Source organism: Balaenoptera borealis (genome assembly GCF_965194805.1).
Source record: "Balaenoptera borealis genome assembly, chromosome: 1".
NCBI lineage: Eukaryota > Metazoa > Chordata > Mammalia > Artiodactyla > Balaenopteridae > Balaenoptera > Balaenoptera borealis.
Genome location: NC_138860.1, coordinates 133,243,611 through 133,315,699, shown reverse-complemented (window position 1 = coordinate 133,315,699; position 72,089 = coordinate 133,243,611). Strand labels below are relative to the sequence as shown.

Here is a 72,089-nt window from a genome sequence, read left to right as displayed (position 1 = left end):
CTCTATATTTGGGTCATTTACTGTCAGAGTTAAATTGTGTGATGCTGTCACAAGTTCAAAATAATGTTTGAGGTGATTGTATGAATGGGCATTACCCCTGTCCATACCTAAAGCTTGTCTAGTCTACACTTTTGTGCCATTAAGTTGGGACATCTGCTGAGAATTGCATTCCTGGCTCAGGTACATGTTTTCTTCTGACCATTCTTATCAAGTGTTGCTCATGTCAAAGGTAGTGTATACTGGAAGTTCTCAGCTCGTGCGACAGGCCCAGGCATTTCGTGTGTGGTTAGTGAAAGCAGGTCAGGCAGTCAAGTTGGATAGTATCCCACACTCTGAAGGGCAACTGCCACTCAGTTTCTGTCAACTGTTGTTTGTCATCCAGAAAATCAAGCTTATAACCCCAGATCTTCCAGTTTTTCAATAGAAGCCAACAATCCAAATTGTATGTGAAATTTCCTACTTTTTAATTGCTTAGACTGTGAATTCAGTTTGTTAAGTACAGTGCATGTTAGCATTGAGCAAGCAAAGAACAAAACAAAACAAAACAAAAAACATACACGCATGTGGGTTGGAGGCAGCTCATGGGTCTCCAGTTTGCTGTCTCCGTATAACAATATAATAGCTCTGCTTCCTCAAAATTCATGTTCCAGAAGCAGCCAGAGTGTTCTACCTAAACACAGCTCTCCCTGCAGTTCTATTTTTTTTTTAACATCTTTATTGGAGTATAATTGCTTTACATGGTGTGTTAGTTTCTGCTGTATGACAAAGTGAATCAGCTATACATATACACATATCCCCATATCTCCTCCCTCTTGCATCTCCCTCCCACTCTCCCTCCCTATCCCACCCCTCTAGGTGGTCACAGAGCACCGAGCTGATCTCCCTGTTCTATGCGGCTGCTTCCCACTAACTATCTGTTTTACATTTGGTAGTGTATATATGTCAATGCTACTCTCTCGCTTTGTCCCAGCTTACCCTTCCCCCTCCCCGTGTCCTCAAGACCATTCTCTACGTCTGCGTCTTATTTCTGTCCTGCCCCTAGTTTCTTCAGAAGCTTTTTTTTTTTCTTTGATTCCATATATAAGTGTTAGCATATGGTATTTGTTTTTCTCTTTCTGACTTACTTTGCTCTGTATGACAGACTCTAGGTCCATCCACCTCACTACAAATAACCCAATTTCATTTCTTTTAATGGCTGAGTAATATTCCATTGTATATATCTCCCTGCAGTTCTTCACTGGCTTCCCCTTGGTTAATTCCAAGTTTCCTAGTGTGGTGTATGAGGTCCTCTAGGATCTGGATCTGGCCTTTGCTTCCTTGTCCAGCTTTGTATCTTATCACACCCTTAATTGTCAGCTGCTTTTGTAGCCACTTTGCCTAGAACAATTCAGGCTTATGAAGGCTGTCAGAGAGCCCTTCCTGGTTTAGTATTTGTTCAGGATTTTTCATTTTATTAATTAAAATGTTATTAATAGTTGCATTCAAATAAGCTGGGATAGGTTTACTCTACTTTGTACTTCCAGCTTTTCTAGTAATGATAAGTGGCCTGTATATTATTAAAGACAGTTCTCTTTATAATACATAGCTAAATCTGAAAGATGATCAATAATAACCATCTTCCTTCATGCAGATCTTTCTAGGCATAATATTACTATCACCTACCTTTTAACTATCACTTCCTTTTCAAAGACAATGCAGAGTATTTGTTTATTAGAAAAAAAAAAAAGATGGCTAGGGATTGTTCAACTTTTGGGTCTCAGGGGGTAAAGGGAGATGTATTTAATGTTGCCAACTGGTTAAACTCAAACATTTGTATCAAGAATAATTATTATGCTTTTGTTATATTTGTAACATTCAGATAATCAATGGTGGGTTTTTTTTTTTTTTTGCTTTAATGTACATAGATTATCTTATTCTAATTTTTGAAAGAATTTTATTTTCAAAAATAGTTATTTCAGACTTGTGTTGTAGGTCCACCGATATTTAAAAAAATAATAATAATTTATGTCAATATATAAATATTTTAAATTATATACTTTTAATTATTTTGACATCCTCTTTCACTTTCAAAAGTGTCCCATTTTGGATAATAAATTATATGATCCTCTTACTTAATTTCTTCTACATTCCAGTCACTCAAAACAGCTGGTAATCTGCTCAGTACACTGAACTATTTCTCTGAGCCTTTGCTCATGCAAGTTCCTCTGTTTGACATGACACCATTCCCGCTTCCACACCATCCTTACCTCCTTCCCTCAAAGTTTAATTTACACTCATCATTTGGTAATTAATATGGATACATATGTATGTCTGTATGTAGCAAAGAACAAATTTTACAAGTGTGACATGGTATTATCTAGCTAATTAAATTTCTGTTTAGTATTAAAGTAAAGCAAAATTTAATCCAGGGATCATGATCTCCAGAGTTTTATATTATACTAATCTGTATGGATGACTATTTCCCAACTTGATTTCAGCTTATTGCTGGCTACACACTTTGCCTCACTTACATTTGTGTTGCCAAAGGCTAACACAGTGCTGATATACATCAGCCTAATAACCATCTATGATACAAAATAAGGAATAAGTAAATGAATATGGGTAAAAAGAAGAATGTGATCTAATGTCCTTAGTTCCTCATTACCCTCTTGACTATCTTTCCCCAAAATAGAAACAAAGGGCAATGGATTTTATGCTGGTTTCACATGAGGATGATTTGTCACCACCTACACATTCCTATTTCTAGTCTAATATGTAGTCTCTGATAGGAATGGGTGCCGGTGACATCTGCATCCCATAATAGTGCTGCTCTGAACAATACAGTGCCATGTCTATCCTTCCTGTCCCCTCAGGACATGGTTCAATTTTTTGCTGTTACTCCACCAAAGCTGTGTTTTCCTTTCATTTGGTTCTAGGAAGTAGAATGGAATTTTTAGTTTGCATTTTACGTAACTGGCTCAGCAATATGGAATCAAAAAGACTTCTGTCTGACATTTCTCTTCAAGATAAGAAAATCTAAAGTTTGCACTTCAGATACGAAGTGGAGGGGAGAAGACTCTAACATTGTATTGTCCTTTGTCTGCAACATATGGCAGGAATTGGCTGTGGTTTAATTCTGAAGAAAAGAACATCAATCAGGGACAATGCAATTGCAGCAGCCTGTGATGCCTCAGAGACGTCACCATAATACGAGTTGCCAGGATTTTGTAGTCACTTGCTTATGAAGCTCAGAAAATGTGAGCACCAGCTCTTTATATGAGAAATTTGTGATGGTCATAAGGGAAGATTCCAATATATATCTCTCTGTCAGCTGTATAAATAGTACTACCCTTATTTGCAGATTTGGTGCAAAAGCTTGATGGAGAAGAAGAAATCATGTTGAATGCATATGTCAATGAAATGGAAACTAAAACCTTCTCAAATCAAAGGAAAGAGGCAAGTGCCTGACAAGAGAACATTAAAATCATCAGGCAGATTGTATGTCATTCTCTGTAGGTCAATAATTTCAACTCTGTCAAGATCTACTGTGTGCACAGACCCTGTCCTTGCTGAAAAAGGTGGGTGAGATCAGTATTTATACTCATAGCAGGATCTCTATGAAAATGCAAAGTGTCATCCTATTTCTTGAAATTATGAATTAGAAAACAAAGTTAAGACATATCCAGATCCAATACAGAAAATTTTAAATCATAATATTAGGATGTTAGAAATAGAGAAACAATATGAGTGTACTTAATAGCTATGAATGTACTTAATGAATTGTACACACACACACAAAAAAGAGAGAGAAGATGTTAGAAGAAAAATGGAGACATTAGTATGTAGTACCAGCCCTTTATTTTACAGATGAAGAAAATGAGTCCTTTGGAGGTTAAATGCAACTGGGAAGACTGAAAGACTGCAGAAGATGTGGATGGAGCCTTCCAGAGCTTTCATCCAGTGGCAGGGGAAATACTTCCCCAATGAAAAGTGTTTTGATTATATCCCATGTCATGTTTGTTCAAATACATCTCTCTCTTTTTCCTTTTTTATTCATTCATTCATTAAAAAAATATTATAAATCTGTTATGATCCAGGTACTGTTAGACTCCAGCAATATGGCTTTGAACAAACAGACATAATTTTACCTCAAGGGTCATATATTCTTATTCCAAATAAACACGTTTAATCACACTAGAGGGTGATATGTGAAATTTTAGGGCAGTAAAGGGAACAATGGGAGCACCTAGGAGCAGTGGGAGGTGGAACTTTCTGGAAGAAGTAATATCTTGGCCGAGTCCTGAGACCTAAAAAGGAGTAATCCAAGTGAAGTGAGAAGCTGGGGTATGAGCATGTGGAGGAAGAGGAGGGACAAAGGTCCAAGGCCAAGAAAGAGCATGTCTCTCAAGGGACTGAAAGTGTCCACTGTGACTGGTTATGGAGGTGGAGTGGGAGGAATGTGATGGATGGTTGCACCTGACATCACATAATTGAGCTACTGAGAGCATTTTAAGGAGTATGAACCTTATCTTGGGAACAAGGAAGAAGTATTGAAGGCCTTTAAACTTGGCCTGACAGGAGTAGATTTGCATGTTAGAAAGATTTTGTTCTCTCCTCTCTTTTTCTTTCTTAACATATATATGGTACGTATTATGGAATATGTCAAGGTAGATTGAAATTTTTCAGGTGTTTGTACTGTAGAAAAGTCTGGAAACAATCTGGTAAACTCTAGTGGAAAATGTAGATCATAAATTGGGTACATGGCACCCAAGGAACAATGAACATGACAGTGGTCTTCTGATAACTTTGTTTCGAAAATACGGCTGACTTATGATATCATGGACATCTCTCACTTATCTGCAAGGTCTGTTGTCAAGTGGAGCAAGGAAAGAAGTCACTGTACCTCACCCTGGTAAATTATGTCTCTTAGTTGCAAGTAACAGAAATCAAACTCAGCCTAACTTTGGCAGGAATGGGAATGTATCAGTTCATCTGTTGGAGGGGCTGGAGTGGTTGGAAGCAGAGATTTGATCCATCCACCCACTTGTTTACTTTATATCTCAAGCACTGTAATCCACGAGGAACAAGAGAGAGCTGCTGGCTTTTCAGGTGTCTTAGATTAGATTCTCCAGAAGCAGATTCTGAAAGTGACTTATTAAGATGTGTTCCTGGAAAAATCTGATCAGGGGATGGAGACTGGAGACAGGGAAGGGAAGGGAGTTAAGCAAAGGTGCAAAGTTGTGAAACCAAGCAGAGCCCCACAGAAGGTGACTTTGGCTCCATCCCTCAGTGGGACTCTGAAGATGGAGTTGATCTCCTTCAGCATTGTCCCAGTTAACAGGTGCCGCTTGGGATATGTAAATTCTCAGGCTCTTTCAGCTATATGTGTGCACATGCAAATTTGGCCTCCTGAGGAGAGTCCTTCAACAAAGAGATGCAGCTGTGTGAAAATGGTGACGAGATCAGTAAGCATGTGAGTGAGGCATTAACAGCATCTGCTTCATCTTCACTCCTTTCCTACCACTTTTTCTTATCCTCCTCTCACCTCTCTCAACAGTCTTGGTATTAAAAAAAAAAATCACAGATTCAAGTCTGATTGACAAGGCTTGGATCACACATCCACCCTTTCTTTCCATCACTGTGACATGCAGTGATGGTGAAATATTATGTTTGATGCAGTTTAGGCCATATGTCTATCTCCAAACCATAATGAGACTGTACATCAGTAGAGGCAGAGGAAAGGGGATTCTGGTCAAATACCATGGGTGTTTATTGAGCTCCCTATCAATATAGTCTCTTTTCAGTCTCATATTTTATGTTAAAGCACTATATAGAACTAGCTCCCTGAGGGCAACGGCCAGGGAGATAAAGCCAAACCAGGGTTGTACGAGTCTGGGTTCTTATGCAACAATCAGATCTGGTTAACTTAGGCAGAAAAACAATTCATAGCTCACAGAAGCAGAGAAAGCCTGGAGAACTGGGGTCGGCAGGAATTAAAGGAGACCACCAGAGCCAATTTCCAGGCTCTGGCAAGTGCGGTTACCACCACATACCTACTGCACCAAGGCCAGGACCTGTGTTGCAGGGCACTTGCTGTGGGGACCCCTGGACACTCATCTTCATGCCAGTGGGTCAGCTCTAACTACTCTGTATTCACAGCAAATACATCTTAAATATATTTTATTTAAGTTTCCCTGTGAGTTGGATAGAGGGGCATGTGGCCTGGAAGACAGCACCAAATCCATCTACCAGCTCACATTTGGGAGTTGTCAAATTGAGGAAAAATGTTTTAGAACTCTTGAGAACTGCATTTTATTTACAGTAGCTTTCATTTTTCCTGGCTTGTGAAGTTATGACTCTAGGGTCAGTGCAGTTTATGAAGAGGCAGCATATTACTGTATTTAGTTTTTGATGTACCTAAGTACCATGGAACATCCAAGGAATCATCAAGGGAGGAATGCATGATGTATTTTCTTGCCTGGACATTTGTTTTACTGACTAGTGGGCACTTCTGAAGCTCTAAGCCAAAAACAAAACAAAACAAAAATAAAGTTAATTATACTTTGCCTGCCTAGAGTACACATTGCAGAACTTTCTTGAAAAACAAAAACATCCTGTGTCTCCCTGGAGGGAATGAGAAAAGCACAGCTTGCTCAACTGGTCTGCTATGGGCACAGTTGTGATGGAAGTGAAATTGGAATCAGGAACCACAGTCCTCCCTTTTGTGTATTTCTCCGCTCCTTCAGAAACACAATTCCTTGCTCATTCTTTTCTTTTGTTTACACTTACTTTTCTTCCTTTGACTGCTCTGGGCTCCCTTCCGTTCTACTCTCCCTGAGTCATCACATCCTCTGACAAAGCTTCAACTCCTGTTTTCAGGCAGTGCACTCCCAAACCTCTACGTCCATACCTAGGCTGCTATATCCCCATCTCGGGTAACATCACTGCTTACTTCCCAGGCCAGAGACCTGAATGTCATCTTTGACTGCATCATCCCTCTTACCAGGTTCTTAAACAGTCCAAACTTGAGAGGCCATAAACTTAAAATGGGTTTAGTGTTTTTCAGACTCTCTGCCTTCAGTGGCACTAAATTAAACTTCCCTTTCCCACCTCTGAAGACCATATAAGGACGATTCTATACCTTTTGGTTGTGTGCAAAACATAGTCTCATTCAGTATAAAACTGCAGTCTGAGACCCATGTGGATCTCATATTTTCCTTTCCGTGTAGCTCTGACAGATTTTTAGCTTGAGGGGCTGACTGCAGGGGGCAGAAGGGTGTGGTCTGTGCTTTTACTCCTCTTCCTTTATCAGATTATACAAGAGCTTCTCTGGGTCTCTCTGAAGTCCCTTTGCCTCGCTGGATATATGAACAATCTTCTGTTGATTGTCACTCTTCCTCTGACCCTGTTTTTATAAGTACATGTGAATTCTTCAGATTCGGTTCCCTGACGTGGGCACTCTGGGTTAGCTCAATCTTTTTATTGACCGCCCCCTAATCCCCACCCTTCACTCCCTGCCCGTCATTTCCTATGCCCGCATAGCCTCTTGCTGCTGTGTACAGGGGGACACTGGTGGCAAGAAGACCTGTTGGAAAGTTATTATAATAGTCTAGGAAGAGAGAGAATGTGAACTAAGAAACAGTAGTGGGAATATTAGCAGAATTAACATTGAGTTATTACTTATTGGCTGCCTACTGTATGCCACGTGCCACACTGCATCCTCACCTTCCCATAGCAGCCTCGCAAGGTAGGGGTCATTGTTCACATTATAAATGTGCAACTCAAGAAGGCTATGTATTTTGCCTTGTGAAATTGAAAAGACTGTCTCTTTCTCCTTTTGTTTTCCCTTCCATCCCTGTCCATATCCTTCCCAGGCTTACACTACCACCTGGATATCCATTACCCTTCTGCCATGAGAACTTGCTGCTGTAATGCTCCACTTCCAAGATTACTGCATGCATATGCATTGCACCAAAAAGCCCATCAGTCCGCATATATTTTTGATGTGTTTATAGTATGTTAGGGGCTGGGAAAGAACGGTAAGTAAGACAATCATGGCCCTGCCATGATGATGCCTTAGTCCATTTGGGAAGATGACATTAAAATATAATTGGACAAATAATTAATTAGCATTTGATATATGCAAAAATGGAAAATTTCAGTATTCCACGAGAGAATCCTAATCTTAGGAGCCGGAGAAGGCTTGCGCAGAAAAGTAGCATTTATGACAAGACCCAAATGTTCAATAGGCAGTAGCCAGGTAGAGAGGTGGGGGCGGAGTTGGGACAGAAGAGTAGAAGGTTTCAAGGGAGTAGCAAGTGCAGAGACCTACAGGAAAGATAAGGGCTGTTTGAGAAGCTATGGGCTTGTGTCTCTCTTTTCGATCCCATCAAAGTATTCCTGGCCAGTGTGTCCCACTCCCTCTGCATTGATCCCAGCATTCTAAATTGACAGGTAGTTATTTGGTGAAATCTTAATTGCCTAGGCCTTCCACAAGCCTCAGAATTCTCTTTTCACAATTCCCCTGAAGCAAAAAACAAACAAACAAACAAAACACCAATAAACTAATCTACACTGGTGTTAAAGATCTCTAAGCCTTGATATGCTTTGTTTTCAGGGCTATTGTATTTGAACAAGAAGCTTCTGGGTATACCAATGCTTACTTCATAAAGAGTGACTTCTGCATAAAAGGGGATTTCAGTCCTTTGAATAGGAATTTCTTTCTCTCTAGGGAGTTGGGGGATGAGGCAAGATTACTCATGCCCAATAAAAATCGTGTTATTTGAAGGTAAAGATGTGATTATCTCACACGTGCTGGCACTAATAATGAGATGGAGAACTTTATGATTTAGCATTAGCTAGAATATAATCATTCCTTATTCGTTAACACAATTAAACATTTATAACATTTCCTTTTTACGAAAATCAAAACTTTGAAATCCTACTTGGAAAGTGAGAATGAATAGAGATTTTAATCCTTAGGACCTGACTACACTGAGTACAAAAGCAGATTTTTCATTCTTTTCCTCACTGTTGAGCTGTGCTATAACCTATAGTCGTATCTTCCAGCCAAAGCAGTTGCTTTCTCAGCTGTGGTGCCCTGTCCTCTTTGCTCCAAGCTCCCATGTGGCTGGTGAGTGCAGGGAGTTCTGATGCTTGCGGTGAGTTCCATTTGCTCCTGAGGGAGAATGACAAGTTTGAAAAATTGCAATGTCATGTTTAACCATAAACAGATGGTGCAAAAGCCACTTTGCTGAGGATCAAAAAGTTAAAAGGAGCCTTGAGTACTCTAAGTAATCAATGAGGGTTCTTCAAGGTGAGCTCGTTAAATTAACATGGACTGCAGAAGCATTTGTCAATATTATACATGTTGTCTTAGACCGGATTAATAAAATATTCATAAGTGTTCCAGTTCAATTGGCTTTGCAAATTTGAGTCTTCTTTAAATGATTGTCTTCTTTGTATGCATAGTTTACAGCTAAATTTTTATATTCTAGATCCATTCCGGCTGTCAGCTAGCACTTCTTATTCATGCCAGTATATCCAACTGTTTTTGCTCTACCACAATTATCTGCCTTGTATGTTTATTTATACCTTGGCTTATTCCAAAATTATTTTGACACAGTTCAATAGATTGGATAGGCTGAATGCTGGCTTTATTTTTGGTTTCTCAGAGGCTATTTTAAATCTTTCAATATTTTTATTCAAAAAAGGTAAACATTCCCTCTAGATATTTAAATTTTTTAAAATCCTTACAAAAGGTATGGCCTATTTAATAAGCTTGTTACATCTGATGCTGAGATGCAAGTCTGATTCAAAATGTAAAAGTCTATAGCTGTTACCAAGGAAACCAACTGTTTCTTTTGTTAACTATCTGGTGGAGTACAGCTTAGCTTCCAGAGAAACCTCTAATTGGAAACTCCTTGTCCTAGAGCAGCAGTCCCCAACCTTTTTGGCACCAGGGACCAGCTTCGTGAAAGATAATTTTTCCACGGACCAGGGGAGGGGGGGATGGTTTCAGGATTATTCAAGCGCATTACATTTATTGTGCACTTTATTTCTATTATTATTACATTGTAATATATAATGAAATAATTATACAACTCACCATAATGCAGAATCAGTGGGAGCCCTGAGTTTGTTTTCACTTGCCACTCACTGATAGGGTTTTGACATGAGTCTGCAAGCAATTGATTTATTATGGTCTCTGTGCAGTCAAACCGCTCTGCTAATGATAATCTGTATTTGCAGCCACTCCCCAGAGCTAGCATCACGGCCTCAGCTCCACCTCAGATCATCAGGCACTAGATTCTAATAAGGAGCATGCAACCTAGATCCCTCGCATGCACGGTTCACAGTAGGGTTCACGCTCCTATGAGAATCTAATGCTTCCACTGATCTGACTGGAGGCGGAGCTCAGGAGGTAATGCGAGCGATGGGGAGCAGCTGTAAATACAGATGAAGCTTCGCTAGCTTGCCCGCCGCTCACCTCCTGCTGTGGGGCCTGGTTCCTAACAGGCCATGGATCAGTAACGGTCCTTGGCCCGGGGGTCGGGGACCCCTGTCCTAGAAGGTCTGTTGAGGTTGTTAATGTGTATCCAATGGTCATACCTCTCTTGTGACAGCTGAGGCCAGGTGCATGCAGCAAAGCAATTTTTTCAAGTGCAGATAACAAGGGTTGAGACTTTCAGACCCTCCTGGGATTAGCAGATATTCTGTAGGTGCTTGATTTAAATTGATTTGATTTAAAAAGCAAATAGAGTTGGCAGTAGGAAAAACTGCAGGGGGCATTTTAACTGCTAATGACTGAGAACAGAGTACAAACCACAGCTTTTGAATATCCAATGATGATAGTCAAATTTTGTATTAAAGCAGAATAAGAATATGCAAAATCAAGACATTATTGAATCATATCTAGGTGTTTGTATTTAAAATTACTATAGTGTATTTATTTGTAATAAGTCCTAGAATGATAATGATGCTTTAATTGTTTGCCAGATTTCTGTCTCCCTATTGTCCACATCAAGGGAAAGTTCAGTTGATGTCATTTATTCATTTTTTTTCAAGGAAAATTTGTTGATCTTTTAATATGGCCAGAAACCATTTGGCATCATGGATACAGAACACAGTCTCTTCCCACAAAGAGTTTACCACTGTCTGGTGGTATAAATAGTGGAAAACTCAACCCTCACAATGCAGTGTACCCCAAATATGCCATAACAAAGATGTGCATGGGACATTATGAGAATAAGGAGAAGCAGCATAGAGGAAGACACCTAACGCATCCCAGAAGGAGGAAAATAAGGACTTAGGAAAGTCTCCTTATAGGAGGCAATATCTCTGTTGAAAGTTGAATAAGGATTTAAGAACTGCAGGAGCAAAGAGAGAAAAGCTGTACTCCAAAGACTATTTTTCATCTAGTGTTAGCTCTTTACATTGCATATTAATTTAAAGTTAATAACCAAATATTAAAATATAGTAAAAAGCAGGAAAATATCAAGATAATGTAATGTTGGATCAAGAGTAGGAATATGACCAGAGTTCAGAAGACATAAGTGAGAAAATGTTTTTATTATATATAAGAATTATATTTAGAGATTTAATGTATTATAAATGGAGTATCACAAACCAACAAGGGGTGAAATAGATTATTAAATAAATTCTGTTGGGAAAATTGATGTTTTGGGACAAAAATCAAGTTGATTTTCCCACTAGAACATACGCCAAAATTAATTCTAGATGTATGCAAAAGTTTGATATAAAAAAATTAAATCATTAAAAAACCAGAAAAATGTAATGAATTCTAACTCTTCCTAATATGATGAAAAATATAATGGTAGGTATTGATATATTGGACTTCATAAAAAAAATCTGTGTGTACCAAAATTATAATATTTATAAGCAAATGGTAAACTGAGAGAATTTCAGCAAAAAAAATATGGCACAGTTTACATATACTTAATATAAAAAATCAGTTCCAGTCCAATAAGAAAATCTAATATTATAGCAGATTGGGCAAAGAGCATGAGAAAAAATTTCCCCCAAAATGAAACACTTATGACTGTTAAATATATGGAAAAACAGAGAACTTCCAGAATGATAATGTCTTAATTAGATTGGGCTATTATAACAAAATATCATAGACTGGGTGGCTTAAACAACAGACATCTATTTATCACACTTCTGGAGGCTTTGAAGTCCAAGATCAAGATGCCAGCATGGTCAGGTTCTGGTGGGGACTCTCTTGTAGGTGGCCACCTTCTTGCTATATCCTCATACAGTGGAGAGAGAAAGAGGAAGCAAGCTCTCTTATGTCTTTTCTTATGAGGACACTAATCCCAAAATGGGAGTTCCACCCTCATGACCTCATCTAAACCTAATTACCTCCCAAAGTCCTTACATTTTAATACTATTACATTGGGGACTAGGGCTTCAACATGTGGATGGGGGAAACATAAACATCCATAACACAGAGTTAAGACCTCTGAAAATCCATTCTTCTGGAAAACAACAAGAATTTTGACCCAAATTGTCAAAATCAACTTTTTAAACACTCTGTTAATAAACCAAAGGCTTGTAACAATGTGGGGAGAATTTGTGCAAGAAAAACAGCTGACTTTTGGTAAGAACAGCAAGCTTTGCGGTGTTTTAACTTGCCTCTTTCCATTCCTCTCTCCTCAGCTTCTCAGTAGCTTTGAAGACCAGCAGTCTCAGAAACATGGTTGCCGTTAAAACCAGCCGCCTAGCAGCTACTGGAGGGAATGGAAAGAGTTTGGAACTCCCCCAAAAGTTCCATCTCCAGAGAATTTTCATCAGATGACCTGCATTAGATGAGCTTTCCCAAGAAAACTTATCATTTTTTGACCTGACTCAAGTCTCTCTCAGTAAGGAGATCCCTATCCTCAGGACAATCAGCAGTGCCTGTTCCAGCTGCCATAGGCATTGGTTCTAGTAGGGGCAAGCAAAAAGCTGGCTAAAATATTTAAAAAGAAAATATGGGGAATGAGAAGTCCATAGGGGGCTTTAAAAAGCTCTGACATATTTCTGGGGATCTAGAAGGCCAAACACACATGCAATGTTTTGTGCATCCCCAGGAAAGACCTGAGAAGTTTCTAATTCTCCCTCTGGCTGATCTTGAGGTTCTGCATAAGTTGGAAATCAAGGCTAAAGCACAGTTGTAAACTACCAGAGTGTTGAAAGAAGATCCTAACGTCCAAAATAGCCCCTCAGGAAAGATTGGAAAACTTCAGGAAATTCAAGGAAATCTGTCTAATTCTAAACTAATACAGAAGACCAAAAGAATATGAAAAGCCAAGACACATTTGAAGAATGGTTGGGCTACCCTATACCAAGATTTATTATACAGTTATAGGAATTAAAAGTTATGTATTAATGAAAGAATAGACTTATGTAATGGAGAAGAGAATTGTAAAGTACATATGTGAATGTATAAGGACTTGATATCAATGACATAGTTGATATATAAATGATAGATATATAAATGACATAGAAATATAAATTTGTAACATAATACAATACAGCTTCTAATTATATAAATTAAGTATAAATGCTATATATATATATATATAAATATATAAAGGATACATAAATGATAAACATGGTGTTTCAAAACAGTAAGAAATAATCTATTCAAAAAATGGTGTTGGATCAGTGAATTTCCTTGGAAAAGTAAAATTAGGTCCCAACTTCACCCAAAACATACAAATGAACTTGAGAGACTAAGGATTTAAATATGAAAAAATAAATCTTTATTAGAAGAATATATGGTTGCAACATGGTAGGTAAGTTATTCTTGAATATGGCACAAAACATAAGCCATATGAAAAGATTGATAAATGTGTTGAAATTAAAATTTTAAAATTCGCATGTCAAAAAATATTATAAACAAAGGTAAAAGAAAAGCTGCAGACTTGGGAGTATATAGTTGCATTATATACCCAACAAATGATTATTATCCAGAATACATAATGAGCTGCAAATCAATTTTTAAAAGAAATAATTATGTTTACTCTTCAATATTCTTTCTTCTTTCTCACCCAGGTCTTCTCTAAGCATCTGAACTAGAGGAAATAATGCTTGGACTCTTAAATCCAATTCTGTAAAGGTCAGTTAATGTTAGTATACAATTTTTAGAAACACTGTCATTGGTAGTTTATCCTATTGCTTAGAATATGGAAACTTTGTAATTTTTATTCTGTATAAACGTAAGAAAAATGCTTAGATCCTTCCTGTCAGAAGACTTATGTGGTGCCTAAATACATCTTACATGTGTTGTGATTAACTTAATTGTCGATATCTTGGTACTCTTATCCTCCTGCCACTGAGTTTAATTACATTGCATTATGACTGGTAATTGAACAAAACAAAATATCATTACATCATTAGTTGGTTTTATAAGGTTTTGAAACCTTTTTCTAAGAGCTCTTGTATTTATTACAAGCTATCACCACTGTAATCAGTGCTCCCAGAATTGGTTCTGGTCACTGAGTTATCATGTATACATTTGCCAGTTACTTGGAATTTGAGCTCAGAAGCTACTGATGTGCATTGATTTGGGTAGATTAAAGGCCTTCTATTCAACCTGCTAGAAGACCACAATTTTTTAGCAGTCTTATTCTTGAATGTGTTCTGTCTTAAATGGGGGTGCTGAAAGTCCTAAAGCAATGACCAGCAAACTCATTTTGTGTGAGTTGCCTGTGGTTGTGCAACAGAAAGTGAACAAAAACAGAAAAAGAAGGTACCATTTACAATCAGCTGAACTGTGTCTTCCAATAAGTCTTGACACTGCCAGGAGAGTGCATCTTGTAAGTGTTTCTGTGGTGCCATGAGCAGTGACAGAAGGGTAGAAATACCCTGAGTGAAAGGCACTCTGGGACTGTAGCTGTGACCACAATTCAGTATGTATACAAATGTGAAGAAAGTGCATACCTTTCAGCAAAGACCCCTCCCGGATGTATGCCTTTACATCTCACAATGATACCTGTTCCGGTCTCCAACCTCATTGTCATAGTTTCAAGCTATCCTACTTTTTACCAAACTCACTTTTTTAGAGAATGTAGAATCTGTTTGTAGAGATGCCCTACTGCATCCCAGGAACTATTTTGTATATTTTATGTCATTTAAATCTCAACCATGTTGTATGTAATCTCTATTACCATAGTTATACAGATAAGCAAACTGAGACTTAGATATTTTACTTTAGAGACTCTAGGTAGAAAGTGGCATGTTTGGTATTTAAATCCAGTGCTTTTTGGTTTCAAAACTATTAACCATTTCTTTTCTACTGTGTCCCCTAGCTTGCAGAAGAAATGTATTTTTCCTTTAAATTTCCAAATTTTGAAATAATTTTAGATTAACAGAAGAGTTGCAAGGGTGGGATAGAGAATCTTCATATACCTCTTATTCCAGTATCTCTTACTTTATGTAACAATGGTACATTTATCAAAACTAAGAAATTAATACTTATACATTACAATCAACTGAATTCCAGACTTCTTTCAGATTTCAGCAGTTTTCCCACTAATGACATTTTCCTGTTCCAGGATCCAATTCAGTATATCATATTGCGCTTAGCTTCATGAAGCTACTGTTCCATACATTAAGCTCTCTGGAGCAGGGCCTTTCGCCTCTGCAAGGGGAAGCCCACGGTCCTTCAGCTGCTCTCCCTGCAAGTAGATGGACGAGTCACTTCATGTTAGGTGGTATGGAGTAGAAGATTCATTTTGATCATTTTGTAGGGTGAAAAAGCTAATATTTTGAGATCCATAATTCTGCCTATTTCCTGTGTTTATTTTTCATACTGTTTAGAATGCAGAGAGGACAAGTGTTGTGATTAGCACCTTGCAGAACCTCCAGCAAAGGTCATCGAGTATATGGTTTGCTTTTCGGCATGGTGTTATAAAAAAATGACTTAATTGCTAAAAATCACTTTCTTTTAAAGGCATAATTAAGAACACTTTCTCTAAAATAAAGCTCCACTATATCATGAAAATTGCTCAAGCTACAATTTAGTAATCATATGTATGTATGTGTGTATATGTACATATATACACACACATATTCTAATACATCTCTTATATGTGTATATACATATTTATGGAAGTTTATACATGCATATGTATATATGCATATACATATAGCCATGCATGTGTGTATATATATATACACATACATACATATACATATATATCTATATATACATGTATATGTGTATATATATACATATATATATCCATCATATACATATTCTAGCCAGTATGTCATACATTAGTCAGAATAGGGTAGGTTGTACTGAACTAACAAACAAACTCAAAATCTCAGTGGCTCACCCCAGTAAAAACTTATTTCCTGTTCCAATTATATATGCATTGCTGGTTTGGGGCTCACTCGCTCAGTTACTCAGGAACCCAAGCCAGTGGGGGCTGTGCTATGTTGCGGTTGCACCATCTAGAGCACAAGCCCTCTCATCACTCAGCATGAGAAAGCAAAGCTTGGGTTATTGAACATGACGTTTCCACAGCCTCAGCCACGCATAACTTTTACTCGCATTTTATTGGTCAGATTTCCTCAATTTCAAGGACGCCAGTAATCACATCTTCTAGGTGTACAGAAGGAGAATAGAGTATTGGTAAAAAAAAATTATATATAATGTCTACCCCATGGAAAAAACTACCAATTTGAAAAAAAGAAATGTTCCTCTGTGCGTAAGTCAGGGTAAGTTAACAGTAGTGGCTATTAGCAAACTACTCCAAATTCCAGTGATTTAGCATAATAAAAGTTTGTTGTTTGATTATTTGACAGCATAATACACTTGGCAGGAGGTCTCTGCTATTGGCAATCAGATGGGGACTTTAAGGTCTAATATTTTGTGACATAGAATCAACACTAAAAAATGACATTAAAGAGGGAGTTGTTTTTTCCTTCTAGTGTAAGATGGATAACATTAGTAATTCAGCTGCTTTGTACCACAAGGTTTGATCCCTTAACAAGTTCAGCGAGTGGCACTCTGAAGGGGATTGTTCAGTCCCTAATTCCCTGAGTGCTAAGAGCTACAAACTGCTTTTTTGAGGGTAGAAGATAGCATCTGGATACATAAACAGCTTTTTGAAAGAATAACTTAGTCATCCTGGTTTATCTAAATAAGCCAAGATCTCTCATAAAAAAGGGTAATTTAGTGGAGTTTTATAGGAAAAAATTATCTCCTCAACTTTTTTTTCTTATTTATCCTCTGTCTTTGTTTGCCTTACATGTTTAAGCTTTTCAGCGTATAAAATTTGCTACTGGCTGAAGTTGTGGGCATTTGATATATTTTGTGTCCTTGATTTATATGACCCAGTTCCTCAGCATTAACAACTTGAGGTTTGGGGCTATTTATTTTTCTTAAATAAACAAAAGAATGTTAATCTAGCTCAGTACTTTTAAGATTTGTAAATAACTTACAGTTTCAAAGTGAACCAAGATCCTTGAAATTTCAACCAGGGTTCATTATGCAGGGTTATTTAAATATGCCATAGAACTCAGAAAAATATATGCAAATATTTAAAAATAAGTAATCATATATTTTTTTATATAAATATATAAAAATATGTGCAAAAATTCTCTTTCAGAGCTACACTCTTCTCATCATTAAAGATTGGCTGGGGAGAGTCCTGTACTTAGGTAAGGAAAGCTTGGCTCTTGTCTGGGTCAGCTATTAATGACCTCTAAGGCCTTGGGCAAGAGTTGACTACTGGATGACTCTTCACTGTGACTATCTGTGAGTTGTTGACTAAATTGGCTGCAGCAACCTCGATTGTGGCCTTATAGTTTCACTGTGTAACCAGAGCCATGAATCTGAATAGGTGACTGGTAATCTGGATCCAGGTGATTGAATTTAATTGCTGTGCCAAAGTTCAATGTCTAAAATTACCTGATGGTGGGCCCTTGGTTGGCTTCATTCTCAGTGCTGTATATTCACCTTCTTGTGGTTAATTGCAGGGCAGAAATCAGGGTAGCTGAACAGGAACAGACCCTGGGGACTTCACTTTGTAGGCTGTTTATACAAATGACCTGAGCCTAGGCAGAAGAATAGATGTCTGGAAACAGTAATCCTCTGATTTAAATAAAAATGGCATCATAATTAATATTATTCTGAACAAAGACAATGACAAAATAGAATAAAAATTTACCTATAAATTACTTGGTAGCATACCACCCGATGCCCAAATTGTTAGATGAACCTAATAAGACAGATATAACTGTCTTATTAGTTATATAAGATGGTATATTCTGTTTTTCTTGTATATTCTTTGGTATCAACTAAATGTGGATTAAGAACACATTATCCAACTTTTCTGAACCCATTTACATCTTTTGTAAAATTACCAGTCAGCTGAATTAATCTATAGTGGTACAGTCTGGGTCAGCCTTCTTGTTCCTTGTTCATGTTCCCATTTGCAGTCTTATGTAAAGGGATTAGAATAAATCATGAATAAGTTGGTGGTTTTATCTGCCACCTGGGAGCCCTAACTTTAAAGTACAACATTTGAGTTTTGAGTACTTACAGCTGTTGCACACGTTAAAACATATTTCTAAGGGAATAAATTATTCACCGTAATGCTCGATTTAATCCTCTGTCCTCACATTGTTTCAGAGAATTATTGCATATTTCGTTTTTGTTTTTTTTTTACCTTGGTAAATAAAGATTTTGATTTACTGGTTATCAAGATCTTTATGAAGATTTACTATCATGTAAGTTTTAAAGTCTGTCTCCCCAAGTTACAGATTTCATCAAGCTAAACACTGTAAAATGCAAGGACATTGCTTTAAGCAATGCATCATTTTTTTTTAAACATCTTTATTGGAGTATAATTGCTTTACAATGTTGTGTTAGTTTCTGCTGTATAACAAAGTGAATCAGCTATACATATACATATGTCGCCATATCTCCTCGCTCTTGTGTCTCCCTCCCATCCTCCCTATCCCACCCCTCTAGGTGGTCACAAAGCACCAAGCTGATCTCCCTGTGCTATGCGGCTGCTTCCCACTATCTGTTTTACATTTGGTAGTGTATCTATGTCAATGCTACTCTCTCACTTCGTCCCAGCTTACCTTCCCCCATCCTGTGTCCTCAAGTCCATTCTCTACGTCTGCGTCTTTATTCCTGTCGTGCCCCTAGGTTCATCAGAACCATTTTTTTTTTAAGATGCCATATATATGTGTTATCATACGGTATTTGTTTTACTCTTTCTGACTTACTTCACTCTGTATGACAGACACTAGGTCCATCCACCTCACTACAAATAACTCAGTTTTGTTCTTTTTATGGCTGAGTAATATTCCATTGTATATATGTGCCACATCTTATCCATTCATCTGTCGATGGACACTTAGGTTGCTTCCATGTCCTGGCTATTGTAAATAGAGCTGCAATGAACATTGTGGTACATGACTCTTTGAATTATGGTATTCACAGGGTGTATGCCTAGTAGTGGGATTGCTGGGTCATAGGGTAGTTCTATTTTTAGTTTTTTAACGAACCTCCATACTGTTCTCCATAGTGGCTGTATCAATTTACATTCCCACCAACAGTGCAAGAGGGTTCCCTTTTCTCCACACCCTCTCCAGCATTTATTGTTTGTAGATTTTTTGATGATGGCCATTCTGACCAGTGTGAGGTGATACCTCATTGTAGTTTTGATCAGCATTTCTCTAATGATTAGTGATGATGAGCATCCTTTCACATGTTTGTTGGCAATCTGTATATCTTCTTTGGAGAAATGTCTATTTAGGTCTTCTGCCCATATTTGGATTGGGTTGTTTGTTTTTTTGATATTGAGCTACATGAGCTGCTTGTATATTTTGGAGATTAATCCTTTGTCAGTTGCTTCATTAGCAAATATTTTCTTGCATTCTGAGGGTTATCTTTTGGTAGTGCTTATGGTTTCCTTTGCTGTGCTAAAGCTTTTAAGTTTCATTAGGTCCCATTTGTTTATTTATGTTTTTATTTCCATTTCTCTAGGAGGTGGGTCAAAAAGGATCTTGCTGTGATTTATGTCATAGATTGTTCTGCCTATGTTTTCCTCTAAGAGTTTTATAGTGTCCAGCCTTACATTTAGGTCTTTAATCCATTTTGAGTTTATTTTTGTGTATGGTGTTACGGAGTGTTCTAATTTCATTCTTTAACATATAGCTGTCCAGTTTTCCCAGCAGCACTTATTGAAGAGGCTGTCTTTTCTCCATTGTATATTCTTGCCTCCTTTATCAAAGATAAGGTGACCATATGTGCGTGGGTTTATCTCTGGGCTTTCTATCCTGTTCCATTGATCTATATTTCTGTTTTTGTGCCAGTACCATACTGTCTTGATTACTGTAGCTTTGTAGTATAGTCTGAAGACAGGGAGCCTGATTCCTCCAGCTCCGTTTTTCTTTCTCAAGATTGCTTTGGCTATTTGGGGTCTTCTGTGTTTCCATACATATTGTGAAACGTTTTGTTCTAGTTCTGTGAAAAATGCCATTGGTAGTTTGCTAGGGATTGCACTGAATCTTTAGATTGCTTTGGGTAGTATAGTCATTTTCACAATGTTGAGTCTTCCAATCCAAGAACACAGTATATCTCTCCATCTTTTTGTATCATCTTTAATTTCTTTCATCACTGTCTTATAGTTTTCTGCATACAGGTCTTTTGTCTCCTTAGGTAGGTTTATTCCCAGGTATTTTATTCTTTTTGTTGCAGTGGTAAATAGGAGTGTTTCCTTAATTTCTATTTCAGATTTTTCATCATTAGTGTATAGGAATGCAAGAGATTTCTGTACATTAATTTTGTATCCTGCTACTCTACCAAATTCATTGATTAGCTCTAGTAGTTTTCTCGTAGCATCTTTAGGATTCTCTATGTTTAGTATCATCTCACCTGCAAACAGTGACAGTTTTACTTCTTTTCTGATTTGGATTCCTTGTATTTCCTTTACGTTTCTGATTGCTGTGTCTAAAACTTCCAAAACTATGTTGAATAATAGTGACGAGAGTGGACATCCTTGTCTTGTTCCTGATCTTAGAGGAAATGCTTTCAGTTTTTCACCATGAGAATAATGTTTGCTGTGGGTTTGTCGTATATGGCCTTTATTATGTTGAGGTAGGTTCCCTCTATGCCCACTTTCTGGAGAGTTTTTATCATAAATGGGTGTTGAATATTGTCAAAAGTTTTCTCTGCATCTATTGAGATGATCATGTGGTTTTTATCCTTCGATTTGTTAATATGGTGCATCACATTGATTGATTTGCGTATATTGAGGAATCCTTGCATTCCTGGGATACACACCACTTGATCACGGTGTATGATCCTTTTAATGTGCTGTTGGATTCTGCTTGCTAGTATTTCTTGAGGATTTTTGCATCTATATTCATCAGTGATATTGGTCTATAGTTTTCTTTCTTTGTGACATCTTTGTCTGATTTGGTATCAGGGTGATGGTGGCCTTGTAGAATGAGTTTGCAAGTATTCCTCCCTCTGCAATATTTTGGAAGAGTTTGAGAAGGATAGGTCTTAGCTCTTCTCTAAATGTTTGATAGAATTCACTTGTGAAGCCATCTGGTCCTGGGCTTTTGCTTGTTGGAAGATTTTTAATCACTGTCTCATTTTCAGTGCTTGAGATTGGTCTGTTTACATTTTCTATTTCTTCCTGGTTTGGTCTCAGAAGGTTGTGCTTTTTTAAGAATTTGTCCATTTCTTCCAGGTTGTCCATTTTATTGGCATATAGTTGCTTGTAGTAATCTCTCATGATTCTTTGTATTTCTGCAGTGTCAGTTGTTACTTCTTTTTCATTTCTAATTCTATTGATTTGAGTCTTCTCCCTTTTTTTCCTGATGAGTCTGGCTAGTGGTTTATCAATTTTGTTTATCTTCTCAAAGAACTGGCTGTTAGTTTTATTGATCTTTGCTATTGTTTTCTTCATTTCTTTTTCATTTATTTCTGATCTGATCTTTATGATTTCTTTCATTCTGCTAACTTTGGGGGTTTTTTTGTTCTTCTTTCTCTAATTGCTTCAGGTGTACGGTTACATTGTTTATTTGAGTTGTTTCTTATTTTTTGAGGTAGGATTATACTGCTATAAACTTCCCTTTTAGAACTGCTTTTGCTGCATCCCATAGATTTTGGGTCATCGTGTTTTCATTGTTATTTGTTTCTAGGTATATTTTGATTTCCTTGTTGATCTCTTCAGTGATCTCTTGGTTATTTAGTAGTGTATTGTTTAGCCTCCTTGTGTTTGTATTTTTTACAGATTTTTTCCTGTAATTGATATGTAGTCTTATAGCATTGTGGTCAGAAAAGATACTTGATACGATTTCAACTTTCTAAATTTACCAGGGCTTGATTTGTGACCCAAGATATGATCTATCCTGGAGAATGTTGCATGAGCACTTGAGAAGAATGTGTATTCTGTTGTTTTTGGATGGAATGTCTTATAAATATCAATTAAGTCCATCTTGTTTAATATTTCATTTAAAGCTTGTGTTTCCTTATTTATTTTCATTTTGGATGATCTGTCCATTGGTGAAAGTGGGGTGTTAAATTCCCCTATTACTTTGTTACTGTCAATTTCCCCTTTTATGGCTGTTAGCATTTGCCTTATGTACTGAGGTGCTCCTATGTTGGGTGCATAAATATTTACAATTGTTATATCTTCTTCTTGGATTGATCCCTTGATCAATATGTAGTGTCCTTCTTTGTCTCTTGTAATAGTCTTTGTTTTAAAGTCTATTTTGTCTGATATGAGAATTGCTACTCCAGCTTTCTTTTGACTTCCATTTGCATGGAATATCTTTTTCCATCCCCTCACTTTCAATCTGTATGTGTCCCTAAGTCTGAAATGGGTCTCTTGTAGACAGCATATATACGGGTCTTGTTTTTGTATCCATTCAGTGAGTCTGTGTCTTTTGGTTGGAGCATTTAATCCATTTACATTTAAGGTAATTATTGATATGTATGTTCCTATCACCATTTTCTTAATTGTTTGGGGTTTTGTTTTTGTAGATCCTTTCCTTCTCTTGTGTTTCCTGCCTAGAGAAGTTCCTTTAGCATTTGTTGTAAAGCTGGTTTGGTGGTGCTGAATTCTCTTAAATTTTGCTTGTCTGTAAAGGTTTTAATTTCTCCATCGAATCTGAATGAGATCCTGCTGAGTAGAGTAATCTTGGCTCTAGGTTTTTCCCTTTCATCACTTTAAATATGTCCTGCCACTCCCTTCTGGCTTTCAGAGTTTCTGCTGAAAGATCAACTGTTAACCTTATGGGGATTCGCTTGTATATTATTTGTTGCTTTTAATATTTTTTCTTTGTATTTAATTATCGTTAGTTTGATTAATATGTGTCTTGGCGTGTTACTCCTTGGATTTATCCTGTATGGGACTCTCTGTGCTTCCTGGACTTGATTAACTATTTCCTTTCCCATATTAGGGAAGTTTTCAACTATAATCTCTTCAAATATTTTCTCAGTCCCTTTCTTTTTCTCTTCTTCTTCTGGGACCCCTATCATTTGAATGTTGGTATGTTTAATGTTGTCCCAGAGGTCTGTGAGACTGTTCTCAATTCTTTTCATTCTTTGTTCTTTATTCTGCTCTGCAGTAGTTATTTCCACTGTTTTATCTTCCGGGTCACTTATCTGTTCTTCTGCCTCAGTTATTCTGCTATTGATTCTTTCTAGAGAGTTTTTAATTTCATTTATTGCACTGTTCATCATTGTTTGTTTGCTCTTTAGTTCTTCTAAGTACTTCTTAAACATTTCTTGTATTTTCTCCATTCTATTTCCAAGATTTTGGATCATCTTTACTATCATTACTCTGAATTCTTTTTCAGGTAGACTGCCTACTTCCTCTTCATTTGTTTGGTCTGATGGGTTTTTACCTTGCTGCTTCATCTACTGCATATTTTTCTGTCTTCTCATTTTGCTTAACTTACTCTGTTTGGGGTCTCCTTTTTTCAGGCTGCAGGTTCGTAGTTCCTGTTGTTTTTGGTGGCTGCCCCCAGTGGGTAAAGTGTGGTTCAGTGGCTTGTGTAGGCTTCCTGGTGGACGGGACTGGTATCTGTGTTCTGGTGGATGAAGCTGGATCTTATCTTTCTGGTGGGCTGGGCTGCATCCGGTGGTGTCTTTGGGGGTGTTTGTGAACTTAGTATGACTTTAGATAGCCTCTCTGCTAATGGGTGGGGTTGTGTTCCTGTTTTGCTAGTTGTTTGGCATGGGACATGCAGCACTGGAGCTTGCTGGCCGTTGGGTGGAGCTAGGTCTTAGCGTTGAGAAGGAGACCTCTGGGAGAGCTCTCATGGATTGATATCATGTGGGGCTGGGAAGTCTTTGGTGGTCCAGTGTCCTGAACTCTGCTCTCCCACCTCAGAGGCTCAGCCCTGACACCAGGCCAGAGCACCAAGACCCTGTCAGCCACTTGGCTCAGAAGAAAAGGGAGAAAAAAAGAAATAAAATAAATAAGTAAATAAAATGAAATAATTAAAATAAAATAATTATTAAAATTAAAAAAATAAAAAGTAATAAAAAAAAAGAGAGGAACCAAACCAATAAAGAAATCCACCAATGATTATAAGTGCTAAAAACTATACTAATATAAACATAAAAATCAGAAACAAGTCAGTCACAGACAGCAAAGCCCAATTGTACAGTTGCTCCCAAAGTCCACCACCTCAATTTTGGGTTGATTCGTTGTCTATTCAGGCATTCCACTGATGCAGGTACATCAATTTGATTGTGGGGATTTAATCTGCTGCTCCTGAGACTGCTGGGAGAAATTTCCCTTTCTCTTCTTTGTTCACACAGTTCCTGGGGTTCAGCTTTGGTTTTGGCCCACCTCTGCATGTACGTTGCTCTCAGGCTTCTATTCCCGACCAGACTAGATGGGGTTAAAGCAGTGGCTGATTAGGGTGCTCTTGCTCATTCAGGCCAAGGGGAGGAAGGGTAAGCCTGCAGCCGCAGAGGCTGGTGTAACACTGCAACAGCCTGAGGTGTGCCGTGTGTTCTCCTGGGGATGTTGTTCCTGGATCACAGGACCCTGGCAGTGGCAGGCTGCATAGGCTCCCAGGGGGGGTGTGGATAGTGACCTGTGCTTGCACACAGGATTCTTGGTGGCTGCAGCAGCAGTGTTAGCATTTCATGCCCTTCTCTGGTGTCAGAGCTGATAGCCACAGCTTGCACCTGTCTCTGGAGCTCATTTAGGCAGTGCCCTGCCTTCTGTGGGCAGACAGGGAAGGAATCCCTTCTCCTTGTGCACCCCGAAACAATGGTCTCTTGCCTCTTAGGCAGGTCCAGACTTTTTCCCAGACTCCCTCCCGGCTAGCTGTGGCACACTAGCCCCCTTCAGGCTGTGTTCATGCAGCCAACCCCAGTCCTCTCCCTGGCGTCTGACCTCCAAAGCCCGAGCCTCAGCTCCCAGCCCCCACCTACCCTGGTGGGTGAGCAGACAAGCATCTCAGGCTGGTGAGTGCTGGTTGGCACTGATCCTCTGTATAGGACTCTCTCCAGTTTGCCCTCTGCACCCCTGTTGCTGCGTTCTCCTCTGTGGCTCCGAAGCTTCCCCTCCACCCAACCCCTGTCTCCGCCAGTGAAGGAGCTTCCTAGTGTATGGAAAATTTTCCTCCTTCACAGCTCCCTTCCAGAGGTGCAGGTTCCATCCCTATTCTTTTGTCTCTGTTTTTTCTTTTTTCTTTTGCCTTACCCAGTTATGTGGGGATTCTCTTGCCTTTTGGGAAGTCTGAGGTCTTCTGCCAGCATTCAGTAGGTTTTCTGTAGGAGTTGTTCCACATGTAGATGTATTTCTGATGTGTTTGTGGGGAGGAAGGTGATCTCCATGGCTTAGTCTTCCACCATCTTGAAGGTCTCCCCTCTTGCATGTTTCTTTTACCCTGTGTGATCAGATAAGTGAATGGCTGTGTTAATGATGAGGTAAAATATAAACAGCTTCAGTGCTTCCCTAGGGCGTCTTTCTTCAGTTCAGCCTGTGAAATCCTTAAAAGTGTTAATGCCAGAGACCACACAAAGGCATACTTAATTGATAAATTCATTGTTATGAGGGAAGACCAGATACTAGCATCACATAAAACCTTTCCATGATGACACTTTAAGCATAGTTGACTGAGTATAATATTTGTGTAAAATCAGATTAATATGTCCTAAACTATCCATTATAGAGAGATCTCAGGGGGATGACCATCATTTTAACTGCTAAAAATAGAGGGGGAGAAAGGTCAGGTGATAATGGAGCACATCTGAATTCCAGCTATCTTGACAAAAATTTACTATGATTTCTGTAAACTTTCTTTTCTTGTATTTATAACATGCATTCCTCTTTATTTTATGTCTCATGGTTTGCATTCCTCCAAATAACTCAACTATAGTTATTCTTCATTTTGGATTTGACTCTGTAGAAATTCTCTGAGCATTTTTTCACCTCTTGAGTCTTAAGAAGGCGTACACTTTCTTAAGGTTGTATTAGATGATGCCTTCTTAACACTATGTCGAATAGAAAATTCTAAGAACAAAGAATAGATTCTGAAAGGGGCTTAATCAATTGTGCCTCTTCCCTTGGGTGAGGTAGATAGATCACTCTGTGAGAACAGATGCCAACATCCTGCTCAACCATGCTCAGAATGACATAGTTAGCAATATAGAACTATCCACTGATGAAGTGCAACTAAATTTCATTGTATTGCTCTTTTATTGCAAAATGATGAACATTATTCTAGTGTTAATTAAAATATCAACATTCAAACTTTAAATGACTCAGTGAGCACAAATGTTCACCATGATTACATCAAAGTTTTGGGGCTATAGTTAATATTCTCCACATTTTCTTGACCTTCTGGGTGCATGACATAAGTCAATATAGAAAAAAGTCCTAAGCCAGTATGTTTGTTTGTCAGGTTCAGAAAGAAGAGAATTAATGATAACGGATTTTGCCTAAGCATGAGTAATTCCCAGACCTCTTGGGAAGTTCTATTGTACTTGAACTAACTTTTTCATCCATTCCATTATACATTTCATACTTCCTACACTCCAGGATTTTGGAATGTGGAGGTGAAAAAAAGCATATTAATTCAGGGCCTGGACCATCCCTGAGTAAGTTCTATACTTTGATTAGTATGAAATGCTTGTGTGCCTTCATCCAAAAATATTTATTGTGCCTTAACTATACACCTGGAAACAGGTGTTGGGATATGTCAGTGATTTAAATAAAGATTTTTGCCTTTATGAGGTATGTGTTCTGGTGGGGGAAGGCAGAGAATAAAACAATAGACTTAATAAAAGTAAATTTTATGGAGTGCTAGAAAGTGATAATTGTATTTAAAAAAGGAAAGGATCGTGGCAGGGAGAATCAGTAATACAGGCATGAGGGAGCAGTGAAGAAAAATGTACAGGTTGCAATTTTAAATGAGGTGGTTGGGATAAGCCACAACGAGAAGACATTTGAGCAGAGTTGAAGAAGATAAAAGCTCATGTGCATAATTGGGAGAAAGAACATTCAGGGAGGGGGAACAGCCAGATTCGTTTCCCTAAGGCAGGAGAATGTCCGCCTTGTTTGAACAACATGGATGGTTAGTGTGTATGGAGTGAATCGACACCAATGTGAATAAGTGAATGTCTTTTAATGCCCAACCCAAACCTGGATGGAAGGTTTGGGTGCAATTAGCCTACAGCATAATGAAAAAGGGACCAGTAAATACTGAGCACGTCATTTTTGCCCAGCACCTTATGCTTTCTTATTTCATCTTTACATTAATCTATTGAGGTCATTATTATAATCACCATTTTACAAATTGGGATGGTAACACATAGATAGATTATAAGACCAAGACTACAAAGCTATTAAGGAATGGGGCTGAGAGTTGGTCCCTTCAAATCCTGAACTCTCAAGCTACACATTCCAACCTCACTAGTGTTTATGGATTTGAGTTTCAGTTTCTAAACAAAGCAGCCAAAAATATCTCAGGGTTACTAAAACTCAGCCCCAGGGCTAGCACATAGTGTCATATTGGCTAATGGGGTCAGAAGTGACTGTGACTCCCACTTGTTTTCTCTCACTTGCTTATTTCCGAGCACTCCTTTCCTGGTTTACAGGAAGAGAAGTTGTTGAAGGTGACCTAGGTATGGCTCGTAGACATCAAGAGTTGCAGCCACTATGTAAAACAACCTGTCAAAGAGAGCCATACGACCAGTCTCTATTTCCCACTTAAGGTCCCCTTTAGGTCACATTCCTGAGCAGTCATCTGATAACAGCTGCTTCCTCTTCCCAGCATGGAACTGCTGGAATATTCTGGGAGCAGTCAGCTGGGCTAAAGTCATCAAGGTCATTAACAACCCTGCCTCCAGGTAGAGATATGAGTTATTTTGGGAGGAAAGCATACCCATTTTGGCATCTCTAGATGACCACAGATCAAGTTCCCCTTTCAAACTCCTGGGCATCTGAAAAACACTGTTTTCAGATCCAGCATCTTTTCTGACCACAACACTATGAGATTAGAAATGAATTACAGGGAAAAAAATGTTAACAAAAAAAAAACATGGAGACTAAACAATACGTTACTAAATAATCAAGAGATCACTGAAGAAATCAAAGAGGAAATAAAAAAATACCTAGAGACAAATGACAACGAAAACATGACGATCCAAAACCTATGGGATGCAGCAAAAGCAGTTCTAAGAGGGAAGTTTATAGCTATACAAGCCTACCTCAAGAAACAAGAAAAATCTCAAATAAACAATCTAACCTTACATCTAAAGGAACCAGAGAAAAAAGAACAAACAAAACCCATTAGCAGAAGGAAAGAAATCATAAAGATCAGAGCAGAAATAAATGAAATAGAAACAAAGAAAACAATAGCAAAGATCAATAAAACTAAAAGCTGGTTCTTTGAGAAGATAAACAAAATTGATAAACCATTAGCAAGACTCATCAAGAATAAGAGGGAGAGGACTCCAATCAATAAAATTAGAAATGAAAAAGGAGAAGTTACAACAGACACCGCAGAAATACAAAGCATCCTAAGAGACTACTACAAGCAACTCTCTGCCAATAAAATGGACAACCTGGAAGAAATGGACAAATTCTTAGAAAGGTATAACCTTCCAAGACTGAACCAGGAAGAAATAGAAAATATGAACAGACCAATCACAAGTAATGAAATGGAAACTGTGATTAAAAATCTTCCAACAAACAAAAGTCCAGGACCAGATGGCTTCACAGGTGAATTCTATCAAACATTTAGAGAAGAGCTAACACCCATCCTTCTCAAACTCTTCCAAAAAATTGCAGAGGAAGGAACACTCCCAAACTCATTCTATGAGGCCACCATCACCCTGATACCAAAACCAGACAAAGATGTCACAAAAAAAGAAAATTACAGGCCAATATCACTGATGAATATAGATGCAAAAATCCTTAACAAAATACTAGCAAACAGAATCCAACAACACATTTAAAGGATCATACACCATGATCAAGTGGGATTTATCCCAGGGATGCAAGGATTCTTCAATACACGCAAATCAATCAATGTGATACACCATATTAACAAATTGAAGAATAAAAACCATATGATCCTCTCAATAGATGCAGAAAAAGCTTTTGACAAAATTCAACACCCATTTATGATAAAAACTCTCCAGAAAGTGGGCATAGAGGGAACCTACCTCAACATAATAAAGGCCATATATGACAAACCCACAGCAAACATCATTCTCAATGGTGAAAAACTGAAAGCTTTTCCTCTAAGATCAGGAACAAGACAAGGATGTCCACTCTTGCCACTATTATTCAACATAGTTTTTGAAGTCCTAGCCATAGCAATCAGAGAAAAAAAAAGAAATAAAAGGAATACAAATTGGAAAAGAAGAAGTAAAACTGTCACTGTTTGCAAATGACATGATACTATACATAGAGAATCCTAAAACTGCCACCAGAAAACTACTAGAGCTAATCAATGAATTTGGTAAAGTTGCAGGATACAAAATTAGTGCACAGAAATCTCTTGCATTCCTATACACTAATGATGAGAAATCTGAAAGAGAAATTAAGGAAACACTCCCATTTACCATTGCAACAAAAAGAATAAAATACCTAGGAATAAACCTACCCAAGGAGACAAAAGACCTGTATGCAGAAAACTATAAGACACTGATGAAAGAAATTAAAGATGATACCAACAGATGGAGAGATATACCATGTTCTTGGATTGGAAGAATAAATATTGTGAAAATGACTATACTACCCAAAGCAATCTACAGATTCAGTGCAATCCCTATCAAATTACCCATGGCATTTTTTTACAGAACTAGAACAAAAAATCTTAAAATTTGTGTGGAGACACAAAGGACCCCAAGTAGCCAAAGCAGTCTTGAGGGAAAAAAATGGAGCTGGAGGAAGGAGACTCCCTGACTTCAGACTATACTATAAAGCTACAGTAATCAAGACAATATGGTACTGGCACAAAAACAGAAACATAGATCAATGGAGCAAGACAGAAAGCCCAGAGATAAACCCACGCAACTATGGTCAACTAATCTATGACAAAGGAGACAAGGATATACAATGGAGAAAAGACAGTCTCTTCAATAAGTGGTGCTGGGAAAACTGGACAGCTACATGCAAAAGAATGAAATTAGAACACTACCTAACACCAGACACAAAAATAAACTCAAAATGGATTAGAGACCTAAATGTAAGACTGGACACTATAAAACTCTTAGAGGAAAACATAGGAAGAACACTCTTTGACATAAATCACAGCAAGATCTTTTTTGATCCACCTCCTAGAGTAATGGAAATAAAAAGAAAAATAAACAAATGGGACCTAATGAAACTTCAAAGCTTTTGCACAGCAAAGGAAACCATAAACAAGATCAAAAGACAACCCTCAGAATGGGAGAAAATATTTGCAAATGAATGAATGAATGAATCAATCAATGGGCAAAGGATTAATCTCCAGAATATATAAACAGCTCATGCAGTTCAATATTAAAAAAACGAACAACCGAATCCAAAAATGGGCAGAAGACCTAAATAGACATTTCTCCAAAGAAGACATACAGATGGCCAAGAAGCACATGAAAAGCTGCTCAACATCACTAATTATTAGAGAAATGCAAATCAAAACTACAATGAGGTATCACCTCACACCAGTTAGAATGGGCATCATCAGAAAATTTACAAACAACAAATGCTGGAGAGGGTGTGGAGAAAAGGGAACCCTCTTGAACTGTTGGTGGGAATGTACATTGATACAGCCACTATGGAGAACAGTGTGGAAGTTCCTTAAAAAACTAGAAATAGAATTACCATATGATCCAGCAACCCCTCTACTGGGCATATACCCAGAGAAAACCATAATTCAAAAAGACACATGCACCCCAATGTTCATTGCAGCACTATTTACAATAGCCAGGTCACGGAAACAACCTAAATGCCCATCGACAGACGAATGGATAAAGAAGATGTTGTACATATATACAATGGAATATTACTCAGCCATAAAAAGGAACGAAATTGGGTCATTTGTTGAGATGTGGATGGATCTAGAGACTGTCATACAGAGAGAAGTAAGTCAAAAAGAGAAAAACAAATATCGTATATTAACGCATATATTAGGAGCCCAGAAAAATAGTACAGATGAACCAGTTTGCAGGGCAGAAATGGAGACACAGATGTGGAGAACAAACGTATGGACACCAAGCAGGGAAAGCAGCAGGGTGGTGGGTGTGGTGGTGTGATGAATTGGGCAATTGGGATTGACATGTATACACTGGTGTGTATAAAATTGATGACTAATAAGAACCTGCTGTATTAAATAAATAAAATTAAATTAAAAAATTAAAAAAATTAAATATAAAATAAAAAATAAAAACCTCTGCCTCCTAATGAGTCATGATTAGGTTTAATAGGAGGACTTATCATCCAAGGAAAAACAATAAAACCCACTAGGGTTGTTCCAGAGAAATACCTGAGCTATTAAGACCTTGCACATAATTGTGATGAAGATTTGATGTTCCAAATGATTTCTGAAACTAAGTCAACAGAATCTTTACTAAAGTTCTGCTGCAACATTTCATATTGGTGTGCCATTCCTTACATTAATGACAGCAACAGTGATAATACAATAATAATAGCAAATATTTAAGGATTGCTTACTTTGGGCCAGACACAATCCTAAGCACTTTATAAGAACAAAGGTATTGAATTATGATAGCAAACTCTGAAAAATGCATGTTATTGTTTTTATTTTATAAGATTAGAAAACTGCAGCACTGAGACATCCTTGTCCCAAGTCATGTGGCTGGTAGGCACTAAAAGTTTACAGTATGGGTCCAAGTTAACACTAGCACATAGGAGGAACTAAATAAATATTGATTTCAGTTTTTTTTTCTGTTTGTGGACCTATTGAGCAGTCTTGGCTGGGTTGGGAGGAAACAGAGGTCATCTTATTTTCTTCTCAATAACTTCTAGCTCCCAGAACCTTCCAGAACCTGGGCCCTCCCCAGTATGCAGCCTCCTGCCTATTGGCAGTCACTGGTGTTTGTTCTTGGCACTGCTGTATGTCCTAGAGTCTACTGCAATGTCACAGATTATACTTCTTCAGGGATATTGGAAGAGGCACTGTGCTTTCTCATTGAGAATCTGTATGATTTTCACAAGGATAATTGATATGTGTGAAGTACCACAAATATAAAAACTGCCATTTTTTATAGTTCTGAGTAGTATGGTGAGACAAAAATGACATTTATTATGACTTTTAATCATTTCTTTAATCCAGGCTTGTTTGAAATAAATTATTAGAATATTTGAGGATAAAAACAGAAGTTCTAAATTTTGTTAATTTAAGGAAGAAAGAATTCAAAACTTGAGTCACAAGTAAATTATTGCCTACAAGGACTTAATACAAAAATTTATGATCTAGATAGTTAAATGATATTAAGCTCATGGTGCTAAATTAATAGCAAATAAAAGTAGATCAAATTTACTTGGAGATAAAAGCTTTTGGAAAAAGTTATGGAGCATGAAGCTTGCCAGCCCCTTCTTATATTGAACATTCATGAGAATGATTTCAATTATTTAGTAAATCAGAGATTAAGAATTTGCAGTAAAAGGTACAACCTGAAGTTAGTATAAAAATTACATTTATTGTTAAAATAAACAAAAAACTTTGGGACAGATGAAGCACAAAGCCACCAAGATAATTAATTTCTTTTGAGTGTGATATAGGCTGAACAGAATGAAAAGTAATAATAATTAATTTTTTTCAAATAAAATTATTAGCCTTTTGCATTGTGCATTGAGAAAAACCCTAATCCAGGGGCACTCACTTTTTGAGCCAAATAAGAGTCTATCAGTTTCCGAAGCAAATCCCCTCATGGTGCAAGTATAAACTAATGAACACAAGAGTTTATGAGCCTTCCTCCAAGATAATTCTATTAAAATAACTGGGGGGCCTGGAACTCTGAAGAATGTTGGTCGTTTTTCAAATAAAATCACTCACATTTTTGACAATCAAATATTACATTCTAATATTTTTCTGTACAAATCTAACTTATTATTCAGAATCTAAATATTGTTTTTAGATTATAATTCTGCTTTAGATTAAAAAATTATATTGGATACAAACTTGGACTGGATATGTTATATCAAGCCGGTTGTTTCTTCCACAATTATTATTTTAATTAAAGTTCCTTACTGTTCTTTGTCTAATGCATTTGCCTGTGAAAAGAAAATTGTTCTAGATTATGAAATACAGTTACACTTGAATGTTATCATCTTTTTTGGTCCATTATTCTCAAATGTTAAAATATTACTTCTTCAAGAACTTCAGTAAGAAGAAAAGAAAATTAAGAGCTTTATTCATGAAACCAAACAGATGCCTATGTTTAAAAATAAAATGAAAAATATTGGAAAATTTAAATTGTAATCCAAATAATTAACTCTAAGCATTTACATGTGCCTTTATTTTTCTAGTCTATACTAAGAGAAGAGCCAAAGAGAAAGATAGAAAAGCAAAACAAAACAAAGAAAATCTCTGATCTATATATTTTAATTTAACTAGATGTTAATATTTAAAACAGCATAGCTTCAGACTAACAAACTTATAGAATTTTCCAGAGGCATTTATGCATTATCATCAATTTTGTGTGTGGAGACAATGTGATAATATGATCTGGTATGTCCTAGAAACTTTTCTTTTTTTTCCAAACTCATTGTGACATCTACCCATTTCAATAAATTGACACTATCATCTCAACTGTTTCAATTTGCAGTAACATCAAATTCTCATATCAATGCATGGTCTATGTTTATAAAATAATTATAATTTCTTTTTCTTTTTCCTATCATCCATATCAGAATTTATCACACACCTAACATTTTGTTTACTGCACTCACCAGGCTTGCCAGATCCTGATAAAGACATGGAATAGGAAAAGCATGCAGGAAAAAGAAAAAGCACCACTTGACATTCATATACAGAATATGATCCTGACAATCAATTTGTCATAAAGGCAGAACACTTCTACTCTTAACATCTGTTTGCATGAGTGTCAATGCTTCAGAAAGACAGGATGTTCCATTAAGAACTTTGAGTGGAGTGGTGGTCATGGAGAGGGGTGGTTAGAGATGAAGATCTGGGAAAATGAAAAAGTTAGTATGCTCCCTGTTTCCAAAGATGTTTCCATGGACGAAGTCTGAGCTGCAGGGAGAGAAAAGGTTAATGAGATAAAGATAGAGGTAGAGGTAGTGGCAGAGGTAGAGATACAAAGAAAGAGAGAAGAGAAAGAGAGAGAGAGGATACACAGAAGACTATGATAATCCATTGTGTTTAATAAATACCAAAAAAAAGCATTATTATCCAGAACATATTTTAAAAACCTTCACAAACCATTAAGAAATTGACACATAACTCAGGAGAAATTGTCAATTTTATTTCCAGACACCATGGAAGAAAACCAGAGTATCAATAAGACTTGGAAAGATTCTCAACCTCACATTTCAATCAGGAAAATATAAAATAAATTAACAATGAGATACCATTTCACACCTACAAGGATGTGAAAAGTTAAAACATCACAAACGTTGGTGTGGTTACACAAGGGAAGTTCTCATACGTGTGGGCATAGAAGGTGCACATGCACTTTGACCCAGCACTTCTACTCCTACGTATTTATCTTACAGGAACTCATGCAGATGTGCACAAGTAAACATGTATACAGATGATTTTTTTTTTTTTACAGTGAAATGAAATAATTTTCCCTTGGCAGGGGACTGACAAACAAATTATATTTTCTTCAAAGTATAGAATATTCCACAGTGGGGCTTCTCTGGTGGCGCAGTGGTTGAGAATCTGCCTGCCAGTGCAGGGGACACGGGTTTGAGCCCTGGTCTGTGAAGATCCCACATGCCGCGGAGCAACTAAGCCCGTGAGCCACAATTACTGAGCCTGCGCGTCTGGAGCCTGTGCTCCGCAACAAGAGATGCCGCGATAGTGAGAGGCCTGCGCACCACGATGAAGAGTGACCCCACTTGCCGCAACTAGAGGAAGCCCTCACACAGAAACGAAGACCCAACACAGCCATAAATAAATTAATTAATTAATTAAAAAAAAAAGAATACTCCACAACAGTTAAAATTAACAATTTAGAGCTTCATATTTCAAAATGGATAAGTCTCAAGAAAATACAACTTTGAGTATAGAAAACCAAGTAGCAAATCATACATATAATATGAAAACATATATGTAGATATTGTAAACTCACAGAACAATAGTATACAAATTTAATGGATGCATATACATGTGGTAAAAGTACAAAAACATGCATGGAAACAGGGCATACCAACTTCTGGTTAGGGGTTACCCTTGGAAAGGGTATAGGAGAGAAAGTGAATGGAATGGGTTGGGAGGTGAGGTATTTTTGTAATATTTTTTTTCTTTAACAAAAAGAAAGTTGAAGAACTTCCAATGATGTGATCTTGACAGCAAGGTTGGTTTTTAATCTCCCAAAAATTCCTCCTGAAAAATAAACAAATCAATTAGGATGGAAAAGGAGAAACCCATTGACGGCATCAAAATAAAACTAGAAGGCAAGACATTTCCATAAACTTCAGATTATGAATACAAATGATAAATCACCTACAGCTGTAGAACAAGAACATGATCAAAGTTGGGTGGCAGGAATAGTGAGAAATGAATGGGGATGACCTAGGTACCCCACAAACCCAGGGTTCAAAAAAATTGTCAATAAATATCCACTTCTGAGGAAAGAGAACATTGCATATTCTGGGTAGAAACCTGGAAGCAGATCTGAGAATGACTAGTGAAATGGAAAAACCCCAGGGTCTGCAATTTGCAAATGAATTTAAACAGTTGCATGCAAGCATAAAAAAATCAAAGTTCTGAGCTAATTTCAATTTATAATTAAATGACCATAAAATTAAGTCACCAGTTAACTTCCATTTATAAGTTAAATGACAGAACAAGGAAGTAAACAGAGAAATCCAGAATGTGAGACATTCTATAGGACAACTAATCCAATTTCTACAAGTCAGTGTCTGGAGGGAAAAGTGGGGAGGGGAGAAACTTCTCTGAATGAAAAGGAACTTAGAGACATAATCAAATTAAAGTGGGGACCTTGTTTAAATCTTGATTCAAACAAACCAATAAATACGTTTTGGAGACAATTTGTACATTTGACTTTGGGCTAGGTATGAGATGATACCAAAGAAATATTGCCAATTTTATTATGAGTGAGAATAATATTCTGATTTTGTTAGAAAATGTCCATAAATTTTAGAGAACCATACTGAATCATGTAGGGATAAAATTTTGCTGTGTGATATTTGCTGTGAAATGCATCAAGAAGGAAAAAGGAAAAGGTGTTTAAAAAAATAAGTCAGTTATACAAAACCACGGTAATCAAAACGGTGTGGTACTGGCATAAAAACAGGCATATTAAGCTAATGGAATAGAATAGAGAACCCAGAAAGAAACCCTTGTGTATATGGTCAAATGATCTTCAACAAAAGTGGCAAGACCACACAATGGGAGAAAGAACAGTTTTTTCAGCAAATGGTGTTGAGAAAACTGAATATCCACATGCAAAATAATTAATTTGGACCCTTACCTTACATTATTTACCAAAAATTAACTCGAAATGGATTAAAGTCCTAAAAGTAAGACCTGAAACCATAAAACTACTAGAAAAAAACATAGGGCAAAAGTTCCATGACACTGGATTTGGCAATGATTTCTTGGTATGACACCAAGAGCACAGGAGCAAAATTAGACAAATGAAACTATATCAAATTTAAAAACTTCTGTGCATGAAAGAAATAGCCAACAGAGTGAAAGGCAACCTTCAGATGGGAGAAAATATTTTCAAATCATATATCTGATAAGGAGTTATATCCAGAATGTATAAAGGACTCTAACAACTCAATGACAACAACAACAAAATTAAAAAATGGGCAAAAGACTTGAACGGACATTTCTCCAAAAAAAGACATACATATGGCTCACAAGTACATGAAAAAATGCTTCAGCAAAACTAATTATTAGAAAAATGGAAATCAAAACTTCAATAAAATATTACCTCACATACATTAAGATGGCCACTGTCACAAAAAATACAGAAAATAACAAGGGTTGGTGAGAATGTGGAGATATTAGAAGCCTTGTACACTGTTAATGGGAGCATAAAATGGTGCAGCCACTATGGAAAACAGTATAGAAGTTCCTCAAAAAAATAAAAATATAATTACCATATGATCCAACAGTCCATTTCTGCACATGTATTCAAAAGAATTGAAAACACAATTTCAAAGAGATATTTGCACACCCATGTTCACTGAAGCAGTACTCATAACAACTAAGAAATGGAAGTAACCCAGATGTCCATCAGCCAATGAATATATAAAGAAAATGTGGTAAATACATACATTGTACTGTTATTCAGGAAGGAAATCCTGTCACGTGCTACAACATGGATGAAACTTCAGGACATTATGCTAAATGAAATAAGCCAATCATAAAAAGACAAATACTGTATGGTTCCACCTACATGTGGTATCTATAATAGACAAATTCATAGAAACAGAAAGTTGAATTGTGGTTTCCAGGGATTGGGGGAAGCAAGAAATGAGAAGTTGTTCAAAGAGCATAGTGTTTCAGTTTTGCAAGATGAAAAACTTCTAGAGATTTGTTGCATAATGGAATGAATATAGTTAATGCTACTAAATTGTACACTTAAGAATGGTTAAGATGGGACTTCCCTGGTGGCACAGTGGTTAAGAATCCGCCTGCCAGTGCAGGGGACACGGGATTGAACCCTGGTCCGGGAATATCCCACATGCTGCAGAGCATCTAAGCCCGTGTGCCACAACTACCGAGCCTGCACACCACAACTACTGAAGCCTGCTCTCCACACCTACTGAAGCCCGCGCGCCTAGACCCCGTGCTCTGCAAAGAGAGAAGCCACCACAATGAGAAGCACGCGCACCACAGTGAAGAGCAGCCCCCACTCACCGCAACTAGAGAAAGCCCGTGTGCAGCAATGAAGACCCAATGCAGCCAAAAATTAATAAGTAAATAGATTTATTAAAAAAAAAAAAGAATGCTTAAGATGCTGGTAAATGTTATGTTGTGTGTTTTTGCCACGATTAAAAAAAAATAAAAAACAGATTCAGTGAATGTGACAGAATTTTGGTAATTGTTTTATCTTATGATTGGTATTTCTTGTACTAGACTCTTTAATTTTGTATCTATATCAAATTTTCAGTACTTTTTTAAGAAAAAAATTGAAATAAATATAGTAAAGTATTAACACTTATTCATTCAGGGCAAGGAGTAATTGGGTGGTTTTGTATGTTTGGAATATTTCATAACTGAAAAAATGTAATAGATATAGAAAATTGGCAATATTGGACCTTAAGTTTACCCAATTTGAGTCTATGGGTCCCAATTTCAAATTAGTATAAGAAAGAGACTCCTATACTAGATTAATCTATTGTGACCAGTAGAGAAGACCACATAGTTCAAACAGGGCTACGTGGGGAAGATGGGGTCAGATCCAAAGGAGTGATCTGTGCTTTGTAGAAACTCTGAAAATATATGTTATAGGTCAGAAGTGCAGGATGGATTTTCACTGTAGTTAAGAAAATGAGACACAGATGGGGCATAAGTCCTGGATATATTTGGCTGTCACAGTTAGATGCCACTATCTAGTTGTGCCAGTAATAGATCCTGAGACTCCTAAGCTAGTTCTTTTTCACTTTGCTGAAAGAGAAAAAAGTGCTTGCAGAATTCCAAGGTATCTGCTGCTATGCCCTGATGGCTGAAGATAATGCGTGATTTTTTCTTTAGGAAATGGTAAAAAGGTGTCAGTTATAGTCATGACCCAGCCAAGATGACTCATGAGCTTTTACACAGTTTTATTATTGAAGACATAAAAGAGCAAAAATTGATAATAACATTAACATCAAAACAGAATCGCATTCCCCAAATCAAACAGGTCATAAATAGCTATCAAAAAAAAAAAAAAAAACAACCCTACCAGTTACTGAGGAAATCTGCTCTATATTTTACACCCACTCTATTGTGTGTTTTTTATGTTTTCTCACAGAAGTTTCTGAATATGACCTATTAAAGACATGTTGAAGCTTATTGTTTATTGTTTACTTTGAAATAATTAGAAATTTATAAAAGTTGCAATAATGGAAAATTCACTTCATCCACTTTCTCCCAGTGCTTACATCTTTCATTAACTATGGTACATCAAAACCAGGAAATTTATATTAGTACAATGTTGTATAGAGTTCTATGTTATTTTATTATATGTGTAGATTCCTGTACAGTACTACAGATCCCTGAGATTCTATTCCTTTTTTTTTTTCAATCTATTTTCTCTCTGTTGTTCACATTAGGTAATTTCTAATATTCTATCTTCAAGTTCACTCATTCTTTTTCCTCTGTCCTCTCCATTCTGCTTTTGAAACATCCACTGAGCTTTTTATTTTCAACTACTTTATTTTTCAGCTTTAAAATTTCAACTTGGCCCTTCTTTATATTTTCCATTTCTTAGCTGATATTTTCCACTTTTTCATTTGTTTCAAGTGTATTTATAGTTGCTCATTGAGACATTTTTATAATGGCTCCTTTAAAGTCCTTGTCACATAATTTCAACATCTGGGTAATATTAGTGTTGACATTTGTTGAATGTCTTTTCTCATTCAAGTTGAGATTTTTCTGGTTCTTAGTATAACGTGTGATTTTTAAAATTCTATCCTGGACATTTTGGGTGTTATGTTGTGAGACTCTAGATCTTATCTAGATCTTCTGTTTTAGCTGCCCTCCATAACACTGTGTCAGTGGGGGAGGCAGATACTGCCAGGTGGGGATAAAGATCCAGGTTCCTCACTTGGTCTCTTTTGAGACCAAGGGCTGCCTCATCACTGCTTAATGGAGGTAGGATTTCAGGCTCCCCACTAGGCCTCCGTGACATTTCCCTGGTTGGGCGTGGAAGGGGTGCCACTGCTTCCCACATGACCTTCACATGGTTTTGACCTCCACTGACCCTGCAAGAGGGGAACTGTTTTAGTACTGGCTGGTAGTGAAAGTTCCCCAATCAGCCTCCTCTCATACCACCTCATTGCTGCCACATGGGAATCCCTCAATGGCTTCCAGTGACACTGTGGGGAGAAGCTTGTTACTGCTGAGTGAGGATGAAAGTTTCATCTCCCCACTTGGCTTCTCTGACACCATACTGGCAGTGACTTATTACAGCCTGGCAAGGGTAGAAATCTAGGCTCCCAACTCAGCTTTTGCTGACAGTGATGGAGCTAGAGCTTCATTTTGTTCTATGATGTATTTCTGCAGTAGAGTAGTTATTGTCTAAAGTTATTTTGTCTTGTCAAGCTGTCCCTTTCTTTGTCCTTTGCTAGAGAAAAAGGGCTTTTGTGAGAGCTCTTTTGTTTTTGTCGATTCCTCCTGGCTTTTCTAGGTTATAGCTTCTAGCACTCAGTGAGGATATATGAGTCAAAAAAAAAAAGTCAAGGAGCTTGCCACCATGGTCTTTCTCGGGTTCCAAGGTCCATAGCTGGTCTTCCCTCTTCTCACTACCCTTCACAGTCTTCTTATGTTTCTTTTATATATAATGTCCAGGACTTTTACCTGTGCTTAGTAGAAGGAAATGCATCTACTTCATCATGGTCTATAACCAGACAACTAGATTTTAGAACTTTATAAAGTTTAACTTTGTTCAGACTTTTTTATTTAAGCATTAAGCAACTTCTATTAAACTTTTAAAATCAGTTAATTATAGTAAATATGTATATGAGTTACAGTGGAAGAACCACCTCACCCCAACTCTAACAGCTAACGTAATAAATTCAGCACATAGTGGCTAAGATCAGCCATCTGGGAAGTCATCTTTCAAAGAACAACATGATTTCCTTTGGAAACCAATAACAATAAGGCTTAAATGTGGCTCAGATATGTACTAACATAATTAAAGAAAGAAATATGTGAACTGATTATTAATGTGAAATCTTAAAAGGGGAAGTTCTCCAAAGCCAAGTGTAATACTTTTCATTTCAACACCATGAAGTAAGAAAATGACCTGAGCAGGGAAGTGGATTTTCCAATCCTTTATCCTCAGACATTCCATCTTTAGACAGAAAAATATAAGCAGTGGGCTAGAATAATTTGACTAACTCCTTCCTTTTGTTCTGATTCCACAAAAACAAGTAACTGCACTTATCTGTTGGACTCCATATCAGCTCCTTATAGAGAGAGAATAGCTGAGCAGAAGATTCAACTTTCTGATACCTGTGGAAACTCTTTCTCATTATAGTCCTTTAACCGGCCTTCTCACCAGTGTCTCGTGAGTTTGATTGGTGTGTCAGTGCCTCATTTCCAGACCTTCAGAGCTGAGGAGCAGAGAATGGAAAGAGGGGCCCAGAGCAACTTACTGCCTTCTTCTGAGAGCCAGCTGAACTCCTTAAGCAATATCTCTAAACTCCTCAAATTATTCCAATTGTTACTTATATGCTTTAAAAACAGGTACTTAGGGGCTTCCCTGGTGGTGCAGTGGTTAAGAATCCGCCTGCCAATGCAGGGGACACGGGTTCGAGCCCTGGTCTGGGAAGATCCCACATGCCGCGGAGCAGCTGGGCCCGTGAGCCACAATTACTGAGCCTGCGTGTCTGGAGCCTGTGCTCCGCGACAAGAGAGGCCGCGATAGTGAGAGGCCTGCGCACTGCGATGAAGAGTGGTCCCCACTTGCCACAATTGGAGAAAGCCCTCGCACAGAAACGAAGACCCAAGACAGCCATAAATAAATAAATAAATAAAAATTTAAAAAACAAAAAAAAACAGGTACTTAGAAATGACACTGCTTTAACATGACCATAAATATTAATACCTAATAGACATTTAACTACAGTGAGCTAAGAACCGTAAAGAAAAAAATATTCTTAAAGGTTCATATCCAAAAGAATAAATGTTTCCTGATGGTAATCTGACAGTCTAATAACAGACATTCTTCCATTCAACAAATATTTATAGAGTGTCTTTGGTACTATCCCAGGTGTTTAAGATAGGTCAGGAAAGGCAGCAGACAAACTCATGTCCTGTGGAACTTACATTCTAGAGAGTGGAGACAAGACAGAAAGAAGACATGTAAGTCATACAGATGTTAGAAAGTAACACATGCCACGGAAAAGAAAAAGTAAAGCAGAGTGAAGGGGATCAAGAGTGTGGGAGTGGAGGGGGAGGGTGTAATGGAAAACAGGATGGTACAAGTGGGGAGGTGAGATCCTGCACAGATTCAAAGGAGATGAGGATTCTCTGCATGTAACAAGGACATCTGAGGACAAAGCATTGAAAAAGGGAGAGATGGAGAAAATGCTATCAGAGAGGTAATGAGAGTACACATGATGATGTGGAGACTTTGTAAGAACGTCGGGTCTTATACTGATTGACACAAGAAGCCAATGAGGATATTCTTTTATGTAACCTTTTACTTTGATATAATTTCAAACTGACAGCAATGAGAAAAGTAAAAGGAATACCTCTACTCACATTAACCGGTTGTTTATATTTTCTTCCACTGGCTTTTAGCATTCTCTCTCTCTCTCTCATTACCCTCTCTCTCTTTCTTTCTGTTTCTCTCTCTGTCTCTCCCTTTAAATACATAATTTTTTTCTAAACTATTTGACAGTAAATTGGAGAGATTCATGACTGTCTACCACTAAATATTTCAGTGAATATTTTCTAAAAACAAAGGCATTCTCTTATATAACCACAGTACAATTAATAAAATCAGGAAAATTGATATTGATAAGCACTGTTATCAACTCCACAGTCCATATTCAAATTTTGTCACTTTTCCCAATAATATCCCTTATAGTTATATTTTGCCCTCTGCTACAGCCCTGGAACCATTTCTTCTTTAAGAAGTCTAAGTTCTTTTTAATGCAAAATGGTAAATAGAAATCAAGCTCTGGTTATTAGGTGTGCTCATTGCTAATGCTATGTCATAACTTTTAGACAATCTCAGTGAACACGTCTAGTATATGTACATGTGTATGTACACATATACACTATATGCCCATATAAATATAATCATTTCTATATTTATCTAGCTAGATAGGTAGATATTAAAAATTATGAGTTTATAGTAATACTTTCCTTTTCAATCCAATACTAATATTCCTTCTTTCCATATTTATAGCTCCCCCTTAAGATGCTACTCCCATTACCATCAATATATTTACTCATTTGTGTAAGCAAGTTTTAAAATTGCTAACCCATACCATTTCAAAAAGCAAACCTATTTACTAGAGTTCAATATTTGTTTAAAGTTTTCTTAAAGGTAAATTACATGCAAAGAAATGCATAACTATTGTGTACAATTTGATGATTTTCTGACACATGCATACACTTATGTAACCTGCAACCCCTCAAGTTCTGCTAACCAGTCAGGGAAAAGAAGTCAAGGGTATATGCAAGGAGATGATTGTAAGGATTGACCAGAGAATTTTAGTGAGGCAAGGAGGGAAGTAAGGACATCGGTGGTGGGGGAGGAAGGGGAGGGACAATGAAAAGGAGATAGAATCAGTAGATTTGAGATTCATGTGGGGTTGAAAGATAATATGGGACATTTTCTTGTGAACTTTCATATCTCTGTGACAGCATACTTACTGACACAATAGATGTTTATTGTCAAAATATGAAAATACATTGAGAGTTTATTTGATTTGGAATAATCCTAAAGGTTTCTTTTCCTTGGGAAATGCTTTCTTTCTTGAGGCCACTTATAGATTGGTGTATGCATTTATAAATTGCTTCTCACATCTGCTAATCTAAATATAAGAGTGAAAAATAAAAGAGAGAACACAAAACTTGTTTTATAGTTGTTATTATTTAGTTTAGATGGCAATTCAGCAACTCTTCTAGATAGATGCCTTTCAGCTTTACAATTTTAATGAAGAAATGCAATCACCTTCTAATGGGAGACTTTTGGTCCTGAAACGCAACTGAAACATAAGGTCCTTTTTAACCTTTGTATTCTGAAGCAATTTTAGTAAGTTACAAAAAATCCCTCCAAGAATGTAGTGTGAAATGTAACTCTACTTTCTTTTTTTTTTTTTTTTTCGCTTTTTCCTAAGAAAAACTTATACTCTAAAGTTTCTTCTCTGCAGGTGTAGTTCTTCTATTATTAGTAAATATGAACCTGAACTTTAGCAAAGAAAGGAGTTGGACATAGTGAAAGGGGCTGTGGAGTTAGGAAGACAATGTTTACTAGTGACTTTGGTGATGTTTATTTAATCTCTTTGAACCTCAAATTTCTTAACTGTAAACTGGGGGCAACAAAATCTATCCTGAAAAGATTTTAATGAGGATTAGAACTAACATGTAAAGTATTTAATATTACTGGTGATAAAGAAGAGACATTAAACATCAGTATCACTATGTCTTAGACTCAGGGAGCCTGTGTCTGATCTCTGACTATCTGAGCAGACTTGGCCAATTTTTGCTTTTTCAACAGTAAAAGAAAAATAATACTTGTTCCAGCTACTTTGTAGTATTAATAACACAAAAAGGTAATGAAATTACCTTTATTTATTACAAATAAATATAGAAATAAATGAAATTAATGTTTACCAAAGTTCTATTGAAGTTTTGAAATTAGTTTATTTGTTTTTCATATTTGAATAGAGGTGCTTAGGTTGAAACTGTAATAAATTACTAGGTGTCAAAAATACACAGACCATCAGTCTTTGTGTTTTTCTCCATTGCTATCTCACATTGCTGATAAGGGTAACCACCAGAGTTGGCCAGAGGCAGAGCTGAGAACTAGGCGAAGGTTGTCTTTGCTACCTCTCACTGTCTCTGGCCTGCCCCAAGATGCCCACTGAGGGAGGTACTCCTGTTCTCATGCTGACTTTCATCCTCTTGCTCATAGCTTCCTAAATACTTCTTAGTAAAAGCAAAGAAGAAGTTAAATAATTAATTTTGAGCATTTTAAAACTGTATCACAATACAAAATAACACCTTTTTAAAACTTTTTGCAGTATGATCATAAATATGGTTGCTTTTTGTAATAAATATTGCAGGGATTTATCTATTTATTCCCATATTCTACTCAGTATCTTTAAGGTGCCTAGTCTGCTATATTTTTATTACTTTTTTCTTCTTCAGTTTATTTGTCCATGGCTTTACCTGGGTGTTTTAAAATTATTTGACTTTATTTTCAGCAATTTTATGAAGCTTTGCATCTGTTGTCAAATTTGCAGTTGTACTTGGCATTGTACTTCCTTGGTACTATATTTGCACTATATTATCAGATGTTTACAATATCTGGCAATCAGCAAGAAATAGATAAAACACTTTACGTAATGGGAGAAAATAGACTAGTGATTAATTTATGAGTGAACGTGTTTGTGTTGTTAAGACTTTTGTATCCCTACACAGCCTGCAACTGCAGGGAATCATAAGAAATATAGAAGAAGATTACCCATAACTCTATGAAACCAGCACTATTACTATTATTCTCATTTCACACATGAGGAAGCTGAGGCTTAGCCATGCTGAAATTGCCAAGACTATCAAGTTAGTTTTATAAGTGGCAGAGTCAGGGATTAAATCCTGGATCTGTGACTTTCAGAGATCTAATGACATCATAGTAAACCATAAAGAACTTCAATTTGATTATGTGTTTTTAAGAAAAAGCAGAGGAACAGGAAACAAGTTAAGATTAAAAAAAACAATCTAGACCATTGATTTTGCATGAATTCAGGAAAGGACATTGATTCATAGACCAAGAGAAGATGGGGAATGTAGAGATTATTTAGTAATGTCTTCATTTTCTAGATGAGGAAACTGAAGCCATGGCAGGTACATTGATTGCCCCAAACCACGTAATCTCTTAAAACTACAACCCCTTGCTTTTTCCAAGATAGATTTGTGACTAATTAAAAATAATTTATATCTTAATTGTCAGATCAGAACTTTTTAATAATGTACATCATGAAGTTAGCCGAAACTGGAGAACATGAACTTGGTACTACTATAGTGACACAGAGAGGTGGAGAAAAAAATAGCATGATTCAAACATTAAACCTGTCTATATGGAGGCTTTAATGTGTATCAGGTACTGTTGGGTCCTGTGGGGAACAGAGATATATCAACCAATAAGGATAATATAATGCAATAAGTGCAATTTGAAAGGCAAATTGCAAAACGCTGTGGGCACTCAGAGTGGGGAAGAATTAATTCAGCCTGAAAGATTTCTGTTGATCCTGTTGTGGTGCTCCACAGAAGAGATGATATTTGAGTTTGACAGGCATCTGGGGCTGGAGGCTATTCCACTCAGAAAGAACAACAAAGGTATCAGGTATCATACACAGAGCAAAGGTATCAGGTATCATACATAGAGCAAAGTGTGTTAAAGGAATAGCAAGGAATTCAACGAGGCTCTAACTATTTATGCAAGAGCCTCAGAGATGCACTTTGAAGAGTTCTTGGCTTATGAAAAAAGCTGGCTTGGCTGTTCAAAAAAGTCTTACTCATTTCAAATCTTGCTCAAGTCAAAAAGCCTTTAGAATACATTTCTACTCCACTGGTATCAGCATTAGCAGCCTCACCAATGACATGCTCATTTGAACAATTGTCACAAGCTGTATGTGTTGACTACCTGTGAATAACCACAGACTTTCATAACTTTGGCTGTATTTTCCCTGTATGTCTTTGGAGAAATGTCTGGACTTTGCCAGACTATTTGCTTCTCAGTTATGAATAGAATTCAATAAAAAGGTAACTAATGCAAATAGCACTGACTAAATATGAACTAATGCAATGACAATCTTTACAGTTCTATAAGCAAAAAATCTTCCTCTTAAGGTATCTGCTGTTTGTTGTACATTCTTTCCTCAGACTATTTATCGCTCTTAAAGCTTATTTTGTTTTTTCATATATAAAGTGAAAACTTTCTTGTTCCTTAACATTTTTTATACCCTTTTGGAATTATTTGGTTAAGTTCAAGTTTGCATGAGCTTGGAGGGAATCTATATCATAAGAGTTTAAATGTTTGTTTTCTTCCTTCCTCCTAACCCTGAATAGATTGGGTGTTGAGGCTGTGGGTGGGGAATGACATCTTACTCACCTAGTATTTCTGGTATCTGGCACTTAGTAAGTGTTTAATCAATGAGAAATAGATGAATGAGAATAAGTGAATGGAACTGGTGAAAGCTGCACCCATCTGAGGATCTAGATATTGGCCAGGGTGAGTCTGGTAAGAAGTAAAATTTAATTGTCTAAGAGAAGAGATTATCTGAAATATTGGAATTTTAAGGAGCCAAAATTACCCCCCTTTTAACTTTTCCTAAGTTTCCTAAATTGTGACACATAAAACAGTTGGAGATTTTTTTTAAAGTAAGTTGTATTACTGATAAGCTGTTTGGAGATCATAACTTAAATCTACAGTCAAAATAGTTTTCTGATACTTCATCCCAGTGTTGGATAGACCTCTCTCCCAGGTCATCGGCATAGCTGGGCACTGAGGGCCCTCCCACAGGGGAGTCCCCTTACCATTTGGCAGAGAGCAAAGCAGATATTATTTGTTCATTCTAAAAATGTTAATCGTATATTATATGCTAGGTAGTATAGATACGATATTGAATAATTCCTGTGCTAACACTATTGAACTGAAGAGATGGTTTCAATACAGCATAATGGTGAGCTCCAGGGCACTAAAGAGGACAAGGGAGGAGCCCAAAGCCTGGACTTAGGAGGCTCCAGGAATGATTCCCATGAACTATCCAAGATGTGGCTTGAAGGAAAAGTGAAAGTTCTCCAGTAGAAAGGAGAGTGTTTTATACAAGGAATGGAGTGTTTGAGGCATAAAGAACATTTTTTAATGATTGGAGGGTAAGATATGAAGGAAAGGAGGAATGAAAATGAGGCAGGAGAGTTTAACAGAGGACAGATTAAGAAGGGCTTTGCAAGCAATTTTAGGTACTTTCTATTGGACTCTCTCTTAAAGGGAATAGTAGTTAACTGAATGGCTTCCAGCTGGAGAATAATATATTATAGATTGGCCACTTTGTGAAATGCACTGAGAAAGATGGCAAGAGGACCATCTGGGAGGCTTGAACATCAGTAGAGGCAGGGAGGTTTGAGACAAGTAGACAGATTTGAGAAGCATGTAAGATATAACATCAAGAGGAATTAATGGCAGGTGAGTTGAAAAAAGGGGAGTCAAGCCTGATGCTGGTGTTCTCTGGTTTAAGTGGAGAGATGGCATAGCCATAGGAGATACAGAAAAATGAAACATAGGAATGTAATCTGGGCTGGAGATAAAAACATTAACAAGATGGTAAGTTGATCCAGGTGTTGACATTGCAAAATCTAAAATGGAAGAAATACTGGAACACTGAAGTATTCCACTGAAACTTAAACCAAGATGTAAAGATATTCTGAAAAACAGATCCTTTGTAGAGCGGTTATTACAAAAGATTCAAATATTCCCCTTGGGCAATTATAAAGCAAATCTATCTGCAAAGGTACACTTATTACCTAATATGAGTTACAGTTGAGTGCCATGGATTATTTGCTAGTGGAAGGGTTTTTTTCCCCTCAGTTATAGTTAGAACAAGTACTTTCCCATGTTCATCTTTGCCCAATATGTGGTCTGGAATAGCTCAATACAATTAGCAACTTCAGTTCAGAACGTTGCCAGAACTGAAGGAGCAAAGTGTGACAAATCCTACAAATGCAAAAAGATGCATTGCTAAGTATCCTCAGGGTGACTTGACTCTGTATGATTAGCTCCCTCACTGATCATGTGCTCAAGCAGAATTTTGCCATTCTACCTTCAGAGAATACAGATGCCCAATAATCAAGATGTAACTGCATTAGAGGATTCTACTACTTGAAGAAAACTTAGAATCCACCAAAGCCAAGAATCATATATCTTGGAAAAATCTTTAAGGTTATTTGGGCAACATTTTCAATTATGAGTCAAGATCCATCAGTGGGTTGTGAAATCACTTTTGTAGGTTACAACTTGCTTGTTTTAAAAACTGAAATAGAGTAAGATAGACTAGAATAGAAAATATCAAAGCACATCGTGCATACAACAAGTAAATATTGTTTTGCAGAACAGCAAGCGTGGACAGGAATAAAGAAAGGCATTTTGGTGACAACAACAACCTGAGTAAATGTGGAAAAGTAAGAAAAAATAAAGAATGTCTGGGGAATATCAAATAGTACATGATGGTTGTTGTTGCGTATAGATGCAGATGATTTGTGGGAGATAAAACTGGACTATTACTGGAGCCTATGTTCACTGGATCATGAAAAACAACTAAGGAGTTAGTATGTCATTCAGCAAGCAGTAGAGAACCATGGAAGGTTTCTGAACAGGAAATTAACATGATAGAAAATTTAATCATAGAGCTGTGTGGAGGATCATCTTGTAAAGAGATTGGGTAGCATTTGTAGCAATAATTCAGACACATGGAACACAAAATTTGCATGTGCTAAATTTCTTCCTGACTCTGGGCTTTGCACATGCTGTTCCCTCTGCCTGGATGCTCTCCACCACAGCTTCTACCACCTTATGCTAGTTATTTACTTCTAGTCTTTCACATATCATTGAAATTTCTTCTCTAGGGGAAACTTCCTGACCTTTAAGACTAGGTTAAATTCCTCTGATTGTATATATCACATTTATGATCAGATAACGAATATGCTATTATTTAGTGTCTGTGTCATCTGTTAGAATGCAAGGTCCATAATGAAGGGAATTTGTCTTGATCAGAGCAGTATCCTCAGCAGTTAGAGTGGTGCCTTGTACACTGTTGATTATTAATAACTTTTTGTTGAATAAATGAAGGCGTGGTGACAGTTACTACAGAAAGAAAACTAAACGCAGGGGATATTGGAAAGGAAAACCCAGCAGGACTCAGGGATTTACGACATATTGGAGAAGAAACAGGGAAAAGCCAAAGATTGTCATTCCTCCTTTCAACAGATATTTGTTCCACATACAATACTTTCTGTGTCAGGTAGTACTCTGCTGGACCCTGGGAAAACAGAAGTGAATAAGACATAATTTCCTAACATCAAGAGGCTCATAGTTAAAAATCAAAGAAAATTTTTATATAACACTGTTGAAAGCACTTGATATACATTAACCTGACAACAACTTTATAAGACAGGTACTATTATCATCCCCATTTTGTAGATGAGGAAACTAAGACAAAGAGAGATTAAAAACCTTGCCTGAGTTCACTCTGATAAGTGGCAGAGCTGGGACTGGGTTCCATTTTCTTAATTACTCTGCTATACTGCTGCTGCACCCTGGAGCAAGGGACACAGACAGGTCAGCAGATCATCACAAAATGACATAAGAATAGATATACATAAATAGTCCAGAAGTAGCTCAGAGAAGAAATTGATTATCTATCTGAAAGGGAGGGTCAAGGAAGACTCACTGGGGGGAAGTGACACGAAACTGAGTTCTGAGGGATGAATTGGAGTTTGCCATGTGCGAAGAGTGCTGGGGAGAGCATTCTAGGTGACAGCAGTTTAAGGCAGGAAAGTATTAAACAATGTGATGTTTAGGGGATCTACATGAGTTTGGAATTTCTGGAGAATTCCTGGAAGAAGATGACAACACATGTGGCTAGAAGGGTTAGAAGGGGAGGTTTGTCTACTACCCTAATTTGCTGAGACCTGATTCTGCAGGTTGTAGGGAGCATGGAAGCATTGTAAGAAGGAAGGGTGGGGCGGCTTAACACAGAAGGTCAGACTTGCTTATTAGAAACACCACCTTAGCAGACATGAAGCAGGATGGACTGAGAAGGTGAGCTAGAAGCAGAGAGACAGACTAGGAAGCCACTGTAATCAATGTCTTGCCTGCAAGACATTATGAGGGACCAATTTAAGGCAGTAATAGTGGACACAGAAAGAAATGGATTTACAAATGCTGCAGAACTTGGAGAGGCACTGGGTGTTGGGGAGAGAAAAGGAGAAAGTAAGGGTCTTTTCAAGGTTCTTGACTTATAAAATCAGGCTACTAAAGGTTGGTGGGGACAACCAACCAAGGGAGGGGAGGATTTCAGAGGTTAAAGATGGTGGGTTCTGTTTGGAGCAGGTTTCATTAGGGACAGGTTGACTTTCTGGGTGAAAAGTGATGTACTCGGTAATATGGTGTCTCCGCTAAGTAAAATGTTTGAGGTTTGCAAGTGGAGGCCATGGGTATGAATGAAGTCACTGAGAGGGAATAAAGCAAAGATCTGTGGGCTGAGCATAGAACCTTGGGGGACTGATCACAGCAGGAGTGGGAAGAAGAAAAGGAGCCAGAGGAAGAAAGTAAAATGTGACCAGAGAGGCAGGAAGACATTCAGCCAGCTCTGCATCACACATCACAGAAACAATGGAGACACACCCTCCCCCGACTGCTGTAGGGCAAATTCCTACTCATTTGTTAGTCAATGTTCAAGCCTTTCCTACTTTGGAAAGGCTTCCCTGACTGCCCCTTTCAATGTAAATGCTTCTTTTCCTTTGCTGCCAAATGCTACTTGTGTATAACTTGCATTTTATAGAAAGTATTCCTTCACATCTCTGTCTGAACATGTCTTAACACTAAAGCATCTTGAGGGTAGAACATTATTTAATTCCATATTGCATTGTCTACAGAAGATGCTCAATAACTGTTGGTTGAATCGAACACTTTGGGAAACACTTGGTACCATTTAGACTGCCTCAGAAAGGGTCACTACAAAATCTACCTGATTCTGTTCCTGCTTAATCCTTCTATAATAGGAAGTTACTTCCATTCTCCAAATTAATCCATGTTGATCTCTGTTCCTGGAAAGCTCATCTCCTATTAATTGCCTTGTGAAGTCCTAATCTTCCTTCATAGCCCAGGCACATTTTCCAGAAGGCCTTTTTTACTGCCAGCCCAAACATCAAGCCACCATCAAAGTCCCCATACCCCAAAGTTAATTATCCCTCTTCTATACAAACTGTCTTATGCGTATTCCTGACTGCACATTTTTTTTGCACTGACCACACACTATTATTTGGATGTGTTCATCTGTGTCTCACATCCTAAACTGTGAGCCTGAGTGAAAAATCAATGTCTTAAAGATCTGTGGCTCCAGCAGCTATCACAGAAGCCAGTACATGGCAGGTACTTGGCTGAGGAATTGGATGGTTTTTGCCATCTGGCCATCAAGTAGGCCACCGCTAGAGGGCACTGGCAGCTTGATCTGACTCGAAGTGCTGGAGGTGTTTCCACAGCCTGAGACAAAGGGTCAGGGCTGTTTGTGAAGGCACCAGGACTCAAACCTGGACTTCTGTATTTCACCCAGGCAGGAGGACAGAGGGTCGATGCTCTTATTAGCCCTTATTTCTGCCTCTATTTCTTCGCGCTGAATGCCTCACTAGGTTTCTACCTAGTTTCTCTAACTTGCAATGTATTCTCCTTACCTCCTCAGGTGTGTCTAAGAAACAGCTCTATTCCAGTCAACTCTTCTTAGCACGTTATAGAAGCCCCTGCACTATTGCCCAAACTGCCCTTGTCGTTGTATGTCTGCCACTGGCCCTGGTCCTCCACCACCCTGGCAGTACCAAACTGTTTTGCTGTTCACTGAATAGACTGTTGACTCTCACACATCACATGCTATTAGCTCAGGCTGTTTCTTCATCTGCAAATACCCTTCCCCACCTCTCAGACTCCCACTCATCAGGTAAGGATCTTTTATAATCTACTCGATGAAAAGTTTTCCTACCATCAGGTAGATTTTGCTGTTCTTTCTTCTCTACATTTGAAGACTGTACCTTTACCGGCATTTATTATACTATTCATATTTATTTGTTCTCTTTTTCCTCTCTTCCAGTTTATACTTTCTCCTCAAGGGCAGGTATCACAATTCAGAACCTACAGGCTGTTTACTTGTAATGAAAAATGGCTGGAAAGATAAAGGAACTTTCATGGTCACAAGATATGCTCATGACGCCAGGCTAGATCCTAAAGAAGCTTTCCCAACTGGGGTGGCAAGAAAGAAACATTTTTTTATTTTTTAAAATTTATTTATATAGTTATTTATTTTTAGGCTGCCTGTGGGATCTTAGTTCCCCGACCAGGGATCAAACCCATGACCCCTGCAGTGGAAGCTCGGAGTCTTAACCACTGGACCACCAGGGAAGTCCCAGAAAGAAACTTTTAGACACATTATTCTCCAAATTAACAACACTCTTCAGTGGCTCAAGATTGTCTATGCTTATACTGCAAATAGGCAGCGTTTGTGTCACAGTCCTCTCCTCCTTGTCTGTAATAGACTTTACTGAATACCACGACAGGCAAGAGCCAGCAGGCCCTCCAGATGAATTCCATTTGCCACTTTGGGCCTGTAAGAGAAAGGTCAAACTCCTATGCAAAACATATAAGGTTCTTGTACCATGGATATACTAGGCCTTTGCATCTTTATAATTGTTTGCTTCTTCTTTGTTTTCCCTTTGAGACTGTGTCCCCCCGATAATAGGGTTTACTTCCTCCTATCTCCATAGCTCCAGCATCTGACACAGTGTCTGACCCAAGCGTGCACTTATTAAATACTCAATGAATGAATGAATGAATGTTTTATTCCCTTACTCAATGAATACTAGCTGCCTAAGTATCTATCCTTGGGATTTGGATGGCTTAACGTTTTGCAGCTCAGTTGCCTGGAGTTGGGCACAAGGTAATGGATAAGTGGACTTTAGAAATCCCAAAGGGTGTCCATAGGGAAGTCTGTCTATAGGTCACAGAATCACAGCCCCCAAGGTTGTGTTCTGGATAATAATTTCCATCCCCAGGGAAACAGAACTGTCCGTTTGGCAGACTCCTCCTAAGAACAGTCTAGAGAAACATGAGGACTTCTAGAACAAGAACTGAAATGGGAGCTAAAGTGAAAGCCTTATTCTGCAAAATAGAATCACTGGAGGAAACTCACACTTGAGTTTCATTTTTCTGGAGAAGGCTAATCCTCACGAGTGCAGAAACCTTGAGTCATAACTGCCTTGTAGCCACACAGGAAGGCAAAAATACCAAGCCATACTTGGAGGTGGCTGGAGCCACAGGAAGTGGCTCAGGTGGTGGGCAGGACTAAGTGGCCTTGTTAGAAGCTGGCGGAGGCTGTGCCGTGGTTTTGAGATGGGGCTGCAGCAGGGACTCTGGTCCATCTCTGTGTCCTTGCTACCAGGTTTATAGCAAAGGCTCAAGAAATGTTTGCTGAATTGTTAAATCATGATTTTTTCCATCATGGGCCACTGAGCAGCCGACCTGAGACCGGTAATTAGTTCCAAATGATTTGGGCAAGACAGAGGAAAGCAAGAACGAGGAGACCCTAAAATCATGCTAAGATTTCTAATGAGAAATCTAATGCAAGGTGGCGCAGTGGTTAACAATCTGCCTGCCAATGCAAGGGACACAGGTTTGAGCCCTGACCTGGGAAGATCCCACATGCCGCGGAGCAACTAAGCCCGTGCACCACAACTACTGAGCCCACAAGTCACAACTACTGAGCCCACATGCCACAACTACTGAAGCCCACGCGCCTAGAGCCTGTGCTCCACAACAAGAGAAGCCACGACAGTGAGAAGCCCGCGCACCGCAACAAAAACCCAACACAGCCAAAAATAAATAAATAAATTAATTAATTAATTAAAAAAAAAAGAAATCTAATGCGAATGCGAACCTGCTTACCTGATAGGCAGGTGGCTTACCTGACCTGAAATAATTAGCTCTACTGTTAAATGCCTGTGTGGAGTCATCCATTTTTAAGGTGCTATTTTAGCTTATCAAAAATTAAAGTATGCTCTCCCCTCCCACGTTCCATTTGAGCAGTGTATCTGTCATATTGAGATACTTTTATCAAGTTTACCAGCCTGCTTGTCAAAGGTTTGTTATAGCTAGTCACCAGAGAATTATAAATATCTTTAGCCCAGATGTGGTTGTGTTGAAGGAAGGGAGGGGAAAAAGGAGGATAAGGGCGGCAGTTGACTTGTTAAAAGCCATCGCTGTATTAAGTACTTTGAATTGCTTCTCTATTGTTCTTCCCCATGGGTTTGAGGTTTATTAGACATGTTGATCTGAGTGGCCCCATGTTGTGGGAGATGGTTTGTGTTTTTCTTGGCCATATTCTCATATCCTTCCTGCAAGGGATAGTGGTATATCTCTTGAAGAACTATAAATAATTTATTTTTATCTGGCAAACAGTGTGCATAACCGGTGATGTTTCTCTCTGCAATGGCTGTGCTTGTGAATGGCTGAAAGCTTTGTGTCTCGCTTCTCATAGATTCATTTTTCAAACTGAACATAAGTAGCAACCGTTATTGAACACTATGTTCCAGGCACTGAACTTTACATCCACTTAATCCTCACTACTTACAGTACCTTATGAATTAAGTTCTACTTTTATCTCCTTTCTGCAGATGGTGAGAATAGAGACCTGGAGAAATTAAGTAAGGTGCCCAAGGATTGCTCAGTCCTAGTTCTACGTGATGTCAAAGTTTGTGTGGCAGTTATGACATTCAGACCATGAACACAGGTACATATAAAGTATCTCATTTATTTATTTTTATAAAATCCACTAAAATTGTTCTCTAAGCCTATTTTGTCAGGGTGGTAGAGAATTCAATTGCAGTCACTATTGGGACTCATCGCACCGTGGCATCGTGCTGAGGTCCTAGAGTCAGTGGTAGGTAGCATCACATCATGTGACAGGCAGTCATTGGCCGTTGGTCCACTGGGTACCATTGAGATTCCCACTGCTCCAGACTCTGTGATCTGATTCTTCTGACGAGGCCACTCTCATGCTCCATCTCACATTCAAGGCGCAGGATCTTTGGTAAAGTTTGGAACTCTGGTGCCCAGGGTGCCACTCTCCTGGCACATGAAGAGGACATTCCCACCATCATGTGCCACCTCCTTAGAGTCCTACTTTTGCTATTGGAGCAACGCATGGGTCCTGACTTTGACCCATTTTTTGGTCTGGGAGACATAGCTCCCTCTTCCTGAGTTCCTCAAAGTTACTCTCTCTACCCTTATCCTCCAGTAGCATAGTTTCTTCAACTTTAATAGTTCTCACTTTTACATGACACAAAGAACCATTTATCTTAAGCATCTTCTGTTTTCCACTCTGCAACAATCCCAGAGGTCTGGCTGTAAGGTAGGAAAGTATAAGAAGAATAAAGGTAAGCTAGTATTCCCATAAGTTATTTTGCCATGCATATTCTTTCTTTTGTATTTATCAGATGAGGTGGTTGAACGGGTGTGGATTCCCTGGTGAGGTATAATGAGTTTTGATGATTGCATCCTTCCCTTGCCAGTCTATTTTATAGATCCGCCTGCTAGGAATAGTTGTATTTCTTCTAAACCTCTGGTTTATTTTTGTCTTATGGACACCATGAGTCATATAACAAACTACATTTCCCTTTCTGCAGGTCTTTCAGAGACATTTTGATCAGATATGTGTCTGTGTACTCTGACATTCCTAAGAAATATTTCTTGGCTGAATTTTTTGAAATAAAGAGAGATTTGTTTTAAAAATACTGCACATTATATGTCAGAACATTGTGTGTGTTTGGAGGGGAGCCTAAAGAAAGTGGTCTCTGATTCAGTCTTTTAAAAAATTTTTAAGATTTTTTAGTTTTAAATATCTAGATTTCAAATTTTTATGTTTGAGAAATATGGTGTCACTACTAAGTAACACTTGTTTTAGACCTGATATTACAAGTACAAAAAAAAAAAACGTATGTAACGCTTTCATCTTTGTCTCTCTATAGATTTTTTGGGGGGGGGGTTATTTATTTATTTTTTAAACATCTTTATTGGAGTATAATTGCTTTACAGTGTTGTGTTAGTTTCTGCTGTATAACAAAGTGAATCAGCTATATGCATACGTATATCCCCCTATCCCCTCCCTCTGGCGTCTCCCTCCCACCCTCCTTATCCCACCCCTCCCTCTAGGGGGACACAAAGCACATGGAGTTGAGGGAAGAGCAGGTTGCAGGTCCGCCCTGGAGGCAGAGAATTGCAGGCCAGCCAGCTGGAAGCACAGCACAGTATGGATCTGCAAGTACTCTCTCCTCAGCCCCAGGTGGCTCCACAGACTTGAACTTGCCCACCCTTCAGAACAGGGGAGAATTAAATTCATTTCCACTTTAGTTCCAGGAGGTTGCCATGTTCCCCGTGGGCATACAATAAATATTGACCTATTTATTGAATGTTGCCCTGTGGTATCTTCCTCTCTCTTTTGTCTCCCCTGGCCCTCTGGCTGCTTCCTTGGATCCTTGAAAACTATATATTGATGAAATAAAAATTCGTATTCTAAGGCAAGTCAAAGAAAATTTGAACATAAAAAAATTTTCTCTGCCCTTTGGCCTCCTCTCTCCCCTCTGCTGTGCATTGTGTATCTCCATCATGCATCGACCAAACCTCCCCATAGGCAGAAATACCTGCTCAACCATAAAGAGCAGTATTCTCCTAGCATCACAAGATAACTCCTGAGGAGATAACCTTCCTTCTTGATCTTGTAAGGGGCCACTGTGACCCATGACCCACTCACTACTCGCATTGTACGTGGAGACCTGGATTGTGTCAACTGTCAATAATATGTCAGTTAACGTATAGTCCTCTGTTTCAAAACATTGTATGACTCTGCTTTGACATCTAATGGGCGGAACAGTTCTCAGAGTTTTCTGAGAGTCTGTTCCTGGGTTATAATCTTCAACTTGGCTTGCACAAAATTTTCCATTTTTTCGATCTACGACTGATTAATTTTTTGTTGACAAAATATCTTTTCTTCAGAGTCATGCCTTATTGTCCTTTAGTTTTCAGTGTTAGGTCTCTCTGTGTTTCAATATCACCTCTTCTTGTTTGTTTTCTCTGTGTCTGGGTCTTATCTCACAGCTTCTCTGGGAATCCGTCCCTCTGTTTTCTTTCTCCGAGACTCTCTATTTCTCCATTCCTCCTTTCCATCTCTGTCTCTCTCTGTCTCTGTCTTTCACACACACTTTTCTATATTTGAGTTTGCTCCCCTCGAGAATTACCATCAAAATTCATTGCAGTTTTTCAAAAAGTTAGACACATTTAAAGGTTTGTATAAGTGCTCAGAATAATTCATTTTACACTTTTTTTCTTGGAAACCACATTTCCATTTTCCAAATATAAGCACTCGGGAAAAGTGGATTGATCTATATTAACCACAATACACTCTTAAGTCTTGTGGAATGATTGGGTCTGCTCTCCTCTGGGTTTTCTGTGTGCACTCAGCCCAGACAGGAATGCATTCCTCTGCTCCTTCTGACACAAATACAGTGACATTTCACCAGGCGACTATTAGCCTAGAGGGAATACTAACTTCTCCCTTCCCCTAGTGTTTTAAATCCCATTCCAGTAATTTGGCCCCGATATTGGCACAGAAACACTGGTTGCATAAAGTCCTTGGAGCCTGATGCTTATTCTGTGTCCTCTGTGCCTTGAGTGTTAAGGACTGAAATGGGACATTGGTTTGCTGCTGCTTTCCTGCAGCCGCTTTCTGGGGAGGATCTAATGGGTGTGGTCAGCCTCCCCTGTGGTTTGACACAAGCAACTATACTGCCTCTGGCATTAAAATTAATCTTTTAAGCATCATTTGTGCCTGGAAACGTAACAAACTAATTGTTATCTAAGAGGGTTTTGGAGGATTGAACTTCAAAGTGAAGGTGGCCTGGATGGACGATAAACAAAGCCTCTGCCCTTATGTTTAGGAAAAGAACTGGATTTTTTTTTTCTTTAAGTTCTCATTATTGAGATCCTAAATGTGTCAAGCACTTTGTGCAAAATATCTCTTTTACTCTTTAGGACCACCTTGCAAGTTAATGTGCTGACCCCATGTTGCAAATGAGAAAGTGAAGCTAAGAGAAGTTAAGTGACTTGACAAAGGTCATACAAAATAGCAGGGTTGAAACTTGTTACAAATGAGTATTTTTATGTTCTTGAGGACAATTTTTATGCCTAGAAAAGAACTATTCAAGGTTATTTTGGTGCAAAATTAGTATTCAATTCACTTGAAACCCTTGTTTTTCTTAAGCTTGTATGTTTATAAATTTTATGAATCCATTCATAAATCTAACAAATTTTATAATTATTTTGAAGGAAGATTTCACAACCTAATTAAATTTCTTGAATATTTAACCACATTTATTAAGGTAATATATCTCTATTTCCTTTTTTTTTAAGTACATTAATCACATGACTTAACAAACTTCCCAAGAACTTAATTCTTATAAATCTAATAAATTAAATTTATAGATCTGGTGAACTTTAAATTCTCTTAAATGTTCCAAGTAAGATTTCAACCTGAAATTTCAGGTCTAAAGCAATGACTCAATTACTCATTTTAATTTGAAATTGCAAGGTTGACTTGTTCCTCTAATAGGCCTAATTTTTGTAAATGGTACAAATAATTAAAATTCAAAATAAGCACAGATTCTTAGATTCAGATATTTTACCACTGATTTTTATATTTTGGGTTTTTTTAATACATAATACTAAATTATGCCATTATTAAAAGATAAGGACACAATTCTATCATCCCCAATAATTTTGATGTTACTTTCCTAAGTAATTCTTGGGTTTGCCTTCTAGTTCGCTGAGGTTTCTTAAAAAAACAGAATTACTAACTGGACATGACTGGACCCTTATCAGCAATGTCGTTGGGACACACCGAGTCCCATTTCCCTCAGTCACTGTTCTCTGTGGTAGGTAGACAGCCTTCTGAGATGGACTCCAAGATTTCAGTCCCCTGATGTAAAAGACCTATATAATCCTCTCTCCTTGAGTGTGGGTAGAACATGTGAATATGATGGGCTATCACTTCTGTGATTGTTATGTTATATGGCAAAAGGAATTTCCCAGATGTAATAAGTTTCCTGATGTAATGAATTTGAGTTAATCAAATGGGAAAAAATTTCCTGAGTGGGCCTGACCTTTCCAGGTGAGCCTCAAAAGAGACAAGAAGCAGTGAGGGTACCCTCCTGCTGTCCTTGGAAGAGGCCAAGCCTCAGTGTGCTCAAGCCTCAGATGAGATCACTGCCCTGGATGACATCGTGATTTCAGTCTGAGGAGACCCTGGGCAGAGGATCCAGCTACCATACCCAGATTCCCCCGCAGGAACGGTGAGGTAATAAATTTGTGTTGTTTTAAGGTGCTAAGTTTGCAGTGATTAAAAAACTAATACACTCTCCAACTGGGATGGTTTCACCACCTGTGTCCTTCAGGTTCAAGCTCTACATACCTGATTCTTCTGTCCAGTCACAGAGATTTGGTGCCCAACCCCCTCAAGCTGCTACATCCCTTGATAGAATTTTGCACAGAATTTGCCAGCTGAGGTACTTATACGTCTTACGACCTACAGAAACTCCATCAAGTTTCTAAGTTCCTGTAGATAGGAACTTGAGGAGGATCCCCTCTTATTTGTTATATTCTTACTGTTCTTGTTATGTTCTTACACAACTCTTCTAGATATTACAATGACATTCCATTGAATTCTGTGTATCTTTCATTATTTTGTCTAACTGTTTCAACATCACTTTCCTTCTGAAAACACCAGAGCCCAAATCTATCTGATTCTAGAGTCAGACTCTTTCTACTGGTGTCTTTAACAACCAGGAAAAAGCTTAAGTTTTTATGAAAAGTCTTGAGCGCTGAAATGTCCCTCTATTTTCCCTGTGATTCTGAAAGCATTCTAAAATTTCTCTGGCTTGTGCTTCTGGGGTAAACTCTGGTTTCTCTGAACCAATAATAGTTATATTCTAAAAACATCACTCACTCAGTGCATCAAAAATATGTTAATACCCTTTCTATCAAATCATTCTTAAGTCAATCTGTGTCTTTACTTACTAAGCTTTTCTTTTAACAATACAATAATAATTGATCCATGAATGTACATAGTACCCTGAGACATACAAAGAATAAAAGATACAATTCCTGTTCGATAAGTCTTTATGATTTAGTTGGAATCAAGGTATAAATGCAAAATATTTAATAATTTTGTGTACAAAATAATATAGGTTAAGTGATACATGTTAAGTGATATGACTGGTCCAAATAATAAGTGGAGGTACAGGTGAGGGTAAGTTAAAAAAACTTCATGGAACAGGTAGGATTTAAACTCACTCATTCAACAATCTTGTATTTAGAAACTTTGGTGTGTTAGACTCTGAGGGCCCAGGAATAAGGCATAGTCACCCTCTTCCTCAAGCTCACATTCTAGCTGAGAAAGCAAAAGCATAAATACAGGGGTACATGCTATGATAAATACTCTTGCAATGGTGTGTACAATATGCAGGGCAAACCAAGAGAAGTATTGTACTGGCAATGAGGATGGGTGGAAGTAAGTAGTGAGGGAGCCTTCAAAGAGGTGACATTTCTGCTGAGCCTGATAGTAAAAATAACACTGTCTTTTTGTTAACCGTTTCCTATGTGCCAAGAACTGCCCTAAGCACTTTACACTAATGAACCTCATATAATCGTCACAGCAACTTCATTTGATCGGGAATATGACGACAGTGACGAGTAATTGCCGAAGAGGATACTGGCGTCATCCTACCGTAGAACATCACTTCCACTTCCACTATTCCAATCAGAGCCCTTCTCATCTCTCTCTCTCTCAAACTCTTGCAGAAGTCTTTTAACCGGTCTGTCTGCTTCTGCCATTGCTTTATACCCAGTCTTTTTGTGATCTTTTAAAAACACGAATCAGCTAATGTCAGTGCTCTGAACAAATTTTCCAACAACTTCCCACCTCACTTGCATTAAAACACAAGGTTCTTAGCACGGCTTTCAAGATCCTACGTTATTTTGCCCTCACTCCTCTGTGACATCATTTCCTACCACTGTCTCCTGGATCCACCCCCCGACAGCCATCTTTCCCCCTCTTTGCTGCTCCGCAAATACAGTAGGAATGCTCCTTGCTCATCCCTCTGCCTGGAACACTGTCTTCCAGATATCCGCAAGCCTCACTTCCTCCTTCATTCAGGTTTCTGTTCAAAGGTCATCTTATCAGAAAAGCCTTCCTTGACCAGCCTGTGGACAACACAAGCCTCTCTCCTCTCCACACCCATCCTGACCCAGCATTGTTTTTCATCATGACATGTATCAGACATTTTCTGTCTCTCCCAACTAGAATAAAGACCTCGTGAGGACAGGGATTGTGCACTGGTTTTTTACTCTATCCCCAGTGTGGAGCGCAAAGCCTGGTGCACACTAGAGGCTCAATAAATATTGCTGAAATTATGAATTCATTAATGACTGAAGTGACTTCCACAGTCATACTCTGGGCGTATGGCAGAGCTGGCCCTTGGATCCTGGTTTGTCTAACCCCAGAATCCAATTTCTTAAATACTTCTTGCTACTGAAGAGGAAGAGGAAGAATACATTAACAAGGGGGAAAGCTGGAGCATAAGGGTGTGAGAATGAGGGTCCTGAAGATGAAACTAGGAAGATAGTTTGGGACAGATAACGAGGAATCTGAAAGTCTTGGGAAAATAGCTTCCTACTTTCCCTGTGGGCACGAAGAGAAGGCTTGCAACATGGTGTTAAGAGCCCCTCTAAAATGCTAATGGTGAGAGCTCAAGACCACCTGAAATGGGGAAAGGGCATTTATATAAACTCTAATAACCTTCAGATCTTTCTTCATTTCCGTTAGAATTCTACAGAGCACTGCAATCTAAAAGTGGAGAATTTAGTAAATATATTCCTTCCTGGTTTGTCACACATGACTTGATGTAGATGTTTAATTGCTAAAGCTTCAGGTTGTGGTTGGCTTTGATCTCCAAGCCCTTTTGCTGATCATTCTGTGTGTAGTGTATCATAATTATTATAATTCTTTTAACCCAAATATATATTTTGTCATTGTTAAGCAGCATCTTTTTTTCCCCCACCCTTTGGTGGTGGGGTAGATGAGGGGGAGGGTGAGTCTTACATTTTTAAATCCATACTTCTTGATATTTCTTATGCTGTGGAAGTAACAGAAGTTGGCTTCCTTTCGGTTCAGTTCTAGGTTCTCTATATGAGATTTTGCTTATTGAAACTTGATACTTATTTTCCAATGAAGCTTCTAAATAATTTCTCTCTGTTTTAAAATTTCCAAATCCTTGGTATCTTCTCTACGGTGCATTAGAGAAAGTAAAGCATATTTTAAAAATCTGTTTTACATATGAGCTGCCTGATTTACATCAGCTATTATTTTCTAGTTGGGTGGTTATGCTGAGTTTCATAATACACCAAAACTTATATTCAAATGAGAACTATAGACGATTATGTAAACAAGAGCAAAGAAATATTTTCTTTCTTCCATTATGTTTGGATATAAGAGTCTATTTAGAACTCTCTGAGGAACTCAAAATAAGGGTGGGAACAGACAGTTTCATGGGGGTTTAATCCTGGTTGGAAAGCAATGAAGCAACAACACTGTCTCCGTCTCTCTTTCGTTCTGGTGGTAATCAAAGCATGCAAAGCTGCGGGTGTTGACGCTTTGAAAATCAGCAGAGCTGTACCATGTACGCTGGCAAGCAGTACCCTGGCCTTTCTCCAAGCTGAGTTTCTGGGAGACAGAGAACAGTCCCAACAAGCCCACCGACCGAGCAGAAAAAGCAGCAGGGATGGTCATATTGCGGCAGACATCTGACGGGCATGAAAGGCACCAAGGAGATAGACTTTTACAGTCTCAGGCAGATCTAAAGCCTCTGAAAATCCACTATTTAAGGATAAATAATATATGCTAGAGAGAACCACAGAGAGGGGCAGGGAGGCTCCAGAACACCAAATGTACCTACATCGATCCTCATTTTCCAGTCATCCGACTGGAGAGGCTTTTAAACTCATCTGAGAGGCTTTTAAATTCATCATAGAGTGTGTGCCATTCTATAGTGAGAAACGAGGCCTTGATTTGTGTACTTGGGGATTTTTTTTTTTTTTTTAATGGAAAGACAACGTGGAGCATGAGATATAGCCAGACTGTTATTTACCCATGCCTTTGTGCAAAGAAGGAAAAGATCCTTCTTCCTTAGGGATCCCTTCCCTCTCTTCTGCCTGGCACCCTTGTGATGTGAACAGTGTGCATACAGTTTGCAGCTGCCCTGGGTTAGAGTGGGTGGTCATGCACTGCAAGAGTTTGGGAGGTTTGTTAGAAGATAAAGCGTTTGAAGGTGCTGAATTTATCTGGTGTTAAAGAAGTTTTCCCCCTTTTTCATGCCACCTTGTCTTAGATTTACATGCTGCTGACCTATCATAGCTAGATCTATGCTAAATCGCCCCCCTGCAACATGCACCTTAACCCCCCAAATCTAAATCCAGGCGCCAAGAGAATTTCCACTTAACGTTGTACTCCACATTGTTGGTTTATACTTTATTTATGTTCTGTTAATAATAAATATAATTATTTTATTTCTCTGCTGGACAAGTTTAACTTGAAGATGCAAAAGCAATTATTTTAATTTTTTTATTTATATATAAAGTTTACAATGGCTCACATTCAGAAAAGATTAAATTACTAAAAGAAAAATAAAACAAGAATCATGATGCCAACTGAACAATATATCAGCGTTCAGAATAGGTTTCTGTTCTAGGCTGGCATATGATTCTTTTTATAAGGTTTATGCCCTATGGTTTTCTTCTAGAAGTAATATGTTATATGATTTCTGATGCGATGTCTTGGTAGATCCTTGAGCTGAGAAAGAAAAACATCAGGTCGCTAACTCCTCTTGAAAGTCCCGTGTGTCTGGGAGGACTCCTTCTGAGGCCCCTTCCCTTGGGTCAGTTTGCTTTCTTTACTGTTAGGAGGCACCTTCCATTTCATTTCATTAATACCATTGCTCTTTTCCTGTCCTTCATCCCCAAATGCCACTCTGGACCTTTACTGTGTGACACTGACCTGAATTTGTTGTGCATTAAACACGCATGAATCCTTCTCTGTCTCTTTCAGAAACTTCATTTGGTGCTTCCATCTTCCACCATTTCAATTCAGCTCAATTCAGCAATTATTTCCTGATGGACAATTACATACAGACCACTGGAGAAGGCACCTGGGGGGCACAGAGTCAAAGGAAACAAATGTAGACCCTGCATTCAGTGAACATTCAATGGACAGTAAATAGCAAGAGTAGTAATAATTACTGGCATTATTATTCTTCAACACTCACTCGAAGGCACTCTGTGTGAATTTGCTCTTTTAACCATTACTTATGACATCCCTGTGACATAAGTATTCTTATCATCATTTTACCAATGAGAACATTGAGGCTTACAGACGGTAAGTGGTCTTCTTAGGATCAGAAAGCCAGTAAGTGGTAGATTTGAGATCTGAAATGATCCCCCAGATCATGCTCCTAACCTCTACAAAATAGTTAAGGATGAAAGAAGTAGACATAACAACTGTAACACAAATATTGGCCTATTAATTCATGCTGCAATCCATCTTGAGTGCCATCTCTTGCAAACTCCCTCTTATACATGGTATCTTGGTAAGTGGCACTATCATCTACTTAGCTGTCAGGTCCATCTAATCATTTCCCAGACATTTATGCCATTTTACCAATTGCATCACTTAAATATCCATCCTCCCTGACAAATATTTTTTTCTTACTGTAACTGCCGGCTCCCCTTCTCACACATAGCCTTCCCTGACCTAATCTCCATGTTGCTACAAGAGAAACTGGTTTTATCATGTTCCTAGTAATAATCTTTCAATCATTCTTCTTAAGACAAAGTTCAAACGTAAAGCCCTCTTACTTTCTTCAAACACATCTGCAAGCTATCCTCTCTGGAACCTTCTTCTTTGCCACGGTGACTTCTCATCTTGCAAAATTCCCCTTTATCTTCTCCGGGAGGGGCTTCCCTGACACACTTCCTACCAGGTAGGATTAGGTGACACTCTGCAATTCACGTACAACCGGCAATGCCACTATCATATCCCACTTACCCCACTCCATCTTTGTCTACTTCTAACCCTAGACCATGAGTTTCTAGCAGGCAGGGACTATCATTCATCACACAGGCACTCAATAATGATTGCTTAATGAAAGAATAAAGGAACAATAATCCCAAATTATTTCTATTTACTTTGCATTTCCTGTATTCCCATTTGATATAAACACACTCAGCCATGACTGGAGATGTCGACCTCAGACGGACAGTTAAATATTGATAAAACAGCCAGAAACATTTCAATGAATTTTAAAGGCTTAACACTTCTAGCACTGCTCCCTCCCTCCCTCCTTGCTACCCTTTGTAGAGATTCTCTTTTTCTCTCTCGCTTGTTCTAACTGATAAAAGTGAATCTTCCCTGGCAGTCCAGTGGTTAGGACACCATGCTTCCAGTGCAGGGGACCCAGGTTCGATCCCTGGTCGGGGAACTAAGATCCTGCATGCCGAGCAGTACAGCCATAAAATAAAATATAAAATAAAATACATTGAAAAAAAAAGAAAGAAAAAAGCCCCTCCAGTTTTAAAATATGGTGACATCGAATGATGTCTGCAACTGCTCGAGGAAAGCAAGTCAGTGCCATGTTACATCCATTTGTGGTTTTGGATCAGATGCCCTTTAGGGCTGGAACTGTGTTCTTGATCCATTTGGCTTGGTTTATTTTGTTTCTTTCTTTTTAAATAAATTTATTTACTTATTTATTTTTTGGCTGCGATGGGTCTTCGTTGCTGCGCGCAGGCTTTCTCTAGTTGCGGCTAGCAGGAGCTACTCTTCGTTGTGGTGCACGGGCTTCTCTTGTTGCAGAGCACAGGCTCTAAGTGCACGGGTTTCAGTAGTTGTGGCTCTTGCGGGCTCTAGAGCACAGGCTCAGTAGTTGTGGCACACGGGCTTAGTTGCTCCACGGCATGTGGGATCTTTCTGGACCAGGGCTCAAACCTGTGTCCCCTGCATTGGCAGATGGATTCTTAACCACTGTGCCACCAGGGACATTTGGGTTTTAGAGCTTGCAGACTTGCATAACATTCTTTTTCTCTAACAACAACAATCATAAAAATAGCATGGTCTTTCTTGCAACCTTACTCATAGCCTAAGGAAGGGAAGATTGCAAAATTATGCCAATGTCAGATCATCAGAGGAGATCCCAGAAGGTCCTAATAAGCTTAGCAAACGCTTTATATAGTATGGAGAATCGGGTAAAAGGGCCATGTTCTGTGAGTCTTAGACAAAGAAATTTGAAGCTGCGTTTAAAAGTGGGAATGCAGCAAATCAACAAAATCTTCGCTATGAAATCCCAGCTAACTGGGTAAAGGAAATCCAAAATAGGCCTGAGTCAATTTTGAAAGGGCTTCCTTTAGGCCAGCAATTTATTTCTTTATACTCAATCACGAATAAATATTTTGGAGCACTTACTCTATGGCCTCTAGTGTGAAGTACATAGAGGTGAGATAGTAGAACACGGAGTTTCAGGAGAAAAAAGACTGGAAGCAGACAGATCTGCATTTCAATCTCATTTCTGTCACTTATTAGCTGTAGTGTTGAGGCATATCAGTGAACTGCTCTAAGCCCGTTTCCTCATCTGTAAAATGCTGATAATAACCCTACCTCACAGGTTTGTTCTGAGGTTCAAACAAGATAGTGTATTCATAGTGCCTGGCACCGAGTGGGAGCTTAGTAAATGGTGGCCGTTATCTGCTGACATCTATTTAATGAGGCTGGCACCAAGTACCATTCATCTCAAATGAGAAGTACGCAGAGAAAAACTGCTACAAGAGAAAGTACGTCTATAATGTGCATGTATTCATAGAAATTACACGAGGCCCTCCAAAGATAAACATAACCCTGCCTTCTGTCTTCCTCCACCACTAATTACAACCTCCATTGAAGCAAGAACATTCAGATAACTTAATACCATACCCACAGCAGATCTTAAAATATATATTAAATAATATTTCATCTATGTGCTTTCTGTGGTTAGGTGATTGGCTCCTGGAAAGCACAAACAAGGTCCACTGTTTGTTTGTTTGTTTTTATGCTTGATGACTACAACCTTGAATTAAACTAAAAACAAAACAGCTCAGATTGGATCTAGTTTATTAGCTCCAAATCCACAGCTTCTCAGATCATCGTCTTCTTCACGTAGTTTGAATGTAGGTACGCTTTTATGTGCCAGGCACCTTATACTTGTCACCAAACTTAATTTTAGAATAATCCTTGTGAGGTTGATACTGGTTTCCCCACAGTATAGAGGAGGCTGAGGCTGAGTGCAGACCTTTCCAAAGTCATGCAGCTGAATAAGTGGCAGCGCTGTGGTTTAAATCTAGAACAGGCTGATGATGCCTTATCCCTCAGCCACTGCCTCTTGTTTCAGCTGTGGGACAGTGGTGTGGAGAAAGATATCAGGACAGGAACATCTGGGAATTGTGGTGTAGAGTCTGGGAATGTGCTGGGAATTGTAGTGTAGTGTCTTGATTGCTCTGTTAAGTGTACATCTTTCCCTGTGATACTGTGATTTCCTGATGAGGTTACCTCACCAGGACTTTTCGCCAACATCTGGCTTACCCAGTTAGGTGACAAGATCATAGAGAGAAACCATTATTTTAATTAGAACCCAGTTCTCTGAGCTCATATGTCAGTGTTCATGAAGGAAAGTGAAATGCTTTTACATGACTAAGAACTCTTCCCTGAAGAGTCAGGACTTTTCTGTGAATGGATAAGATTTTATTATACAACTTTTTCAAATAAGTCAGGAAAAATTCCTTTGAAAACTGCTGCCAAGGTGAAATTCTCCAAATGTTCTAGTCAAAAGTGCATTTGGTGCTAGGGATAAAAGCAACAGAGAAAGTTCATTTGTTGGTAGCTTCCCTGATTTTTTTTTTTTTTAAATTTTATTTATTTATTTATTTTTGGCTGTGTTGGGTCTTCGTTTCTGTGCGAGGGCTTTCTCCAGTTGCGGAGAGCGGGGGCCACTCTTCATCACGGTGCACAGGCCTCTCACTATCGCGGCCTCTCCTGTTGCTGAGCACAGGCTCCAGACGTGCAGGCTCAGTAATTGTGGCTCACGGGCCCAGCCGCATGTGGGAATTTCCCGGACCAGGGCTCGAACCTGCGTCCCCTGCATTGGCAGGCAGACTCTCAACCACTGCGCCACCAGGGAAGCCCCTTCCCTGATATTTTAATTATATCTTCTACATTCTCCAAATCCTATTTAACAATTTCTTCAGTCCAACAATTTTATTCGTCAAATAAAAAATTTTAATTCACTTGTAACAGTAAAACCAATGCACATCTTTTGCCCTATTCAAAAAGAAACTACAAATGCCAAGAAGGGCATTTTGCTTCTGGTTAGAATGGAAAGTAACCTTTTGAAGGGCCTGATAAATTTTATTTCTTATGTAGTTTTGCGATAATCATCAGCTTAACTCTGTTAAATACCAAATGGCATTTTGATCCTGTAAGTCTGCCAGAAAACTACCTTTAATTCCCAGTTTTTTATGTGACCTTGAATAACTAGACGCATTACAGTATCCATCTGGTTGTTTGATATGAAGAATATTTGATTATTTTCTACTCTTGTTGAAGGCAAACTCATCATTTCTTTCAAAAAATCTGTTCCATAATTGCTTGATTCATAGAAAAAAAATTAGGTTTTTTTGGAGTGCTAGCATGAATCACAATTTCTGGCATTTGGATCAGTCAAGCCTCACCTTTAGGCAAAAGTACATTAAACTTACTCTTTGCTTCTTGAAAGCCCTCCCTGTATCCCAGTCCCCTCCCCAACAGAGATACATTAATCTTTACAACAGCCTTAAGAAGTAGATGTTATTAATTCCAATTTATAAGTGATGAAACTGAGACTCAAGGAGAGTAAATATTGTGCCCTAGATTATGCAGCTATAAAGTGGCAGAGACAGGGGTCAAAACACCTAGTCCAGTCTTTTCACCTACAGTATGACTCTTAACATTTCCTTATTTTTCCTCTCTTTAAAGGTTTTCTCTTCACACTTCAAATTTGAATATTTGTACAGCACCAAGAGTGAGGGGATAGAATCCTGAAAAAGAAATGATCAAAAAATTTAAGCCATGATCTTTACCCATCCTTTTCTTTTTTTCTGCAAACTACTTGAGAGTCCATAGTCTACTCTCTGTGTATGTATAGGGCTTTCTGAGCAGGTCAATTGCTGGTCATGAATAGCAGCTCTAACAATCCAAGGTTAATGTGGTTAGTATTCTGAAGGTTCAAGCAAGTTTGTCACTGCTCACAAATAAGAGAAGGGCGGTCCCAGAATTCAAGTGGTTGCTTTTGATCAATCATTACCTTTGAATAGTGGATACTGCTCCTCCTATATAACTTCAAAATCATTCACCCAAAATCCAATGAAAGGGTTGATTAAATCAACATCACTTTGTAAACCAGGCAGGGAGACTCAAAGCTGAAATTTGGATTCCAGACGCTACAGAGATGTTTTAGAATGCTCTGCAGGGGCAGTGAGATTTCACAAAAACAAATTTCTGTTTCAGAGAAACAGACCATAGCATACTTGTGGAAGAAAATACAGAGAACAGGAGAGGAACCAGGTCTCATATAATCTCAGGTACAGAAGTATGAGCAGTGTACATTTTGATAGTGCGTTTCATTTGCGTGTGAGAACTATAGTTTCAAAACTCAGGCTAAGGTGGTTGCAGGGCAGTTTCAGCAGTGGTCAAGCAGTTGTACTAGACCAAATGCACCAAAGGAACCCTTTCCACAGATCTCTGCTGACCTGTGTCAAAGTCCCCATTAACCCAGGGAACGATTAGGAAGTAGGAGCTACGCAGTCCATGCACTCTTGTTGGTTGATGTAAGGTTGCAGCTGCTCTTTCTGGGAAAGGCTGCCCTTCGCAGTGAGATGATAACATTCCTAAAATTTCTGGTGTTAAATTATCTTCTTTTTGAAATAATGAAGATAGTAGACTGCAGGGTTTTTTTCCGAATGTCCTTAGTTAACTAAATTATGAGTTGGCCATTGTTGTCGGTTGAATTTAGTCCACGCAAAAGATGTTGAAGTCCTAATCCCCAGCACCTGTGAATGGGATCTTATTTGGAAATAGAGGCTTTGCAGATGACTGAGTTAAAATGAAGGCATGGGGGTGGGGGGTGTCATCCAAATGACTGTGTCCTTATAAAAGGGGGAAATTTGGACACAGAGACAGACACATACAAAGGGAAGATGAGGTGAAGACACTAAGAGAATGTCACCTATAAGCCAATGAATGCCAAAGATTGCCATCAAACCACCAGAAGCTAAGAGAGAGACATGGAACAGATTCTGTCTCACAGGCCTCGTAAGGAACCAAATGTGCTGACATCTTGATCTCAGACTTTTAGCTTCCAGAACTGTGAGACAATAAATTTCTGTTGTTTAAAGCTCCTTGTTTGTGGTAATTTGTTACAGTAGCCCTAGCAAACTAATAGAGCCACCCTAGGTCAATTCCCTATTTTTGTTTCTATTTTGTTTTGCTTTATGAAATTTTGCTAGGTCTTAAAAGCCCCAAGTCTTAGAACCCTTAAACTAGATGAAATTA

General features: G+C 38.2%; 1 long non-coding RNA gene across 1 annotated transcript; it reads left to right on the top strand.

The window, feature by feature from the left end:
• Nucleotides 1-39,861: 39,861 nt before the first annotated feature.
• LOC309613523 lies at nucleotides 39,862-63,885 on the top strand. The gene is made up of 2 exons (XR_014235773.1): nucleotides 39,862-42,066; nucleotides 42,382-63,885. It is a non-coding gene; the product is annotated as an uncharacterized lncRNA (long non-coding RNA).
• Nucleotides 63,886-72,089: the final 8,204 nt, after the last annotated feature.